Source organism: Girardinichthys multiradiatus, chromosome 17 (assembly GCF_021462225.1).
Source record: "Girardinichthys multiradiatus isolate DD_20200921_A chromosome 17, DD_fGirMul_XY1, whole genome shotgun sequence".
NCBI lineage: Eukaryota > Metazoa > Chordata > Actinopteri > Cyprinodontiformes > Goodeidae > Girardinichthys > Girardinichthys multiradiatus.
Window position 1 is genome coordinate 379,646 of NC_061809.1, and position 60,948 is coordinate 440,593.

General features: G+C 43.6%; 1 protein-coding gene across 1 annotated transcript; it reads right to left on the reverse strand.

Annotated features, from left to right (window-relative positions):
- Positions 1–39,041: 39,041 nt before the first annotated feature.
- On the reverse strand, positions 39,042–60,559 carry scaf11 (SR-related CTD-associated factor 11). Its single transcript, XM_047390023.1, has 15 exons — positions 60,387–60,559; positions 54,556–54,602; positions 53,857–54,002; positions 53,646–53,723; positions 52,992–53,071; positions 52,824–52,903; positions 52,701–52,738; positions 47,577–47,647; positions 47,374–47,499; positions 46,416–46,507; positions 43,149–45,626; positions 41,156–41,502; positions 40,885–41,037; positions 40,670–40,789; positions 39,042–40,075 (listed from the first exon to the last, which is right to left on the reverse strand). Exons 2-15 carry the CDS (start codon positions 54,572–54,574, stop codon positions 39,980–39,982), a joined length of 3,924 nt encoding a protein of 1,307 aa, XP_047245979.1. The 5' UTR covers positions 54,575–54,602; positions 60,387–60,559; the 3' UTR covers positions 39,042–39,979.
- Between the last annotated feature and the right edge of the window lie 389 nt (positions 60,560–60,948).

Here is a 60,948-nt window from a genome sequence, read left to right on the forward strand (position 1 = left end):
TGAGAGGATCCATATTAGTTATTATTAACCACTGCAAGGGCAGTAAAATAACTGAGAGATTAACCTGGATTCACCTTACACATTGTAAAAAGATCATTTTGGTTGAAAGCTCCGTCAGGGGAAGTGATTTATAGACTGATAATAGGGTGGACCCAGACATTTAGAGTCTGGAGAGATCCGAAAGTCAGTGAAGACAATTAAGACACTGGAACCATTTAGAGGAGTGAAAATGTCAGCCAAAATGACCTTTAGATGGATGAACAATGCTTTCCGATGCTGGGTGGTTATATATATATATATTTATTTTTTCTTATATTGATTTTTATTTTTCTGGTACTTCTGGGAACCAGTCAAGATGAATTAGAATGTAACAACACCTGCTATGAGTTATATGAAACAAGTAGCGTTAAATCAAGGTAGGCAAGATAACCTAACTATGTGCACTAAACAAACTTCTTATACTTATGGTATTCAAGTGTGCGTGAAATCTAAAACCAAAGCTGTGGTGCTGATCCCACTCATTAGCTTGACCAAATGAGGAAGGAAAGGACAGGATTATAGAAGTTATAAATGGTACTTAACTAATGATAGAAGAGACACCTCATGGTCCATGATGGTAGCTGATGAAGGAAATAATTGGACACCAGAGTGAGCACCACTGATTATGCTAGTTATTAAAAGAAGTTGTTTAAGTTCCATAAAGCTGATAATGTAATCCAGGTAACAAAGCGAAGAGAGTAAAAATTATGTTAGGAAAGTTAACCACAGATGACTAAGTTCCAGGTTATTACTGGAGTATCAGGAACAAATAATAACTGGTTATTGATGGTAGAGTAAGCTGCTAACATGACTAAAAGAGATTGTGTTGTGTGTTTGGGTTCAAGGCTTTTATTATAAATAATTCCAGCTGTGATACCACAACTCTGTGTGATGGAAGTAATGAATCAAACTAATCCTAATGAAATGTGTCAGCACAAGGATTCTGTTTTTTTCCTGTAATTAGAGCAGATAAGGATAAATCAGTTTTCCATAAGCGAGTCACCACTGGAAACTATACATGTATAAATATGACAGAGAGAGGTAATAAATTGGGAAATCTCATTGCAGTATGGTGTACTACAATTGTAAAAGTAAATAAGTGTTTTAAACCAGTCTCTAGAGGAGACATTAGGTGGAGGTTGTTTGATTGATCACCTTCAAAAGTAACAGGACTCTGTGCTTAATTACTTTATGGTTATATCCTATGTTAGTAGATGAAGTAACAGATGGACTATTTAGTGTTAAATCCACATGATTGGTGTGATAGGAAGTGCAGAGAAGTAGCTTGGCAGACTGAGGGAGACTCTAGATACATAGATGCTATAGATGAATATAAATTAACTGATCAAGTAGCTGCAGGGTTTGAATCAAGTATCTGTTGGTGGTGTACGTTGAACAGAAACGTAGACAGGATCAATTATATCCATTACAATGTTCAAAAACTAGGAAATTGGACACAAAGCGGGTTTGAAACTGTCCATGACCGATTGGCTTCAACTTCCCTGATGGTATTCCAGAACAGAATTGCTTTGGACATGTTGTTAGCTGAAAAAGGAGAAGTTTGTGCTATTTTTGGAGAAAAATGTTGCACATTCATACCTAACAACACTGGTGCTGACTGATGGCAGCCTAACGAAAGCCATAGAAGGTTTGATATCTCTAAATGGCAAAATGAAAGAGCATTCTGGAGTAGACGCCTCGATGTGGGACTCCTGGCTGGATGTGTTTGGGAAGTATGAAATTTTAGTATCATCAGTAATAATTTCCTTTGTAGTGTTTGCTGAAATTTTGACATTGTGTGGATGTTGTTGTATGCCCTGTCTTCGTTCTCTGTTTAACAGTCTTATCACCACAGCTATTTCTCCTATGGAAGACAGAGTTACACAACTGTATCCGTTATTTAAACATCAGGATGATGAAGATGACGAGGATGGTATTGACCACATTTCTGACCTGTATGCAGATCCATTTCTATATGATTCTGTGATTTAAATGTCAGTAAGTACCTCTTGTCTTTGTACTCATGAAGATAAACTTACAGTTACAAAATTTGACAGAAGTGGCTGTTAAGTGATATGAGAATATGAGCAGATATAAGATATACAGGGGGGAAATGTTGGAATAATTGAATATAGATTTATCTTATATTTTCTCCTATTCTTTAACTTAACTATTTGATCTCATAACTTTTCATAATGTATGTGTGAGAAAGGATGTGATGAGTTTGTCTGCAGGATACTAAATGGAGCTGAACTAGCAGAGAAGGAAGCAGTCCAGTTGAGGAGGTCATAAAGATGAAGGCTGATTACACTCAACAAAAAGTCACAGCTGACCCTACAAGTTGGAGGAGACTGTGGGAAATGTGTTGTTAATGTATAAAGCTGTTTATGACCTGTTTACGATGCAGTTGTTATTTTCCCCCATCCTTTAGAGAACAATGTTTTTGTAAACTAGGGACCCCCGAAAGACAATAAAAAGAGGAAGTGGTCGGATAGGCTTCAGAGCGGTGCGAGATCTGTAACTGAGCAAATCTTGACCGTTTCTCCTCGCAAAGCGAGTAAAAGGAACTAATACTTTGTCTCTCTTTTCTTTTTGTGTTGTTATAAATATTGTTAGGTTGGTTAAACCTGACAGATTTCTTTTAAACTCTTATTACTAGAGTCTCTTTTGGTTCCTGCACTATCTTGTAGCTAACTATAAATTTAAATTTCAGGACTTTATCGGTGGTGTCCGTGGTGTAAAATGAAGCTAATCTATATGGGAGTTGGTTTTGGAAATAGGTCCCATTGCATGCACGCTGTCCTCTAAGCAGGACAGTGGATGTTAATTTAGAGAGGACCAGATGGGACATGCGTCGTGTTGAATGTGTGGTTGAGGCTAGTCCAGGCAGAAGATTTGGTTGCTTTTAAGACTCCTGAGGCACCATTCCCACGTGCTGTTTCTTTAGGGAGGAGCCTGGGAGGCTGGATACATACCGTGCCTCTGGTTTCAATAGTGGCACAGTGTGGTGTGGTGTCAACACTGTCTGTTGACACCACAAATGTTGTCCGTCGCCCCGGACAACATTTCCTCACTACGGTGTAACCAGCATACCCAGAAGGCTTGAAGCACTTCTCTGTTGATTGGCGAGATTGCTCAACACATGGGCTCTCCTGGTTTCCCTCTGTAACACTGAGACCAGCTCCATGCAGAGCTCCAAAGTAAATGCCCTGGGCAATCTAACCCAGCTGAAAAGCCATGCATTATCATGTGCCAGCAGATCAGTAGGATCTCTGAAAAAAAAATACTCTCTCCAACTTCTTCCATTCTCGATGTCCTCTAGTTGTGCCAAAATTTAATTGTTCCTGTTGAGACCCACAGCCATGGGTTACAACAGGAAATGCGGAACGGACTTTTCTGGAACTAAACTCTTCATCTGGATCCGAGAGTGTCATACGATCGGTCATATGCACTAAAGTAAGTACAAATTAATCACTGTCTGTGTATTCGGTAGATTCATTCATGAACGGGAATTAAGGTAAAAGCCTGGCTTGACTTTCTCTCTGAGGCCTGCAGAAACAAACTGTGTTCCAGAGAATTCCCTGTAGAGACGCCGTCTCTACAAACCCGACTGGAGCAGTTTCCTGATCGGAAGGAGGACTGCATCACCGTGGTTACGGTAACATGCAGTTGGTTGGCGGACAGAACGAGCCGTCTTTCATCCACAGCTATGGAGGTTAGCCGAAGCTAACCGTTTGTTCACAGTGGATGTTTCTTCAAACCCCGTCGCCCCGGACAACATTTCCTCACCACAGTTCATGAGGTTAGGTGTTTGGGCAGAGAAGGATTTAGATTGAAATGATCTGAACATTTTTCATTTTATGAAGTTTGGTTTTGTTTGTGTTGAACTCAGCTATCTTGTTGCTAGCAGAATATCTGCAGCACACGTGCTCAGCTTTGTGTTCTGTGTTTGTATGTTTTTAAAGTTAAGACAAACTTTATTTAAAGGGTGATTTTAAACAGAAGATTGATTATAACGCGCCGTCCGTGCTTATGCATTTTAACCCTTTTATTGACAGTATTGTTAAAGGTGTGTGTTTGATTCTGGTGCTAAGCTATCAGCTTCTTTGCTAGCTTTGACTGCTAACGGCTTAGAACATGTGCTTGCTGCTAAATAATATTTACCCAGAAAGGTTATTAGTTTTCAATCTAGCAAATAATAGTCCCTAAACATCATTTTACTAAATCTGATAACTAAGTAAACATCATTAAGCCCCATTTCTCCAGAAAAATTTGATTCTTTTCCAAAATATTTCCTTAATAATATTTCTTCAAATATTATTTCAATAAATAAAGGCAGCTAATGAGACACCGTTGAGAATTAGTCATCCAGAAGGTTGGTTTTATTCAGCAGATCATTATTTAAAACATTATTTTATTAAAATAATATTTTATCTGATCTTGCATTGTGAATGGTTGTCTAAACGTTTGCTGATTATTGTCTAAGTTAGTTCGAAGACTAACTTAACTTCATTTCCAGATTCTTCAAGATAATCCTTGGTTCTCAAACATAAACATTGCATGGTAATGTTGCATCACTCTTTTTGGTCATAATTTCTAATCATCTTTAATCAACTTGTTTATATTGTACATAGTCCATTAGTCTTCATTATTCTTTAATTCTGCTTGGTAGTTTAGTTGGATTGTTTTAGCAAAGTAAAGAGTTTGTTGATTGAAATATGTTTGACTTTGAGTTGACTTATTTTTGTTCATAAATTCTTGTATTTTAAGAAATTGTGTGAATTCATTCCATATATGTGCAGAGTTTATGCTGTTCAATAATGTCAGAGCTCGTCTCACACCTTTCTATTCTGTCCTAATACCATTGCCTTACTGGGCTGGTATTCACAGGACAATCCTTAACAGACCCAAATATTATTTGATAAAATATTAAAATATTAATATTAAATAATATTTTCAGATTCATAGTCACAACATTACACAATAACGTGCAACTTTATGCAGCTATTTGTGGACATGTGTGATTGTCTATAGCTTGTGCACCTTGGGAATCATCACACCTGACTTGTTACGAATTGATCTGCTGATCCGACACCATTTTCTTTATCAGTGAAAATTAAAGTGCCCCTAGATGATTAACATGCATTTTAATGCAATTCAATTCAATTCAATTCAGTTCATTTATATAGCGCCAATTCACAACACATGTCGTCTCAAGGTTCTTCACAACAGTCAGGTTCATACATTCCAATTAATCGTAACCATTGAACAGTTCAGTCAGATTCAGTTATTTATTCAAATTGGATAAAAAGTTTTTCTATCTAAGGAAACCCAGCAGATTGCATCCAGTCAGTGACTTGCAGCATTCACTCCTCCTGGATGAGCATGTAGAGACAGTGGACAGTCACTGGCGTTGACTTTGCAGCAATCCCTCATACTGAGCATGCATGTAGCGACAGTGGAGAGGAAAAACTCCCTTTTAACTGGAAGAAACCTCCAGCAGAACCAGAACCAGGCTCAGTGTGAGCGGCCATCTGCCACGACCGACTGGGGGTTTGAGAGAACAGAGCAGAAACACAAAAACAACAAAGAAGCACTGATCCAGGAGTACTTTCTATGGGAAGGAAAAGTAAATGTTAATGGATGTAGCTCCTTTAGTCGTTTAATCTAGAAAGAAAGAACAGATAAACTCTGAGCCAGTTTTCAAGGTTAGAGTCTGAAAGAGAGCACATAGAGTTAGTCACAGTAGAAGCTCAGTCAATCGCCATGTCTAGGAGAGAGAAAGGGTTAAACACTGAAAGACAGGGCTATGTGGATCATCTGTAGAAGGTGAGCATTAAGTTGTTGCCAGCAGAAGCTCGGACAATTCCCCTCTCCAGAAAGGTGTCACAGGTAGACACAGAGTCAGGCCAGGTGTAGCTTCTAGGAAGAGAAAAGAGAGAGAACATAAAGTTAAAAGCTGAAATAACAGCAAATAATGCAAAATTGGAGAGTAGTATGAGAATGTAGTGAAGAGGGTGAAAGTGGTCATTATGTCCTCCAGCAGCCTAAGCCTATAGCAACATAACTACAGAAATAGCTCAGGATAACCTAAGCCACTCTAACTATAAGCTTTATCAAAAAGGAAAGTTTTAAGCCTAGCCTTAAAAGTAGACAGGGTGTCTGCCTCACGGACTAAAACTGGGAGCTGGTTCCACAGGAGAGGAGCCTGATAACTAAAGGATCTGCCTCCCATTCTACTTCTAGAGACTCTAGGAACCACCAGTAAACCTGCAGTCTGAGAACAAAGTGCTCTGTTAGGAACATATGGACCAATCAGATCTCTGAGGTATGATGGAGCCAGATCATTAAGGGCTTTATATGTGAGGAGGAGAATTTTAAATTCTATTCTGGATTTAACAGGGAGCCAATGAAGGGAAGCTAAAATAGGAGAAATATGATCTCTCTTTTTAATTTTCATCAGAACTCTTGCTGCAGCATTTTGAATCAGCTGAAGGCTTTTAACTGCATTTTGTGGACATCCTGATAGTAAAGAATTACAATAGTCCAGCCTTGAAGTAACAAATGCATGGACTAGTTTTTCAGCGTCACTCCTGGACAGGATATTTCTAATTCTGGCAATGTTCCGGAGGTGAAAGAAGGAAACTAGAAACCTGTTTAATATGGGATTTAAATGACATGCCCTAGTCAAAGTTAACACCAAGGTTTTTTACTTTATTATTGTAGGTCAATTTAATGCCATCCAGGCCATCCATGATAGTAAAAAAAAAAAAGATAAATGTATTAACTTGTACTCGTACTTGTCGTCTTCCGCTCATCCGGGACCGGGTCGCTGGGCAGCAGACTCAGCAGAGACACCCAGACGTCCCTCTCCCCTGACACCTCCTCCAGCTCCTTCGGGTGGAGCCCAAGGCGTTCCCAGGCCAGCCGAGAGACATAGTCCCTCCAGCGTGTCCTGGGCCGTCCCCTGGGCCTCCTCCCGGTGGGACGTGCCTGGAACACCTCCCGAGGAAGGCGTCCAGGAGGCATCCGGTATAGATGCCCGAGCCACCTCAACTGGCTCCTCTCGATGTGGAGGAGCAGCGGCTCTACTCCGAGCCCCTCCCGGATGGCCGAGCTCCTCACCCTATCTCTAAGGGAGTGCCCGGCCACCCAACGGAGGAAGCTCATTTCAGCCGCTTGTATCCGGGATCTCGTTCTTTCGGTCATGACCCAAAGTTCATGGCCACAGGTGAAGGTAGGAACGTAGACCGACCAGTAAATTGAGAGCTTTGCTTTTCGGCTCAGCTCTCTCTTCACCACAACGGACCGGCACAGCGCCCCCATTACTGTGGCAGCCGCACCGATCCGTCTGTCGATCTCCCGCTCCATTCTTCCCTCACTCGTGAACAAGACCCCGAGATACGTAAACTCCTCCACTTGAGGCAGGAACTCCCCTCCAACCTGAAGAGGACAAGCCCCCCTTTTCCGGTCGAGAACCATGGCCTCTGACTTGGAGGAGCTGATCTTCATCCCAGCCACTTCACCCTCGGCTGCGAACCGCCCCAGTGCATGCTGTAGGTCTTGGCTAGATGGGGCCAGCAGGACCACGTCATCTGCAAAAAGAAGAGACGAAATCCACTGGTCCCCAAACGAGACCCCCTCTGGCCCTTGGCTGCATCTAGAAATCCTGTCCATAAAAGTTATGAACAGGACCGGTGACAAAGGGCAGCCCTGCCGGAGTCCAACATGCACCGGGAACAGGTCCGACTTAGTGCCAGCAATACGGACCGAACACCTGCTCCGCTCGTACAGGGACCGGATGGCCCCTAATAAAGGGCCCCCAATTCCATACTCCTGGAGCACCCCCCACAGGGCATCACGAGGGACACAGTCGAATGCCTTCTCCAGGTCCACAAAACACATGAACCGGTTGGGCAAACTCCCATGAACCCTCGAGCACCCCGTAGAGGGTATAGAGCTGGTCCAGTGTTCCACACTGCTCCTCCTGAAGCTGAGGTTCGACTATTAGCCGGACTCTCCTCTCCAATACCCTGGCGTAGGCCTTACCAGGGAGGCTGAGGAGTGTGATCCCCCTGTAGTTGGAACACACCCTCCAGTCACCCTTCTTATGAAGGGGGACCACCACCCCAGTCTGCCAGTCCAGAGGCACTGTCCCCGACCGCCATGCAATGTTGAAGAGGCGTGTCAACCATGACAGCCCAACAACATCCAGAGATTTGAGGTACTCAGGGCGGATCTCATCCACCCCCGAAGCCCTGCCACCGCGGAGCTTTTTAACCACCGCGGTGACTTCAGCCCGGGTGATGAAAGAGTCCAACCCCGAGTCCCCAGCCTCTGTTTCCACCAGGGAATGCGTGATGGCAGGATTGAGGAGATCCTCGAAGTACTCCTTCCACCGCCCGATAATGTCCTCAGTCGAGGTCAGCAGTCTCCCGCCCCCACTATAAACAGTGTTGGCGAAGCACTGCTTCCCCCTCCTAAGGCACCGGACGGTTTGCCAGAATCGCTTCGAGGCCAACCGGTAATCCTTCTCCATGGCCTCACCGAACCCCTCCCAGGCCCGAGTTTTTGCCTCTGCCACAGCCCGGGCCGCAGCACGCTTGGCCTCACGGTACCCGTCAGCCGCCTCAGGAGTCCCACAAGCCAACCACAGCCGATAGGACTCCTTCTCCAGCTTGACAGCGTCCCTTACTGCCGGTGTCCACCACCGGGTTCTGGGATTGCCGCCGCGACAGGCACCGCAGACCTTACGGCCGCAGCTATGGGCAGCAGCATCGACAATAGATGCGGAGAACATGGTCCACTATGTCTCCAACATCCCTCGGAATCTGGTCAAAGCTCTCCTGGAGGTGGGAGTTGAATACATCCCTGGCCAAGGGCTCCGCCAGGCGTTCCCAGCAGACCCTCACTATGCGCTTGGGCCTGCCAAGTCTGTCCAGCTTTCTCCTCCTCCAGCGGATTCAACTCACCACCAGGTGGTGATCAGTGGACAGCTCAGCCCCTCTCTTCACCCAAGTGTCCAAAACATGCGGCCGGAGGTCTGATGATACAACAACAAAGTCGATCATTGACTTCCTGCCTAGGGTGTCCTGGTGCCAAGTGCACTGATGGACACCCTTATGTTTGAACATGGTGTTCATTATGGACAATCCGTGACTAGCACAGAAGTCCAATAACAAAACACCACTCGGATTCAGATCGGGGAGGCCATTCCTCCCGATCACGCCTCTCCAGTTGTCACTGTCATTTCCCACGTGGGCGTTGAAGTCCCCCAGCAGAATAATGGAGTCCCCGGGAGGGGCACTATCCAGCACCCCCGACAGGGACACCAAGAAGGCCGGGTTCTCCGCACTGCCGCTTGGCCCGTAGGCCGAGACGACAGTCAGAGACCTATCCCCAACCCGAAGGCGCAGGGATACGACCCTCTCATCCACTGGGGTAAACCCCAACACGAGACGGCTGAGCTGGGGGGCAACAAGCAAACCCACAACAGCCCGCCGCCTCTCCCCGTGGGCCACTCCAGAGTAGAAGAGAGAATTAAATGTATTAATTTGGAGCTATTTTAATATAGTGTATGATTGACATAATGGATCATGGAGTGAACATGGCTGTAAAACTCTGTAGACGTGCAGCTGGTGATTAAAAATGGGCTTGATGGGAACACCGGTTTGACTCAATAGGTTCATTAGAGTGTGATGGAACCCACCCATTTTAAAAATGTTCCTGGTCTCTGGGTTCCTGTGAGCAAATTATGGAAGAAGCACTGAGTTTAAGTTATAGATATAGCGCGGATAACCAATCAGAGGTAACCTGCTATGTTAGAAGAATCTGAACAGTAGATGTGCACTGATGGAGGAGAGGTGAAGCAGCAGATATATTCACATGAAACAGTTACACCACAAAGTCTACTGTCTTAATATTGTTTCCATTTGGGTCCATCTCCATGAGAATCAGCTTTATTGACCAACATTTGTCTGTAAGAGAGAAGAGGAGTGGGATATGACAAAAGAATCTGACTAACAGACTGATGTTGTGAGTTAGTCCCTCATTCCCTGGAGATGAAGCTGGTCATTGCATGTATGAACTGTGGAAGTTCATACATGCAATGCTGTTGCCTGGTTGTGCTGCTGAAAGAAGCAGACTTATGCTGCATCAATCTGTTTCATCAGCTAATTCTCTGACTGTGAGTCTGTCAGAATCATTTTTTAAACAATTATGAGACCTGGAAAAATCAGGAGTATACCATCTTCGATGCTGCTGCTCAACTAATGCAAAATCCCCAGGTTTACTCTGGAGGTAATGTGGAATGACAGGTGATAGCTGACTGGGAAATGAATACAACCGAAAGGCTCAAACAATGTAGCTCCACATAGGAACACAGTCTTAGAGTAACCATGTTAAAAATGTCCTACTGTTGGTGTCGGGTGTTAAGCGCGCGACACATGTATGGAGGCCTTAGTCTTCGATGTGGCCATCCTGGGTTCGAGTCATGGCCCTGGTGACATTTGTTGCACGTCTTCAAAATATTCATGTTGAATAACATCATGGTTAAAAACCCATTTGTTTTAATTTGCCTTTAACTGTTTTATTTAAACTGCTCACTGAAACATAATCAGTTTTAGACTGTAGTTCAACTTAAATCCCTGTCTTTAATATGACACTGCAATGTACATTTTTTATATCTTTTTGTTTCCCTTCCTATGTTTTATTCATGTATAGCACGTTGAATTGCCTTATCACTGAAATTTGTTGTACCAGTAAACTTGCCTTGAGAGATGCAGAGAAAGGCAGACAAAGAAAATAAATAAGAGATCAGTTTCACACAATTACAATAGTCCAGCCTTGAAGTAACAAATGCATGGACTAGTTTTTCAGCGTCAATCCTGGACAGGATATTTCTAATCTTGGCAATGTTCTGGAGATGAAAGAAAGAAATCCTAGAAACCTGTTTAATATGAGATTTAAATGACATGTCCTAGTCAAAGTTAACACCAAGGTTTTTTACTTTATCATTGGAGGTCAATTTAATGCCATCCGGGTTAAGTGATTGATTAAACAGTTTCTTTTTTAAAGACTCCGGTCCAAAGATGACAACTTCTGTCTTGTCTGAATTTAGAAGCAAACAATTTAAGTCATCAAAGTTTTTATATCTTCAAGACATGCTTGTAGTCTATCTAACTGGTTGGGTTCATCAGGATTTATGGATAAGTAAAGCTGAGTATCATCAGCGTAACAGTGAAAGTTTATCCCATGCTGCCTGATAATTTGACCTATTGGAAGCATATATATAGTAAAGAGAATTGGCCCAAGTACTGAACCCTGTGGTACTCCACAATTAACCCTGGAGTTTAAAGATGATTTATCATTTACATGAACAAACTGGAATCTGTCAGACAGATAAGATTTAAACCAGCCTAGCGCTGTTCCCCTGATCCCTACAACATATTCCAGCCTTTCTAAGAGAATATTATGGTCGACTGGATCAAATGCAGCACTGAGATCTAACAGAACCAGAACAGTCACAAGTCCATTATCTGAGGCCATAAGAATATCATTAGTGACTTTCAGCAGCACTTATAAAACCTATTCTGAAGCCTATGAACATCGGTAGTCTTCAAATGTGTTTCTTGGATCAGAGCAATAGAAATCTCTTTATGTTTAAGGAATTCTAGGCATTTGGTGCGTTTTATTGGAGAATTTAAGCCCTGCACATTCCAGGACATCACGTTAAAGGAGTTATTCATAATCTAATTTGTGCCTCATCAACTGAAGGGTATCACACGTAGGTCTACACAAAATGATGCTTCTCAAATGTAAAACATGTAAATCAGAAAAAAAAAAAAAAAAAACATAACAGTCCTTATATAAATGACAAGGTTCTGGCAGCAAACACAGAACAATAACAATAGAACAACAGAACCTTCCATCCGCTAGAGATGATAAATGGTCTCTTAGGATGGAGAAGAAAATAAAATACAAAAAAGGAAAATTTAAATGCGCTTACTTATTGACTAACTGTGGCCTCAACAGTGACACACGTCTCCTGTCCAAGTCCGTATAGGTATCAGAAACCATACCTTAACAACCTATGTTGGTCAAGTTGGATCAAATTGAAGCGGGCAAAGTATCCGCCGAGGATCACTCTTCACCCGATGTGGTGGGGAGCGAGGTGCGGGGGGTATCAGCTTCGCTAGATGTTAAGCGGGGGCTCTTGGTCAACCATGGCCATAAATTTCTCCGCATCTGCCACACTACTGAAAAGGTGCAGCGAGCCGTTATGTCTCACCTTCAGGGTGGCTGGATATCTCAGGAACGGCCGCAGTCCTCTGTTCGCCAGCTGTTTTCTCACCGCATCGAAGGCTTTCCTCCCCTGCGTGGTATCGTTGCTGTACTCAGGAAAAAACAGCAGTCTGGATGTCGATGTCTGCGCCTCGCTAAATATCCAGTGTGTAGGTGCAGACAAAAGGGCCCCGGCTCCGTTGAGACTTTTCTCCCTGTTTTGGTACCGATGTAGCCGGAAGATGAGTGTATGCGGCCGGCTGGACTTGTCCTGGGTGGAGAATATATGGTGAGCTCGTTGAATTTCAATTTTCTCCCCAGCCAGGGAGGGGATCCACACAGCCAGGTTATCTTGTAGAAATCGGATGACATTTTCCCCCTCTGCTGACTCTGGCAGCCCAACCAGCCGGAGGTTTGACATCTGTGATCTGTCCTTCATCTCAGCAGATTTCTGGGTGAAGTTCATTAGTTCTTTCTGGAGGTCCCCAACATTGTGTTTCACCGCTCTGATGTTAGCCGATGTAGCGTCTAGCCTCCCCTGCAGCTTTCTACCAACCTCAACTTGCTGAGCGTTATCCCCGCTAAGTTTACTCACCGCCGAGTTGGAGATTTCAACCATGGCTTTCAGAACCTGGATTTCACTGGCAAGCATTTCCTCTACTGCTTCTCTCACAGCTAACTTAACTTTTCCCGCCAGCCTTTCTTCTTGCTCACGCAGTGCTAGCAAGATGGCTGCGTTAGTAATGTCCTCCAGTTCTTGGCCTGATGCTTTCTTTTTGTTTGCTGTCTCGTCTGCAGACGATTTACTCCTCGCTCCTCTCCCACTCAACATTTTGTAGCGATACTTAGACACAAGGTAAACTAGAGTAGTTTCTGAATTGTAGGATATTTCGTGTATCATCGGACTTTTGAGACGGAGCTCAGACCTATCCGTGCATCACGTCTCACAGACAACCCAGAAGTCCTTTTGAATTACTTATTATACTACTTTGTCTATTTGATACCTGTCAGCATTTTACTGTGATTGTGTTCATGCATAAAGAGGTTTGATTTAGTAAAACGACCAAAACAAAAGAGAGAAAAAAAGGTGGAGAAAACCGAACTGAACAGAGGAGCAGAGCCTGCTGGTGGAGGAGAAGAGATGAGTGTTGAAAGGTACATTTGGTCCTGGGATCACGGAGCAAACAAACAGGTATTCCCGAGCAAATCAATGCCTCGTTCCCTCTGCTTTCAGCACCAGCCTGGAAAGTAAGCAGCTCTGGTTCCTGCTGCATTCAGAAGCTAGAGAGGAGATAGCAGAACACCAGAGAACTTCTCCACAGACGGGGGAGTGTTGTATGACCATTTAGACTTAGGCTGCTGACACCATATACAATACAGCAAATACGTCTTCAGCTAATTTACATCTTCCTTCTATGTATAGTGTTTAAATTATTGTACTTTATCTTGTCTAGAGCCTATTTATGTATATACAGTACTGTACAAAGGTTTTAGGCAGGTGTGAAATGCTGTCAACAAAGAATCCTTTAAAAGGTGGAAGTGTTAATTTATTTTCATCAATCAACAAAATGCAGTGAATGAACAAAAGAGAAATCTAAATTAAATCAATATTTGGTGTGACCACCTTTTGCCTTCAAAACAGCATCAATTCTTCTAGGTAAACTTGCACACAGTTTTTGAAGGAACTCGGCTGGTAGGTTGTTCCAGATATCTTGAAGAACTAACCACAGATCTTCTGTGGATGGAGGCTTCCTCACATCCTTCTGTCTCTTCATGTAATCCCAAACACACTCCATGATGTTGAAATCAGGGCTCTGTGGGACCAGACCATCACTTCCAGCAAGTCTTGTTCTTCTTCACACTGAAGATAGTTCCTAATGACTTTGTCTGCATGTTTGGGTTCACTCACTTAGCATTTTGTAAATTGATAAAAAATAAACTATATAATAAATTATTGTAGCCCTTACTTAAGCAATATTATTAAATACGTGGGCTCTGGGTTCTTTATTTACAGTGTTCTCTCGTACTATTAAATTTCCTCCTTGCCCAAGTGACGTTTAGGGATGCGATAAAGCAGATCGTCTTTCAGTAGGGTTAATTTGTCTCTCTCTCTTTTTATAAGTGAGAGCTCTGGACTGGTGCAAGGCCATTGGTTCAGTTTGACTGCCTGGATGGCTGAACCAGTGACTGGATCATCCTTCTGTGCCTGAGCGAGGTCAGCTTTTGAAAAAAAAGTTCCAGAGACCGCAACTTAATTTTCAGGGGGGATGCATAGATGTCTGGGACCCATTCTGGGGATGCTCCAGTTAGGTCTACAAACCTGGTTGGACACTCTGAGTTTTCTAATACTTGTAATCTTTTGCAGATGAATTTAACAGCTGCCTCAGGTATAGTCTCCCATTCGGTGTCAGTGTCAAAGTTTCTTGAAAGGATGTCTGCATCTATGTTGTGCTTGCCTGGTCTATAATGAACATCAAAGTCGTACGTAGACAAAGCAGCTAACCATCTGTGTCCCACAGCATTTGAGCTTTACCGTAGACAGGACATAAGTCAAGGGGTTATTATCAGTACAAATTGTAAAGCGTGCCCCATACGGATAGTCATGGAAGCGATCCACCACATCCATTTTAATGACAGAAAGTCAAACTGATGAATAGGATATCTTTTCTCAGATTGACTTAGCTTCCTGCTGGCAAATGCAACCGACCTTAGATCCCCTTCTTGTAGTTGGTATAGCACAGCCCCCAGTCCCTTGAAGCTAGCATCCACATGGAGGTCATAGGGCTTTGCAGGATCAGCAAAGGCTAGTACCTACGGTGGCCGGGGGTGCAAAACACTTTTACAAGTACTGAAACAAATTAACATTTCAGAAAACAAATGTACATTTCAGAAAATCAACCGGAAAGGGAATGTACCAACGCCAAGGACCCGGAAGTCAGCCTCAGGGCTGCATCCTTCGAAGGCCGTATTTGTAGGCCGATTACGTCACAGCGCGGCGACGAAGGCTGTCCCAATTCATGAATCATGACTCCCTCAAATGCGGCCGACAAATGTGTCCTTATTTTGCCCGATTTGAAGGATGCGTTGTGAGTATCCTTCGCGGCCCATCATTTCCCATCATTCATTGCGGGTCGAAGCGGATTGGTCAAGCAGGGGAAGCCATGGCGGACCATAGCAACAAAAGCTGTGAGTAAATTGTGGAAAATTACACTTTCTGTGACACAAATTAAGTTCTACAATGTTTTTAGTGCGGGAATATAACTATGTAGACGTGAAATATCTGCTTGATTTATCTAGACGTCGCTTAATTTCAAACGTGCTCCGACGTGTTCGGAGTTTTCCGTTCCCGGCGTAGTAACCGGCTCGCCTCACCAGTCCTACCGGCGGTGAGGTGAGCTAGCCCGGTAGAGATCTGACCGGACTATCGGCACTAAGCTCCCGCTGGCAGTCATCACAGTGAACGTTTAACACAAGTGATTTCTAACAGTTTATGTTATTATTTTAATTGTTACTGAAAATCGATTTAATATTTGTTGGAAACATTTAAAATACTTAATAGGGTCTGAATTGTTATGCTCAAGTTATGTTTAATAATGTGTGAAATAAAATGTATTGGTGGCCTGGCTGGCGGGCCTTCTGTGTGTGTTTGACTTGGATATATCAGTCAGTCCAACTGACATTTGATAGAATGTATGTTTTGTTTTGCATGTACATGCCTGGCTTTTCAATAAAAACTGCTGAAGCTGGGGAGAAAGGCAGAAGCGTTCGTGGTGAGCAGCAACGGGGCTGCAACGTTTCTCCTGGCTGGCCAGAATAACTTGACTGTGCAGTCTTTTAATTTTCTTTTATTATCTAGTTTTTACTGAAACAGTATAGCAGGACTTAGCTTTGCCAAAACAAACGAGCACGCAGGAGTTCTAGGTAACAAACTCCAACAACTTGGTGAACCCCGACGTGATTTTGGAAAAAGCAGAGAAATTTGGACAAAACAGAGATCCACCAACAGACATCTGACACCGGGTACCCATCACTGCATAATAAGGTAAGCGGAGACCTGTTTTAATTGAACTTCTGCATTTGACATTTTCGATAGGACTAAATTAAATGGTGTCTGATATCCAAGTAAGTGGAAAACTCTGCTAAATTTAGTACTTAATGATGTTTAAAGAAAGGATGAAGAGTAACTGATATACTGTTAAGGGATAAAGAATTGAATTTTGTCTGAGTTTGGCAACTCCACGTGTTTTTTGACAAAAAAGCGTGATTTTTGCTGGGTTAAAGTCCCGGAGTTTGGGCAGCTCCGAATCCTGAAAGCGGTTTTAAATAGGGTTCGAGTCCCTGAGAGTTTTATGTTTAAACGAGTCAGAAGCTGAGACCAGGCAAAAACACAAGGTTGTGAATGCTGTTTTATGCGAGTTCTACCTCAATAAAACCAGATTACAGATGTAATAATACATAAAGCACATACTATAAGTCCTGTGAAGCAAATGAATTACTGTGAACAGATCATATGAATCTGTGAGACCAGTAATAGTGAGAGCATGACTGTGAGTTATAAATTACATTTATACCAAGACCAGCATGAGAAACTATGAGCTGAAATAGGATGATTCAGCAAGAGTAGTCATAACTGGACGGCATTTAGTGCATTCCAGAAAAAATAGAAGTTGCACAAAACATAAACACTTAAAACTACATGAGCTGTTCATGGAAAATATAATTTGTGATACAGACGTTATCAGGTGGAGTGTATGAGAGTGTGAAAGGAGAGACGCCCTGCAGACGGCAGAACTCTTCATTGCTGTTGTGTGAATACAGCATTCGTGTATGGAAACCTAACTGGTGTCAACAATGACAGGGTGCTGATTGCTGTTTGGATTGTATGTGGGGAAACTAAGGTGTCTTGAGACAGGCCTCAGTTGACCAGTGAATGAACAGAGTGAAGTGAAGAAGGGTGCCAATACTTTTCAGGGTGTGACTACTTTTGAGGTGTGAATACTTTTACGGTGTGCTAATACTTTTAGGGTGCGAAAACTTTTCTTCTAAACATGGACGGAGAATTTGATAGGGAAACAGATGACTCAGGGTCGAGTACAGAGGCACCGGTTTGGAAAACGTTTAAGGAACAAGTGTATGTTGTAAGACAACTGGTGCAGCAGACTCAGGATGGAAAACAGGCTGAAAAGTTGATTAAAAAATTGAATCAGAAAATACAGGAGGAAGTTGAAAAAGATGGAGCAGAAGAACAGAGTAGAAAAAGTGTTGGAAGATGGTTTTGGTTGAATATGAAGAAGGCGAAAAAGGAAAAGGAGGTGGCCGAAGGAAAATGTAAAGACAGTGGATGGTTTAAAGGCAAGTTTAAAGAGACATAGGACAAGGCAGCAAAAGATGAGACTTTCTGGTCTCAGATGGTTTTAATATGGCAGGGAGGAAAATATGCAATGTTTGATAAACCTGACACCACACATACAGAACCACACACTGACAGGAATAAGGAAGTAGTTGACAAGCCCCCACCTTACGCTCCTCCCACCGGTCCTGCCCAGTCTCCTTCCCCTCCTACATCTCCTCCCACAGGGCTGTACCCTGTACTTGACGTCAAAGAAGGGCATGTAACTGTTCGTGGGTTGTCCAGCCCACAGGCTGCTCTCACCTACTGTCCCGCTCCTACAGCTCCACAAGAAAAACAAAAGGACTTAATTTCTTTCTTATCTGAATCACAAGACTCTCTATCTGGTACTGACCCAGCTTGTTCTGAAGCACTCTCTGTTGGCTCTTATACTCAAGTAAGCCCAGATGAGTTTAAGCTAAGAAGATTGCGAGAAATCTTGGATGGTGTAACAATTCCCATCCCAACTTTAACTCCATCTCAGCACCATCCCTCACCCCGTTCACCCTGCACAGATTATTCACCCCAAAGCATAACCATGGCAACACCTGCCCCATCTAAGCAAGTAGGCTCAGTGACTGTTGCTGTGTATGGTGACTGGCGGCCTGATGCCACACTTCCACCACAGACATCTACTCCTTGGGTTTCACCCACTCCTAGTGTAGAATGTGAGGCCCAGGAAAATGATGAAGCCGTCTCAAACCTACATGAACCACCAGAAGACACACCTGAGCACAGTGCCCCCCAACCAGAAACTCAAACCATGCAACCACGCATCCTCCGCAAGGTGGCATTAAGAGGGGAGCCTGGGTTCTATAAAAACCAGATGCCCCTGTTCCATCTGGAACCGGGGGCCAGCGCAAATATAAGCCTTTTTCCCTGGGGGATCTTACCACACTCTGCGACCAGCTCCCACCCATAACTGAGGGGGCTTCTATTTGGTTACAAACTTTAGATTCCCTGACGGCAGGCAGCACTTTGGCTCTAGGTGACTACCGCGCGATTGCAGCACGTTGCATGAAACCACACACCTGTAGAGAGGTTGAAACTACAGCTCACACCACCTTCACCCTAGATTCAGACCCTTTCACTCGATATTCCCAGTGGATAGGGGACGCGCTAAGGGACCTATACCCTGTAACCAGGGGGCGCACTATCCCTTAATTTGAATGGAATCCAAACACCAATCCAAGAGAATATTTGGATCAATGCAAATCCATATGGCAAACACAAACAGGAACTAATCCAGCCAATGAGGGCTCACAGAGGGATTGGTTCAGAGACGTTGTGCTGAGAGGCTTACCCACTCAGGTTAAAACCAACATGGAAGACAATCCTGATTTGCCAGGGGCTGATAGTGGAACGTGGGATCGCCATTTAATTCACCATTTATCTAAAATAAGAGAGGAAAACAAGAAAGATGAGGAAGAACTTAAAACATTACAAACACAATTGCTAAAAATGCAGTTAGCTGAAGTAAAACAAAAAGCAGGGGACAAGAAAAAAGAAAATAAAACCCCTAAAATAATGTATGAAGGTGCTGTGTCCCAACCACCACAAGCTCCTCCATTTCCTGGCCACCAGGACACGTTTGTACAGGGGCCTATGACCTCTGGTCCTCATCAGGGACATGCTGGTCGTTTCAGGGGACGGGGTGGGCCCAGGGGAAGGGGATTCCAGCGAGGGCCGCCAAGGCGGTGGGTAAATGCTGATGTGTGCTATTATTGTGAAGAGCCAGGCCACTGGATCAGCGAATGTCCCTACAAAAATGACCAAGGTGGATATGGATGGCATGGTCCAGCCCGCCCCCGCAGAGCTAGAGGTGGTCCACCCCGTGGAGGCCAACAGCAGCAGCCTTCACTCCAATTGCCAGCCTGGGATGAGCCCAGTCTCTGGCCAGACCACCACTGAGGGTCCCCAAAGAACCCCCGGACAGAGGGACTAAGGACCCCTTACTGTCTGTGACGGTGTATGGACAAAGTCTTCCTTTTCTAGTGGACACTGGGGCTACATGCTCAACCATCCAACAAGCCCCTCCTAACACTCTCTCCACATGGATTACCACTGTCATGGGGTTTTCTGGGGCTAAACAGGTCCTACCTTACACCATGCCCCTAAGAACTGAAATAGGAGGGCAAATTGTGAACCACAGCTACTTAGTGTCCACAGACACACCAGTAAATTTACTGGGCAGAGACATGTTGATCAAAATGGGCGCAACCATTCTGTGTGGTTCAGACGGACTGCAGGTGCATCTTCCTAATGGCAACCAACTATCATGTGGCAGCAACACATTTTTTTCACATGGACAATATTTAATCCAGCCCTTGCCCGATCCTATGGCTGACATTTACTGGGTCTTGCTACACCCAGAAACCACGGTGTCCAGAGGTGTTCTCTCTTCCTTCCTTCGGTGGAAATCCTGGATCTCAACTCTGGCACCCTATATTCCTCCCCCTGACCCGCCACATGTCACACTGTTTTATGACAGAAATAACTGTGAATGCTACCAGGAAAGCTTTGCTGAAGAGCTAGAGGGTACGACATGGGACATTGTCACCACTGATATTTATGTAGCTCCAGAAGGCGTTGTCGCCTCTGTACAGTTATCAAAAGAACAGGAAGAGTGGTTTAAAATGTGGTCTGATGGCGTTCCGCACGTTTCTTTAGCCCTCCATCCAGGACATGAAGCACGTGAGTTAGGGGGTGTGTTAAAACGCTCCCTCTCCTTACAGGATTGGCATCTCTCTTCCCCTCCTAACCTCTCCTATTCACCTTCAGGGAACACTTATTGCATTCTTAATCATTCCACAGATGTAGGTACCCTGGAACATGTACAGTTAGACAGACATCATGGCAGAGAAAAATCAGATCACCCACTGGCAGCTGCAGTTGTACAGAGCATGCCCTCCACACTTTGGGCTGAAGGTCCTACAGACGTAGGTCTCATACACTGTATTCCTATTACCTTTCAGCTTACTTCTGATCAACCAATCTGGAGATCTCAATACCCTCATAAACCCGCTGCTGAACTGGGCATTGAGAGCACAATAGAGGGGCTGTGGAATGCAGGTGTGTTGGAGTCGGCTGACTCCTCCTCGTGGAATACGCCTATCTTGCCAGTAGAGAAAAAAGGGACAGGAAAATGGAGGATGGCACATGATTTGAGAGCTATTAATGCAGCGCTGTCCACTCCCACTGTCCCAGTTCCAAATCCTTATGTCGCTTTCAATAACCTTAATCCGGAACATACATGGTTCACATGCATTGACCTGGCCAATGCTTTCTTTTGCCTGCCTTTAGCTGAGGAATGCAGGGGACATTTTTGCTTTTACCTATAGATCACATAGGTATCGATACACTCGTTTGCCACAGGGTTTTGCTCTGTCTCCAGGAATCTTTAACCAAGTTCTTAAAGACTCTCTACAGGACTGCCCCCTTCCACCACACACCACATTGATTCAACATGTGGATGACATCCTTTTGGCAACGCCAACTGTTTCAGACTGTTTGGAGGCCATGGCTGTGGTCCTCTCACACTTTGCTAAAGCCGGGTACAAGGTCAGCAAAGCCAAACTGCAAACTTGCAGAAAACAGGTTGACTTTTTAGGTAGAGTTATCTCCCAACCGGGCACTGGGATGTCCCCTACTCATCAGTCAGCTGTTCTTTCCCATCCCAAACCTGTTTTTGTGAAAGACATGCTTTCCTTCTTGGGTCTCACTGGATACAGTAGATATTTTGTTCCAGGATACACTGATCTCACTGCTCCACTTAGGGACCTGGTCAAAGAGCAGGGCATCAGAAATCTCACTGCCCCACTGGAATGGACTCGAGAAGCTGAGGAAGCTTTTATAGCTTTGAAAACCAGCCTATCCCAAGCTGCACACTGGGCACACCCCGACTACACATTGCCGTTCTATTTAGATGTTTCTGTAACAGCACACACAGCCAATGGTGTGCTGTTTCAGAAAAAAGGGGGAATAAGAACAGTGCTAATGTACATAAGTGTTATGTTGGATAACATGGAACAAAGACATCATGAATGCACCAGACATGCAGCAGGGATGGCTAAAATAACCCAGAAAACAGCCCATGTAGTGATGGGACACTCACTCCACATTCTCACATCACATGGAGTAGTGGCTTTTGTGAACTCAAAGACATTCACACTATCACCACTGAGACAACAGAGACTGAGCAAGGTGCTGGAAGCTCCTAACATCACATACACACATGAAGGCATAAATATGGCAGACAGAATGACATCAGGAGAACCACATGTCTGTGCAGAAAAAGTGGAGTTTAATGAAAAAATCAGACCAGACCTACAAAGCACATCTCTGACAGATGCTAGAAACCTGTATACAGATGGTTGCTGTTTCAGACATGACACAGAAGGACTGAAAGCAGCGTATGCAGTTGTGGAGGACACAGGGACAGACTTTGTAACAGTGAAAGCGGAAAGGCTGACAGACACACAATCAGCACAGAAAGCAGAAGTTTTGGCAGTGATCGTAGCCCTAGAATTAGGAGGACAAAAACTAAACATTTACACAGACTCAGTATATGCCACAGGCGCAGTGCAGGCTGAACTGAAGCAATGGTTGAGAACAGGGTTTAGGACAGCAGGACAGAAACCCATTAAGCATGAACAGGAAATGAAAAGGCTGGCTGAAGCATTACTATTACCACAGGAGGTGGCCGTTATCAAGTGCAAAGGACATGACAGCAGCAATACCAGAGTAGCACTGGGGAATCAGGCGGCAGATCAAGCAGCGAAGCAGTGTGCTGGGTATCAACCAAAAAATATATTGTTGTGTTCAGAGGTAGGGTGGACACCAGAGCCCACTCTGGAGGAAGTAGTGAAACTACAAAAGGGGGCCTCACCAGAAGAAAAGTCGATGTGGAAGGCGAGAGGAGGCAGTGAGGACCAAAATGGACTTTGGAGGAGTCCAGACGGACGTCCAATCCTGCCACCAGGGCTCACTACAGCAGCCCTGGAGGAAGCCCATGGCATGGGGCATGTAGGGACCACACAAATGATAACAAATCTAGAACATTGGTGGCATCCTTATTTAAAACCAATGGCAGTGCATTGGATAAACTCATGTGAAATTTGCACACAGTTCAATGCTAAACCTACCCTGAAGCCAGTGCCAGGGAAATTCCCAGTGGATCCTATTGCAGGGAAATAAATCATCATTGACTATACAGATATGACTGAGAGACTGAATGGGTTCAGATATCTGTTGGTATGTGTGGATGTATTCACAGGATGGCCAGAAGCATGGCCTACAAAAAAGGAGGACAGCAAAACAGTGGTGAAGTGTCTGATTAATCACTACATCTCCAGGCACAGTTTTCCTGCGAAAATCAGGTCAGATAACAGCACACACTTCAAAAATGAATAACTTAGAGAGGTTGAAAAGTTCTTGGGACTGAGACATTCCTTTGGAACAGTGTACCACCCCCAATCCCAAGGGAAGGTGGAAAGGATGAACCAGACAATCAAAAACGGAATTGGCTAAAATCTGTGCACAGACCAAAATGAATTGGGTTACTGCTTTGCCACTAGCCCTAATGTCTGTGAGAAGTTCTGTAAACCAGAAGCACGGACTGACCCCCCATGAACTACAGACTGGAAAACCTTTTCCAGGCCCACATACCAGGTTGCCATTTCTAACTGAATGTGAACAACCTATGTCTCACCGTGATTACTATAGATCTCTCCACAGCTTGGTTGCAGCATTCTCAAAACCGGTGGCCGCCCAACCATCCGAGACTCGAGCCGCCACCTCAGACGCGGAGTGGATCCTTCTGAAAGTCATCAAACGGAAGTGGTCAGAGCCCAGGTGGACGGGTCCATTCCAGGTCACAGAGAGAACCTCACATGCGGTGAGGGTCAAGGGCAAAAGAGACACGTGGTATCATTGGAGCCAGTGTGCAGCAGCAGAGGCACCACAGAGATCGCTGCCAGAGGTCCAGCAGAACCTGAGGGACAACACCAGCACACCAGAAGATCTTTCTCACCCAATTCAAGGGGCAGAATAATCCCCTAGGGTGAGAAAGCGTTCATTTACACCTAAAGGTTAGTCTACACCTTAGGTGCACCGTCAGATCAGTGGTCCTACCAATAGGGGCAGAATAATCCCCTGGTGAGACCACTTAGCTCCAGGTCAGTCTACACCTGTGAGTGAAGACCAGGACATCACACAGAAGAGGCGGATGTGATTGAGCTTTCCTCTCTTTCACTGGTGGTCGTAGCTGCTCTCCCACCGAAGAACTTAACTGAACACTGAACTTTTTTTTTTTTTTAAACTAGAGGTCTTTTGTGTTTCACCATATTGTTGATCCTTATCTTCCTTTACAGGTACCTTTGAAAAGAATAGGAAGTCAAACGTTAGGACCCAGGCCCCTTAAGGGTTGGGTCATGGGAGGTATAGGTGCTGTATCATTTTTCACTGTTACATTGATTCTAGGATTGTTGTGTGAACTTCCTTTCCAGACATGCTCCAGTCATCCCAGGATCAATAAAAGACAATCCAAACCCCAGGGTCCAGATAAATGCCTCCAGGTGTTTGGGGGAATAGAATTAAATTACACTCTTGGTGCGACCACGACTTTCCAATTTGATCTCTGCGACGTTATCCATTGTAGCTCTTACCAAATCTCAGGCAGCACATGGTTGACGAGGCTCCACTATTACCTATGCGCTAATGTTGAACTCTACACACACTGTGAGTCCACAAGTGCAGACACACCCACCCCTTTGTGCGGTAGGGGGTGGAGAAATACTATATATTACAGCAGACCATGGAATACCAATATTTTTAACCCTGACCCGACACCTAAACTTGAAGCGCTAAACATATCCCTGATACGCGGTAGTTTACCGAATACCACCTCAAACGGGCAACAGCCATTTCTTTTAACCCTTAAAGCCTTGACACACAACCCCCTAGGAACACACAACGCCCATTTCATGTTTGGTCTTCGACGAGGATGGAACACACAGAATCTGGAAGGCATCATCAAGATAAATTTCGTAAATCACTCCAATCAGGCAGAGTCAGACAAGGGGAGGATAAAGATAGACTACAGGTCCTTCTCAAAATATTAGCATATTGTAATAAAGTTCATTATTTTCCATAAGGTAATGATGAAAATTTAACATTCATATATTTTAGATTCATTGCACACTAACTGAAATATTTCAGGTTTTTTATTGTCTTAATACGGATGATTTTGGCATACAGCTCATGAAAACCCAAAATTCCTATCTCACAAAATTAGCGTATTTCATCCGACCAATAAAAGAAAAGTGTTTTTAATACAAAAAACATCAACCTTCAAATAATCATGTACAGTTATGCACTCAATACTTGGTCGGGAATCCTTTTGCAGAAATGACTGCTTCAGTGCGGCGTGGCATGGAGGCAATCAGCCTGTGGCACTGCTGAGGTCTTATGGAGGCCCAGGATGCTTCGATAGCGGCCTTTAGCTCATCCAGAGTGTTGGGTCTTGAGTCTCTCAACGTTCTCTTCACAATATCCCACAGATTCTCTATGGGGTTCAGGTCAGGAGAGTTGGCAGGCCAATTGAGCACAGTGATACCATGGTCAGTAAACCATTTACCAGTGGTTTTGGCACTGTGAGCAGGTGCCAGGTCGTGCTGAAAAATGAAATCTTCATCTCCATAAAGCTTTTCAGCAGATGGAAGCATGAAGTGCTCCAAAATCTCCTGATAGCTAGCTGCATTGACCCTGCCCTTGATAAAACACAGTGGACCAACACCAGCAGCTGACACGGCACCCCAGACCATCACTGACTGTGGGTACTTGACACTGGACTTCTGGCATTTTGGCATTTCCTTCTCCCCAGTCTTCCTCCAGACTCTGGCACCTTGATTTCCGAATGACATGCAGAATTTGCTTTCATCCGAAAAAAGTACTTTGGACCACTGAGCAACAGTCCAGTGCTGCTTCTCTGTAGCCCAGGTCAGGCGCTTCTGCCGCTGCTTCTGGTTCAAAAGTGGCTTGACCTGGGGAATGCGGCACCTGTAGCCCATTTCCTGCACACGCCTGTGCACGGTGGCTCTGGATGTTTCTACTCCAGACTCAGTCCACTGCTTCCGCAGGTCCCCCAAGGTCTGGAATCGGCCCTTCTCCACAATCTTCCTCAGGGTCCGGTCACCTCTTCTCGTTGTGCAGCGTTTTCTGCCACACTTTTTCCTTCCCACAGACTTCCCACTGAGGTGCCTTGATACAGCACTCTGGGAACAGCCTATTCGTTCAGAAATTTCTTTCTGTGTCTTACCCTCTTGCTTGAGGGTGTCAATAGGGGCCTTCTGGACAGCAGTCAGGTCGGCAGTCTTACCCATGATTGGGGTTTTGAGTGATGAACCAGGCTGGGAGTTTTAAAGGCCTCAGGAATCTTTTGCAGGTGTTTAGAGTTAACTCGTTGATTCAGATGATTAGGTTCATAGCTCGTTTAGAGACCCTTTTAATGATATGCTAATTTTGTGAGATAGGAATTTTGGGTTTTCATGAGCTGTATGCCAAAATCATCCGTATTAAGACAATAAAAGTCTTGAAATATTTCAGTTAGTGTGCAATGAATCTAAAATATATGAATGTTAAATTTTCATCATTACATTATGGAAAATAATGAACTTTATCACAATATGCTAATATTTTGAGAAGGACCTGTAGGTGTCCCTAGGGGAGTACCAAATTAATATAAATTGGCTGACCAAATTTCTGCAAGATTTGAGAATATACCAACTATTCCTGCCCTTTTTCCTGTGACCCCTAACAAGAATGTCGACCGCATCAATTATATTCATTACAATATCCTACGCCTCGCGAACTTAACTCGAGATGCAGTTGAGGGACTCGCTGATCAAACAGGACCTACTTCCCTTATGTCAGTACAAAGTAGAATGACGCTGGATATGCTTCTAGCAGAAAAGGGGGGCGTATGTGCAATGTTTGGTGATATGTGTTGCACGTTTATTCCAAACAATACAGCACCAGACGGATCGGTGTCGAAAGCCTTAGCAGGCCTCAAAACGCTATCCGCAACCATGCATGAACATTCAGGTATTGATAACCCATTTGAGGATTGGATGACTGGTATGTTTGGACATTGGTCAGGTTTAATCATGTCTTTGTTTATTTCCATAGCAGTATTTGTGGCTATTATGGTGACGTGTGGATGCTGTTGTGTACCATGTATTAGATCTTTGATTGTGCGCTTTATTACTGCAACTATTGAAGGCAAGGCAACCACACCCCCTCATATGATGCCTTTGTTGGCTATCCCTGATGACGACGAGGAGCCTGAAGGGGTGTTGAGAATTTGATTCAAGTCCGCTGTGCTTAGGCTTCTGGTATAGACGTTTACTTTCTGTATTCTTTTAGTGAAGTCTTAACAGACTTCAAAAGGGGGAATTGTGGAAATATAAATGCCTTATCATTAGTAGCTAATGCTAAGATATATTTGGGATTTGCTGCTTATAGATTGATTATTATTAGGAGTTTTTAGTTATGCTTTTGAGAGTTAGAAAAATCCTTAAACAGTAGCTTCTAGTGTGGTCACACAATGAGTGTTTATTATTCAAGGTTGAAGCTTGCTGGTGTTTTCTGTCTGTATCGTGAGAAGCTGGCAGTGGATTAGGGAGTCATGGTACTCCTCTCACTGAAGATTCCTGAAGATGTGTGAGAAACTGACCTTCAGCAAAAGAATGTGTGAGAAAACTGACAAGGGCTGCACAACAAATGTAAAATGTATATTTCCTGTAGTATGTGTGTGTTCAATAAAAGAACGGTGCAGGGGAGAGAAAAACAGATGTGTTCCTGACTACGTAGATCCATCATCTCTCTCCCCTGCCGGGTGAACAACTTTATTACTTAGTCCGTGTTTTTCTTTCTTAGAGATTCAAGTCTAGTTTCTCGTACAGAATTAAGATGCTTTGACCAAATAAACGAACGCGCAGGAGTTTAGACCCCAAAGGTCAAGGCCAGTGACTGGATGAACAGGAACAGAGGACAGATGGGCTTGGTACCAGGACTCAAATATTAAGTGACCTGAGATCCACTGTCAAAAAAGCCCTCACAGGGTTGTCCATTCACTTTAAGTGGCACAATACTGGGTGGCCCGCTGAGTCCTTCAGGAATTCTAGCTGCGGCGGAGGAAGTCAGAAGACCCTGCTTAACATTACAGTTGATGTCAGTGGCATTACTGGTTGAGTTACCTGGATTTTCTTTCAGCGATCTGACAGTTTGAATGAACTTTCTGATTACTTTGTTCTGATTTTCAGGATTTCGACATTTTGCCACAAAATGTCCTTTCACTCCACAACAGTAACAGAACTGCTCCTCTACCGGGGACCTGTTCCGACTGGGGGTCCTTGACTTTGATATCGTCTCTACTGCTGCCACCGAAGCCAGTTTTACTGAGGTTTCAGGAGCAGTATCTTTTTGGGCTACCTTGTGTTGCAGTCTTTTGACTTGCTTCCTCAAGGCAGCAGGTTCTTGTGTGTCACTGTGTTCACTTGACTGAATTAGGGACACAGATGACACGCTTTACTCTTTTGCATCAGGAGATTTAATCATGCCAGTGGCAAACTTAGTCTAAAGCTCCTTAACTTCAGCTTTGAGATTTTGTATTTCTATGTAGTCTGTGGAAGGTTTTGTCTGTACGTGGTAGACTGATGTAGTAAGTTTTCTCCTTGATGCCTCATACTCTTCCTTCAGGCGGCTCTCACTTAAGACTTGGAGAAAAGTTGGGGGTGAGGACTTTTTCTTTCTCAGGCGCAGCTGAATCAGCATGATGTCAGAAGCGACAGCCCATCTCAGAAGTGGTTCTAAGCGAGCTTTGTCTTTGCAATGAGTCACTAGTCCTCCTCTCTGAACAACTTTAGTGAGGGCCCTCTTCAAACGCCTTAGGAAATCAGACAGTTTTTCACTTGGTTCTTGCTGCATTAATCGGAAGGCAAAATAGAGATCATCACTGGACTCAGCACTGCCAAATGCACTTTCCAGTGCCTACAAGAATTCAATGGGACCTGCCTTGGGGTATGACTCAGAGAAATTTGGCAATCTCCAGTGCTGGCTACTGCAGGTGGCAGTTCTCGCAAGGCTAGTAACAGAATTCAGAGAAAGAAGCAGAGGAATGTTTTTTATTATTATTATATTATAATACGGGAGATTTACGGGAGAATACTAATACGGGAAGACGGCGGGAAAGAGGTTAAAATACGGTAATTTCCCGGCCAAAACGGGAGACTTGACAGCTATGGTCATATCATGTGACGTCTCTTGACAACAAGTCTGAACTCAATTCCTAAAAACACTCAGAACCAAGCTAACGGATCCACCTGCTGCGATCTCCTCTGGTGCCGAACTTTCCTCCCTTGTGCTACGTTCACTGCCCATAGGAAAATACAATTTCACTTGTAATTCACAACAAATAAAAGATAACTTATTTTTAACAACGTAAACACATTTTTTATAACTTTATATGAACTTTAGAATTTTAACAAAATAAATACATTGAATAAATGAACTTATCTCTTTGTTATTTATTATCTTAGACTTCTACTATGCTTTACTATTACTACAATTTTTTTTAACCAGGTTACATTATCATTTATGTTTCTGAAAGCATTCTTTGTTTACAGCATTTACACACCTGCCTAAAACTTTTGCACAGTACTGTATATTTGTTTCGAGTTTTTCCAATTTCTGCCAAATTTTTATTTTTTAAAGCAATACAGTCTGTAAATTAATAATAATTAATATTAATAATTCTGTACTATATTTTGTAATTTTGTTCAATTTTTCTTCTTGGTACCTCATAAATGTTTCTGTTATTTATTTATCCTTCCTAATATTACCTTACTAGAGCTGCACCTTTAATCTGTCCTCCAGCTCAAACTGTTTAATTTTCCCCTTGGGGGATGATAAAGTTTATCTTATCTCTATATTAATAATTGTATGATTGTTGTAGAGGTTCATGTGCTCATTTACTCGACTATTTAGGGGGTGGATTCCTGCTCAATCGAGCCAGTAGCGTTTTATGAATTTACTGTTTATTGTACTGAGAATATCCCTCCTTCCTCTCTGTCTTTCCACCATTTTCTCTGCTCTTAAGCTCCCTAAAGGTCCTCTTCACTTTTCTCAACATTTGTTCACTTTAGGAGCTCTCTTAAAGTGCACGTGACATCGAATTTTCTTTAAAAATCCTATTACATTTATGGAAAGCAAAACATTGATAAAATATTTTAAAAGGTAAATTCATGCCACTGCAATGAACAGTTGTTGAGACACATGGTCATGCATTTTACTAAAAAGGCATTTCCAGACTACTCCTCTGCGCTCTGACGTCAGAGGGGAACCCTGGCACGTAAACTGACTGCTGCCACAACGGCAGACACACAGACAGCAGCAAAGAATCTGATATTTCTTTAGATATATTTTAGTCCTTGTCACAAAGAGACACTGCAATCAGGAGAAGAAAGTCAGGTGTCATCAGATGGCAGAGCACAAGTGCTGCAGCTTGCAGACGACCATCTAATTCGACCAGAGTCTATTTTTGCCGGATGCCGGAACACGGCCGGAGTCAATATGCATGAGTCATACCGCACCAACAGGAAACAGAACGAGCACAACATCAGGATTTTTAAAATAATTCACTAAAATACACACGTGTTTATATTAGCAGTTGTTAACATTAGATCAATTAGATCAGTTACTGGATTAACTAAGGTATAAACTGAGCTATTAAACATTAAATGCACCAAATGAAGCAACAAATAAAGCTTCTCTGCACACAGTGAACTCATCCATTGTAGAAGAAAACACATGAAAATATCTAGATGCATGAAACGAAAAATGAAGCAGTTCAAGTGGTTTAACTTCCACAGAATGAGATGTTTTGGACTTACTGCCACATTTATCACTGGCTTTTATTGCATGATCTGTGTATGGTTCTTGGAGCTCCTCCGGGCTTCGCAGCGGACCGGACCAGACATGACCATATAACAATGGAAATCCAGGGTTACGGTATATATACGGCACTGAGTAAAACAACCAGAGGCGAAGCTGAGCAGCATGAAGCAGCAGCAGACACAAGGGATGATTCAAGATCCGAAGACACTACCTGGTGGGTCATTTTTTAAACTTTACATTAGAATCTTTAGAGAAATTTTATTTGAATATATCATATGCGCGTGTAATTTATCTTATTATAATTTCGGATTATTATTATTGACAATAATAATAATTTCAGATTTTTTATTATTAACAAAAACTGCTAATATCTACATGTACTTTTGTTCAGGAAAATAGTGCAGACCAATGGCTCCTGTCCTAGTATTGCTGCCACCACCACCATATTAACACTGGTTTTGGTTTCTACCTGAGCCGTTCATCATTGACGCTCACACAGTGAATGACCGGAGACTTCCCCTTTGACGTTATTTCCGGGGCAACTTTGGACTTGCAAAATTTAACATTGAAATATGCTTATTTTTTTGTCACAATTGTCTTTTATCATATCTTTAAAACGCGTCACAGACACTTTAAGGCCTAAGGTGCTTCGTGAATAACTTATTACAAAGGTAAAATTCTAAGAATAATCAGAGAATTTCTCGAATTCTCTGATTATTCTTAGAATGACGTCATTGGAGCTACTTTTAATCTTAGAAATCTTTGTGAATACTGGCCCTGGATCTTTATTGCAAGTCTACATGTAGAACTGTTTTAGCAGAGTGTGAGTAGCACAACAGAAAAATAAAACAGTGAATTGTTAGCCGCCAGTCACATACTCAGCACCCTTCAATACACAATTCTGTTTTTCTAACTGAGATGATGAGAAGACGTGCATCTAAAGTCTAAGCCCAAAACCCTTGATCCTGGATACTATTGGCTGAAATTAGCTTCCCCTCGCAGGGTGGCCGGGAGAAGTAGAGCCGCTGCTCCTCCACATCCAGAGGTGTCAGCTGAGGTGGCTTGAGCATCTGTTCTAGATGTCCCATGATACCTCCTCAGGAGGTGTTCCAGGCTTGTCCCACAGGAAGGAGGCCCAGGAGACGGACTAGAACCTGCTGGAAGGACTATGTCTCTCGGTTGGCCTGGGAACCCCAGGGGCTTCCCTTGAGGGAGCTGAAGGAGGTAACAGGACAGGGAAGTCTGGGCGTCTCCACTGAGACTGCTTTTCCCATGTCCTGGTCCCAGATAAGCTGAAGACGACGAGTACGAGTACCCGTAACCACCAGTCAGGCTGGAAACCTGGGTGTAGTGATGGACTCAGACCTGAACCTTCAGAGGAACATAAAGACAGTAACAAGGTCGGCCTTCTATCACCTAAAGAACATCTCCAGGATTAAAGGACTATTGTCTCAGCAGGACCTTGAAAAACTAATTCATGCGTTCATCTTTAGTAGAACTGATTACTGCAACGATGTCTTCACAGGTCTGCCTAAAAAGTGGATCAGACAGCTGCAGTTGATCCAGAACGCTGCTGCCCGCGTCCTCACTAGAACTAAGAAAGTGGAGCACATCGGCCCGGTTCTAAAGTCCCTACACTGGCTCCCTGTACCTCAGAGAATAGAGTTTAAAATACTTCTGTTAGTCTATAAATCACTGAATGGTTTAGCACCAAAATACATTACAGACCTGTTGTCAGTGGATCAACCACCCAGACCTTTCAGGTCTTCTGGCTCAAATCTACTCTGCAGAACCAGAACCAGAACCAAACATGGAGAAGCAGCTTTTAGTTCTTATGCTCCACTAACTTGGAATAAACTCACAGAAAACTGTAAAAGCGCAGAAACCCTAAGTTGCTTTAAATCAAGATTAAAAACGTATTTGTTTAGAGTGGCCTTTGACTGGGCCATCTAGGCATAATTAGTTGCGTTTTCAGTCTAATTTTCCTTTCAGTTTCTCGTCTATCATTCTATTCTCTTTATTTTACTTTTTTTAATTACCTCTGTTGTTTGATTTTTATCATTTGATTTGTTTTTCTGTCTGTATCTGTGTTTATTTGCTTTGTAATTATATTATAATTATATGTACACCCTATATAAATAAACTTACCTTAAGCACGTGTTGGGTTTTTATTGTTAACATTTGCTTCTAATCCTAAATTTCTCATTTAATGATCGTTTTAGGTTGTATTCACACTTGCCACTTTTGGTCCGCTTTAAACGGACCAGAGTTCGTTTCCCTCCTCGGTCCGGACCTTTTGTCCAGGTGTGATTACACTCAAGCGAACCCTGATCCGGACCAAACAACCGGACCGAGACCCACTTTTTGAGGTGGTCTCGGTCCGCTTCCAAACGGACTCTGGTGCGGTTCAGCACGTAGAGAACGTCGCGTTCAGCACGTAGAGAACATCGCGTTCAGCACGTAGAGAACGTCTGCGTTCAGCACGTAGAGAACGTCGCGTTCAGCACGTAGAGAACGTCGCGTTCAGCACGTAGAGAACGTCGCGTTCAGCACGTAGAGAACGTCGCGTTCAGCACGTAGAGAACATCGCGTTCAGCACGTAGAGAACGTCTGCGTTTAGCACGTAGAGAACGTCGCGTTCAGCACGTAGAGAACGTCTGCGTTCAGCACGTAGAGAACGTCGCGTTCAGCACGTAGAGAACGTCGCGTTCAGCACGTAGAGAACGTCGCGTTCAGCACGTAGAGAACGTCTGCGTTCAGCACGTAAAGAACGTCGCGTTCAGCACGTAGAGAACGTCTGCGTTCAGCACGTAGAGAACGTCGCGTTCAGCACGTAGAGAACGTCGCGTTCAGCACGTAGAGAACGTCGCGTTCAGCACGTAGAGAACGTCTGCGTTCAGCACGTAGAGAACGTCGCGTTCAGCACGTAGAGAACGTCGCGTTCAGCACGTAGAGAACGTCTGCGTTCAGCACGTAGAGAACATCGCGTTCAGCACGTAGAGAACGTCTGCGTTCAGCACGTAGAGAACGTCGCGTTCAGCACGTAGAGAACGTCTGCGTTCAGCACGTAGAGAACGTCGCGTTCAGCACGTAGAGAACGTCTGCGTTCAGCACGTAGAGAACGTCGCGTTCAGCACGTAGAGAACGTCGCGTTCAGCACGTAGAGAACGTCGCGTTCAGCACGTAGAGAACGTCTGCGTTCAGCACGTAAAGAACGTCGCATTCAGCACGTAGAGAACGTCGCGTTCAGCACGTAGAGAACGTCGCGTTCAGCACGTAGAGAACGTCTGCGTTCAGCACGTAGAGAACGTCGCGTTCAGCACGTAGAGAACGTCGCGTTCAGCACGTAGAGAACGTCGCGTTCAGCACGTAGAGAACGTCGCGTTCAACACGTAGAGAACGTCGCGTTCAGCACGTAGAGAACGTCGCGTTCAGCACGTAGAGAACGTCGCGTTCAGCACGTAGAGAACGTCTGCGTTCAGCACGTAGAGAACGTCGCGTTCAGCACGTAGAGAACGTCTGCGTTCAGCACGTAGAGAACGTCGCGTTCAGCACGTAGAGAACGTCGCGTTCAGCACGTAGAGAACGTCTGCGTTCAGCACGTAGAGAACGTCGCGTTCAGCACGTAGAGAACGTCTGCGTTCAGCACGTAAAGAACGTCGCATTCAGCACGTAGAGAACGTCGCGTTCAGCACGTAGAGAACGTCGCGTTCAGCACGTAGAGAACGTCTGCGTTCAGCACGTAGAGAACGTCGCGTTCAGCACGTAGAGAACGTCGCGTTCAGCACGTAGAGAACGTCGCGTTCAGCACGTAGAGAACGTCGCGTTCAACACGTAGAGAACGTCGCGTTCAGCACGTAGAGAACGTCGCGTTCAGCACGTAGAGAACGTCGCGTTCAGCACGTAGAGAACGTCTGCGTTCAGCACGTAGAGAACGTCGCGTTCAGCACGTAGAGAACGTCTGCGTTCAGCACGTAGAGAACGTCGCGTTCAGCACGTAGAGAACGTCGCGTTCAGCACGTAGAGAACGTCGCGTTCAGCACGTAGAGAACGTCGCGTTCAACACGTAAAGAACGTCGCGTTCAGCACGTAGAGAACGTCGCGTTCAGCACGTAGAGAACGTCGCGTTCAGCGCGTAGAGAACGTCGCGTTCAGCACGTAGAGAACGTCGCGTTCAGCACGTAGAGAACGTCGCGTTCAGCACGTAGAGAACGTCTGCGTTCAGCACGTAGAGAACGTCGCGTTCAGCACGTAGAGAACGTCTGCGTTCAGCACGTAAAGAACGTCGCGTTCAGCACGTAGAGAACGTCGCGTTCAACACGTAGAGAACGTCGCGTTCAGCACGTAGAGAACGTCTCGTTCAGCACATAGAGAACGTCTGCGTTCAGCACGTAGAGAACGTCGCGTTCAGCACGTAGAGAACGTCTGCGTTCAGCACGTAGAGAACGTCGCGTTCAGCACGTAGAGAACGTCGCGTTCAGCACGTAGAGAACGTCTGCGTTCAGCACGTAGAGAACGTCGCGTTCAGCACGTAGAGAACGTCTGCGTTCAGCACGTAAAGAACGTCGCATTCAGCACGTAGAGAACGTCGCGTTCAGCACGTAGAGAACGTCGCGTTCAGCACGTAGAGAACGTCTGCGTTCAGCACGTAGAGAACGTCGCGTTCAGCACGTAGAGAACGTCGCGTTCAGCACGTAGAGAACGTCGCGTTCAGCACGTAGAGAACGTCGCGTTCAACACGTAGAGAACGTCGCGTTCAGCACGTAGAGAACGTCGCGTTCAGCACGTAGAGAACGTCTGCGTTCAGCACGTAGAGAACGTCGCGTTCAGCACGTAGAGAACGTCTGCGTTCAGCACGTAGAGAACGTCGCGTTCAGCACGTAGAGAACGTCGCGTTCAGCACGTAGAGAACGTCGCGTTCAGCACGTAGAGAACGTCGCGTTCAACACGTAAAGAACGTCGCGTTCAGCACGTAGAGAACGTCGCGTTCAGCACGTAGAGAACGTCGCGTTCAGCGCGTAGAGAACGTCGCGTTCAGCACGTAGAGAACGTCGCGTTCAGCACGTAGAGAACGTCGCGTTCAGCACGTAGAGAACGTCTGCGTTCAGCACGTAGAGAACGTCGCGTTCAGCACGTAGAGAACGTCTGCGTTCAGCACGTAAAGAACGTCGCGTTCAGCACGTAGAGAACGTCGCGTTCAACACGTAGAGAACGTCGCGTTCAGCACGTAGAGAACGTCTCGTTCAGCACATAGAGAACGTTCAGCACGTAGAGAACATCGCGTTCAGCACGTAGAGAACGTCTGCGTTCAGCACGTAGAGAACGTCGCGTTCAGCACGTAGAGAACGTCGCGTTCAGCACGTAGAGAACGTCGCGTTCAGCACGTAGAGAATGTCACGTTCAGCACGTAGAGAACGTCTGCGTTCAGCACGTAAAGAACGTCGCGTTCAGCACGTAGAGAACGTCGCGTTCAGCACGTAGAGAACGTCACGTTCAGCACGTAGAGAACGTCTGCGTTCAGCACGTAAAGAACGTCGCGTTCAGCACGTAGAGAACGTCGCGTTCAGCACGTAAAGAACGTCGCGTTCAGCACGTAGAGAACGTCGCGTTCAGCACGTAGAGAACGTCGCGTTCAGCACGTAGAGAACGTCGCGTTCAGCACGTAGAGAACGTCGCGTTCAGCACGTAGAGAACGTCTGCGTTCAGCACGTAGAGAACGTCGCGTTCAGCACGTAGAGAACGTCTGCGTTCAGCACGTAAAGAACGTCGCGTTCAGCACGTAGAGAACGTCGCGTTCAGCACGTAAAGAACGTCGCGTTCAGCACGTAGAGAACGTCGCGTTCAGCACGTAGAGAACGTCGCGTTCAACACGTAGAGAACGTCGCGTTCAGCACGTAGAGAACGTCGCGTTCAGCACGTAGAGAACGTCTGCGTTCAGCACGTAAAGAACGTCGCGTTCAGCACGTAGAGAACGTCTGCGTTCAGCACGTAAAGAACGTCGCGTTCAGCACGTAGAGAACATCGCGTTCAACACGTAGAGAACGTCGCGTTCAGCACGTAGAGAACGTCGCGTTCAGCACATAGAGAACGTTCAGCACGTAGAGAACATCGCGTTCAGCACGTAGAGAACGTCTGCGTTCAGCACGTAGAGAACGTCGCGTTCAGCACGTAGAGAACGTCGCGTTCAGCACGTAGAGAACGTCGCGTTCAGCACGTAGAGAATGTCGCGTTCAGCACGTAGAGAACGTCTGCGTTCAGCACGTAAAGAACGTCGCGTTCAGCACGTAGAGAACGTCGCGTTCAGCACGTAGAGAACGTCGCGTTCAGCACGTAGAGAACGTCGCGTTCAGCGCGTAGAGAACGTCGCGTTCAGCGCGTAGAGAACGTCGCGTTCAGCACGTAGAGAACGTCGCGTTCAGCACGTAGAGAACGTCGCGTTCAGCACGTAGAGAACGTCTGCGTTCAGCACGTAGAGAACGTCGCGTTCAGCACGTAGAGAACGTCGCGTTCAGCACGTAGAGAACGTCGCGTTCAGCACGTAGAGAACGTCGCGTTCAGCACGTAGAGAACGTCTGCGTTCAGCACGTAGAGAACGTCGCGTTCAGCACGTAGAGAACGTCGCGTTCAGCACGTAGAGAACGTCGCGTTCAGCACGTAGAGAACGTCGCGTTCAACACGTAGAGAACGTCGCGTTCAACACGTAGAGAACGTCGCGTTCAGCACGTAGAGAACGTCTGCGTTCAGCACGTAGAGAACGTCGCGTTCAGCACGTAGAGAACGTCGCGTTCAGCAGGTAGAGAACGTCGCGTTCAGCACGTAGAGAACGTCGCGTTCAGCACGTAGAGAACGTCGCGTTCAGCACGTAGAGAACGTCGCGTTCAGCACGTAGAGAACGTCTGCGTTCAGCACGTAGAGAACGTCGCGTTCAGCACGTAGAGAACGTCGCGTTCAGCACGTAGAGAACGTCGCGTTCAGCACGTAGAGAACGTCTGCGTTCAGCACGTAGAGAACGTCGCGTTCAGCACGTAGAGAACGTCGCGTTCAGCACGTAGAGAACGTCGCGTTCAGCACGTAGAGAACGTCGCGTTCAGCACGTAGAGAACGTCGCGTTCAGCACGTAGAGAACGTCGCGTTCAACACGTAGAGAACGTCGCGTTCAGCACGTAGAGAACGTCTGCGTTCAGCACGTAGAGAACGTCGCGTTCAGCACGTAGAGAACGTCGCGTTCAGCAGGTAGAGAACGTCGCGTTCAGCACGTAGAGAACGTCGCGTTCAGCACGTAGAGAACGTCGCGTTCAGCACGTAGAGAACGTCTGCGTTCAGCACGTAGAGAACGTCGCGTTCAGCACGTAGAGAACGTCGCGTTCAGCACGCGTTCTCCGACGGGGTTCCAACATTATAAATGAAACGTTTCAAAGTCTGTGTTTAATGAGCTGCTCTTCAGCCTCACAATAATATTACAGATTTAATAACAGCATAAATATGCAGAACAGAAGAGCTGAACGCAGCACGTCTACAGATGATTTCTTCCATTTCCGGGTCTGTGTTCTGTCCCGCCCCCGTCATTTCTGTCCAATGGGAGCAATGATCGTCACCCGCGTGGCTTTATTTACAATAGTTCACTTTTAAAAAGTAAAATGTGAAAACAAACCGCACCAAATGAAAAAAATAAAGTTTGCTTTTAGTCCGGACCAAAGGACTTTCCTGGTGTGAATAATGATCTCCAGAGGTTCCAGAGCATTCCCCAGAACAGAACCAGTCTTATTAACTGAAGGTTTTAACACTGGTTCTGATCCAATCAGAGCCGATTACAACCACAGTTCTCAGATTGCAGGGCCTCATAGACTATAAAAGATGAAATCACTCCATGCTGCTACCCAACAGATAATCATTCTTCTCAACACCCAACCTGTAGAAGACCTGCAGCATCTTACTGGAAGCAGCAAAAGAGCCGAAGCTTCCTGAAGCAGTCTGCTCTGTTCCTCCTAGACGGTTTCACTGTTGAGTCTCCAATCCTACTATAATATCCTTCATTTCACTTTCGAGATGATTTTCCATCAGTTCTCTGTGCTCTTCAGTTTGTGATCACTAGAGGAACAAGTGGCACAGGTTCAATAAGATACAAACTAGCAGTAGTGCTAACTTGAATCTCCTCCTCTTTATGCTGCTTTTATCCCCGTTCTTTCTACCAAGCTTTCCTTCCATCCAAACCAACCTCCATTAATAGAACAACCAGCGTCTTTAGCAATGACCGTTTGTTGTTTAACCTCCTTGTGGAGGCTGCTGGACAACTGTCAGGTGTAGGCCATTAATCTTATGTTAAATTAAAAAGGACTATATTGGTATTAAAGCCGACGCAACATACAAGGCAGCAAAATAAAATGAAGTCAACTTTATTTAGATCTTTAGTCTTCAAGGACAAAAGATCTTGCTTTAAATGATGACCATCAATCGAAGATCTAATTAGACATGTTACATGAAATCCCCTCTTTATTCATCACTGCCCAACAATCAAATTTCCATTCAGACAATTAAACACATTTTTCTACAAAAAAACCAAAATCACCCAAACAGAAATCATATGAGCATTAAGGTTTATCACAAATCCAGGAGCACTAACCCCACCATGTGGCTCAGAGATGTTTATACACCCAACACCACCTGATTGGTTTGTACCCTCTGACAAACACAGCACAGCAGGAGGCATCTAGATTATTTAACTATTTTCCAGATACTTTGCACAGCTCATGTACACACATTCATATTACACATTCACCTCAAGACCTCACACTCACTGCTGACTGGGCATCTGACTGTGGATCCAATCAGAGCCCTGATTACAATCACAGTCCTCAGATTGCAGGCCCTCATTGGGCCACAGAGGCTATTAAAGACAAAAGCACTGCTTTCATTTGAAATATTACATATTTCTAAAAGGGAACGTTGATACTGAATCAAGCTATGAAATTAGGACGCTCTCCACTACATGAACTCTTCACATGGTGCATCTTTAGTAAGCTCTCAAAGATATGTTGCACTTACAGTGGAGTGGTTCCAAGTCCCATGATCTAAGCAAAATAAAGGGCTCTTGCATTACAATTTGTGATCAGGTCATTCTTTTCTAACAAAATATGAAAATCTATAGAAAACAAATCTTCATTGAATAAAAGGTAGATATATCCAAAAAAAGAAAATGCTGGCTCTCCGTCATCTTTCAGCTTGGAGGCCACATTCCAGCAGGAGGAAATTGCACTTGATCGGATCAGCAGAATGAGGGGGATCTGCCGCCCCAGGAGCAGCAGAACACTGGGAGGTTCATTTCTTGCGGGCGTGTTTGTACTTGTCCACGTAGGCCTTCACCAGGTTGGCCACTTTGCTGGAGTTCACCTCTCCGCTCTTGCTGTGACAGACCTGAGGGAGAAAAAAAGACCAAATCCAGTCACATTTCATGCATTTATTACTTTATAGGTAATAAAGACCACCGCATGAAAAAAATATCGGATTTTAGCTTTTTTTTTGCACGTTTCTCCACTTCTGTATCTCTTAACCCATGGATATCCTAATAGCCTTGCAAAGAGAATAAAAGCATCGCCACAGCATGATGCTGCCACTAGGTACCACAGCTGGGGTGGTAGGTTCAGAGGTTATGAGCAGTGTTAGTTTTCCATCACTCATTGTGTTAACTTTGGTTCATCTAACCAGAGAGCTGTTTGTTTCCTTTCTCCTCGACATCACTTGTTACAAACAGGATTTCTTATGGCTTGCCTGTGTGAGTGTTCTTGTACTTCTTGCTGAGTGAGAACCATTTTTATCACAAAGTGAGGACATTTTCCTGGTCCTCACTTTACCAAATTCTGTTCTTGGGACATGGGTTAGGTTTAGGACTAGGGTATGAATTGGGTTAGGGTTAGGCACTAACAATCAAGGAAAATAAATGGAAGTCAATGGAAGTAACTGAAAAGTCCTCATAAAAATAGTAAAACATGTAAGTGTATGTGTACATAACTTCTCTACTGCTTTGCGGACGATCTCTTTGTACTCCTCCTTTGTGATTTCCTTCCTTTGATAGAATGGTTTGATGGCTGTCTTTACTTCATTTACAGCTTTCTCTTGGATCTGTTGTTTCTGCAGCACAAATGGGGAAAAATGATTGGTTAAAGGGACCCCTGCTTGAACAAAATGAAAATCATCCATACTGGTATAGAGTTGCAGTTTGTTACCTTTTCTTTTTTGGAGCTGTCAGCCTGAGCCTTGCTGTGCTGGCTGGATTGAGTTGTAGAGGACGGCAGAACCTGGGACACTGTTGCCAAACCCACTTTAGTTGCTGTGGGAAGGAGGGCTGATTTGCCGTAACCTACAACTGTGTTCACCATCTAGAGCGATGCAAAGATGATGACTGCTTGAGTGCTTTTTTTTTTTTATTCCAATAACTTTCTATCAAACTTTATCAGACAAACAATGAAGTCATCTAGTTTCTATCTGCAGTGTTACCTGAGCTGTGTGGCCATCAGGCTGTGTCGCAGCTGTTGCTGCAACTGCTACAGTCTGGCTCCCAGCCTGCATGGGTGGAGGAGGTGGAGGAGGAGGCGGGAGGCCCTGGACGCCGACAGTAGGCACCTGCAGCAGCGGGACAGCAGGGTGGAGATGTATGGGGACCTGAGGAGGCATGACGTATGGGGCTGTGGGCTGCAAGCTGACCGGTAGGGGTCCCTGCAAGTGCTGGATGGGATACTGATGATGAAGAACGGTGAGCTGAGGAGGAGGAGGAACCACGTTCAACATGGCAACTGGTGCGTTGCCAGGAACCACCTGAGGAGGGGGATCACTCTTTGGTGTATCTAAAACACAAAATAGAAGAAAACAAATCATTACAATTGTAGAGCAAATGAAAGTTAAGTAGTCTGGATGAATGTCATTCAGAGCCCAAAATAAAACCTGACTCCTGATATCTTTTATTGGACTAGTCTGAGACTATGTCACCCCCCCACTCCCTTTATCAGAGTTTTTCAATGCCGGTTTTAACAACCATAGTAAACTTCCTTGTGCGATGCTAGCAAAACGCTCTTAACTATTTAGAGATTGTTATATTGCAGTCTATTCTAAGAGTTTTTAACCCTTTACAATGGAGCTCAGTGAGAGTCTGCAGCTCATCCTGTCAGTCTGTCATATGACCTACTCTGCCCCCTTCAGTTGCACCCAGTTCTCAGTGTAGTGGAAGCCCTGGTCATTAACTGCTCTCTTACGTTTCATCTGCTCCTGAGGTTTGGAACTGCAACGAAATGTCACGAGATGAATCATCAACGTTACAACAAAACAGAGAGTAAACATGCTGGTGTTAGCCTAGCAGGTCAGTAAATGTTGCTGCATGGAAATGTGTCGGCAGAAGCTGGAGCTGAGGGCGTCACACTTTTTCTTATGTTCAATATGAATTTATTCTATAAATGATTACACACACAATGGAAGAAGCAAAGGAAGAAAGGACATAAGGAGATAAGGAGGGACACACATAAAAAAGGAAGGGCAAGAAAGGAAGGAAAAAGAAGGAAAGAATGAATGAGGAAAGGTTAGGGAAGAAAACTATACTTTTCCAAACTGCGGTTGAAGCCTGGTAGCTGAATGTGTCTTAGTAATCGGCATTTGGATAAAATTAATCCTAAAAGACAAATTCTTCATACGATCTTTACATATAAATCGCTACACTGAACTATTCGTTTGTCCCCAAGTTGCTGCACTTACGTAGCACTATGGTACGTCCAAACGTGTGTAGCCCCTCTCGGGGTCCTCTTTAGGGCTAAAGTGGGTAGACTGGCATTTTATTAATGCCAACTGTAGTACTCGCTAATACAGCACTGTAGACAGTTCAATATGTCTGTCAATAGTAAATCTCTGTTCTAGTGACTGCATTCTCTCCTTGACATGGTAGAACATTGTCTCAGATCATAATCTAAGTAACTAAGGACTGCTCATGGCAGGATGTTCGAAAAAAAAAAGAACCCATCTTGAACCCTGCTCTTCTAACTAAAATCTAGATTGGCAGGTCAAAACTTTACAAAGTCCATAAAATTTGAAATTCTGATTGGTGCATATCTACATCTCAATTTAAGGCAGAGGTTCTCAGACCTGGTCCTCAGGGCCCACTGTCCTGTATGCTATAGGTGTTTCCCTGCTGCCCCACACCTGACTTGAATGAATGGGGGATTAACAGGGTTCTGCTCCAGTTGGTGTTATGCGAAGGACGGAATGAATTTCAAGCAGGTGTGCAGGAGCAGAGACACATCTAAAACATGAAGGACAGTGGACCCTGCCAACCAGCGTTGAGAAACACCTACTAGTGGCACAAACACTATGCTTGGTGGAAAATCTTGCTAAAACACAAGCTTATATTTTGACTTCTGATTTCTTCTAGCTGTAGATGTGTTTCTCTTATTTTCAAAGACATGATATAGAAGCCTGTCTTTCCAAGTTTAGAGCAAAAAGAAGGAACCTGCTGGTGGCTGCTGCTCCTCCTCCTCTTGTCTGTTCCAGCTGCTGGTTCCTCCTCTTTCCCTCTTGGAGTAATAATCCTGCACATCAGCAGGCAGTGTCCTCCTCACAGCCCAGCTGGATGCTGAGGACCAGCCTGATCGGTCCATCGTGGAGTCTCCTGGCTCTGGCTCTTTCTTCCGGCTGCCTCCTCGATTTTCATTGTAGCGGCTATAGGAGTCATTCCCTGAATTGTTGCCTGTACCTGAGAAATTGTTTCTGGGCTGCCAGCGAGTGTCAGAGCTTTCTTCCTGTTGGTTGTAGAAGCTGCGGTTACCACCGCTCCGCCCTGTGCTTCGACCACGGTCAAACCCTCCACGAACCCCCCATCCACGTGATTCCCCCTCGTTTCCACCACCCCTGCGCTGGTCTTCCCATTTTGAACTACCACTGAAGCCCGAGTCCCGGTTCCTGTCTTCGGCTTCACCCCGAGTCTTTTCTGTGACCCAGTCAGGATTCTCCGACCAGGTCTGTCTGTCGTGAGAGCTTTCTTGCGACAGACCATTTTCAAAGCGGCTAGAACCTCCTTGATATCTTCGTCCCTCATAACCAGAGCCTCCACCAAGCCCAGATTTCCAGCCTCCTCTACGCTCCTTTCTCTGGGGAGACCCCTCTTTGGACATTGGCCTTTCAGGGCTAGGCCCTCGCCTGTGAGACCTCGTTCTTGATCGAGATCTTGATCTAGATCTGGACCGAGACCTAGACCTTGATCGAGAGCGACTTCTTGATCGCCTTCTCCTCCTTTCACGGCTGCGGTCCCTTCTGGAATAGTCTCGCTCTGCATCCCGGTCCCGGTCTTTGCTGCGACGGTGAGATGACCGACTTGAGGGCAAGTCTTCGCGTTCTCTTGACCGTGAGCGTCTTGACGATTCTCTCTTTGTATCTCTTTGAGGCGACCATTTGGAGGATGGGGAGTGGAAGCGAGAGCGCCGCTGCTTGCCATTCCTTCTCTCTTGGCTCCTTTCCCTCTCCCTTTGTTCCCTGGCATTCTTGTTGACTTGGGTTTCGGGAACAGTAGCAGGCGTTACGACGTCAGTAAGATAATCCTTGTCACTTGTCAGTTCCAAAAAGGAATTGCTCCCATGCTCACTCGTGGGTGAGCTGCAATCCATTGGGACAACATTTGTGTCATCCTTGGTTGTGCAATCATAACTGGGCGCAGAATCATTGTTGGACTTGATGTTGTCCTTTGGTGTGTCATTCTCTTTTGTTATGGCTTCCTCTTTTATTGGGGATTTCTCATTGGTTGTGCCCTCCTCTTTGGCCACAAAGTCCTCCTTTGTTAAAGCCTCCACTTGAGCCGTAGAGTTCTCCATTGTTACGGTTTCTTCGATGACCATAGAGTTCTCCTTGGTTATGGCCTCCTGTTGGGCTGCAGAGTGCTCCTTCATAATGGCCTCCTCTTGGATGGTAGGGTCCATTAACACTTCCTCTTTGGCCACAACATCCTGTTTGGGTGTAGGCTCTGCCTTAGCTACTTCTACAAAACTTTTAACTCCTGAACACTCCTGTGATTTGGGTATTTCAACACTGATGTCTTCAGATGCATCTTCATCAACTGAGTCTTTGCACATATCTTTTAAATCCTTAGAAGATTCTTCTGCTTTGGCTTCCTCTGATGATTCACCAATTTCCATATTATCATCCTGTTCCTGCTCATCACTCTGTAGAGACACCTGGTCTTCCAGCAGGGTGATCCGAGAGTCAGGGGGAGATTGTAAATTCTGTTCATCAAGCTCTTTTTCTGCACTGGAAACAGGGCTGACCGGCTCTTCTTTTTTGCTGAGGGTTTCCTCGCAGGTCGAAACGGGGCTGTTTTGAGTCGAGCCTGGAAAACTGGAGAGGTCATTTGTTTCTTCGCCAGCTGTCTCTTCCTCTTGCGGTTTATGGGATTCTTCTTGAGTCACCTCGATCTGCTCGACACTGTTTACAGAGCTCAGGCCTCCTTGCTCATCAGTAGAGTTGCATCCATTCAGCTCTTCTTTGAGGCTATTTTCAGTATTAGTCTGCTGCAGATCTGAGTTGTTCATATCATCATCTTGTTTAGATAAACCCTCTTGATCTTCCTTCTCAACCTTATCATCTCCATCCCCCTCCTCCTCGCTGGCTGGTGGGCTGCTGCTGTTTTTTCTTGTGGCTTTCCGTTTGCCACTGGCCTTTCTGTTTGTTACCCGTTTCCCTTTCCTCTTCGTCGGCGCTGGAGAAGGTTTGCTTGGCTTGGAAGATTGTCCGGCAGATGAGTCTGAGTCTGACAAACTGGTCTGTGTCTGTGATTTGGGCTCTGATGCAGGAGTCTCTTCCTGACTTTTAGTGTTGCGTCTAGATCTTCTGGAGGGTATAGACCCTGACTCTTTGGTGGGTGCTTTAGACGTTGATGATCTGCTACCCCGCTTCTCTCCTCCTTTAGGACACGTGACGGCGCAGGCAACACCCTGAAATACTACAGGACAGAACACAACAGTTGATCTTTATTGGATAGTAGAGAAAAGACACAGAATAGATAAAGAGTAACAATTCCAGTTCTTGAGGGCTTTCATTTTCAGTATTTAAAAATAAAGTCAGAGGACACACAAAAGCTGTAAGGGCCTACTTACAAAAGAAAGCGTATTTGATAGAGACCTGTTGTTTATACACTTGTCTACAACAGAGGGCTAGACAATAGGTGCTGGTCATTTTGATCCATTTTATAACTTAACTTTGTTTAGGTATGAGAAGGAACCAGGTGCCACATAAATTCATGCCTGGCCAAGAGTTTCAATGAAGTAGCTATCTAGAGCTGTAGATACCAGGAAGGACAGGGCTTTCCATCTCTAAGGAGCTTCTATTGGATGACAGGGTTTCACATGTCAGCTCAATCTTTTTTTTGAATTAGTAGAATCCTGTTTTACAGCATCAGCTGCTAATATATGAACACTCTGCAGCAAAGCCAGAGAATAAATATATTCCTGTATTACAGTTCTTAAAGAGAAATTGAAATCATCAAAAACTGGTATCAGCAGGCCAATGAATCATAAAAACTGAGGATTGGAAGTCGGCCTCAATCCCCTGATTGGTTTTATTTGGGGAAGTTCAAGTCAGTCACATCTGTGACATACGGCCCGCTGTCCCCAAGGACTGGGATTGCATATCTCTGGAATAGATGATAAATATGCAGTGATAACAACTAGGACTTTAGAAATAGAGCTGCTAGCTCCTTGCAGTTATCTCTGAAGAATCAGATGTTACTCACCAAAATTACTCGAGTTAAATGGTGAGCTGGAGATCAAGGGAGATGAGATGAGTCTAAATGGAGATGAGTTGTTCCAACCAGGAAAACGCTGCCTGCAAAATGCAACAAAACTGAAGACTAGGGATGGGCATTTATCATATTGTTTATCATTGTTGTGGAAGATTTCTTCCATGATAAGAAATAGCAGTGATCTTAAGACCAATAAATTGCAATTAATATGTGAAAACCCCAAAAAATGACTGTATTGTCGAAGTTGTTCTTTTTACATTTTTTTCCACTGATGGTTAGATGAAAAGTCATAGTTTTCATGTTTCTATCACTAACAGCAATCAATCAAACAAGCATTCCTTTCTTTATGACTTTATTTATCCATCTGTCTTCATCTTTCTATATCTATTGGTGCTGAGCCTCTATTCAAATTCTTAATCAGGATTATTTGCACAGATATGTGCAAAGGTCAGCAAGAAATTGAAAAGTTGTGTTTTGTGGACTTGCTTTAAAAGTACTTTTATATAAACTAAAGTTCAATAACATTTAGTTTGCAAACAATTAAACAGATTCCAGTATTCTGAAGTATACAAAAATGTATTATGGTTTAATAGTTAATCAGATGCTCAAACAACTGAATAAGGAACCACGTCAATTGAATAAAGGACAAAATCTGAACATTGAGACACTTTACAGTATCTGATATTCAGTGAGTTAATTAGTGCTCTACACCCGGATGCATTTTTTTTTTTAAACGACAGACTGGGGGCTGGATTTTATTTTGAAATCCAAATGAAGTGTTGATTATGAACATTGGATGAGTTTTACTGTCAAACGTTCATAAAAATCTCAGCTGGTTATATTCACTTAGCTTCAAAACCCCACAGCTTTCACTGGAAAGTTCAAAGTGAAGGTGAGGAGCCAGAGGGTGTTTAAGGAAAGACTGAGAGGTAGTCTGAATTTACATTACCTTGAGGTGCCATCAGCGGGAATGGGAGCAGCAGAGGAGAACCAAGGACAACGCTGCGCCTGCAGCTTGCACTGTTTGAATCCAGTGTCATATGGTAGGTGCTCTGCTAACCAACCAGGATCTGCACTGCAGGACAATAAAAATAGCTGCTAATACAGCTCCCTGACAGTTTGTAACAGTAGCGTTGCATACATGAGACTTACATGTCCTGTATTGGTGTTGTTACGGAGACACAGGGCGACGGAGACCATGTGGAGCACTCTGTTCCCCTCACCTGGGTTAGACATAAGGAATACAGATGACATCAAACAAAGATATTAAAGACATTATTGCTACATGACATATAGTTTGCTAGAGGGTGTAGTAAAGTAACCTGTGAGTAGTGTAACAATTTGAAGATGCCAGTAGTTAAATACCTAACTACTGGCAAGAAACCCCCACAAGGACCCACTGTTGGAAAAAAGGAAATGAGCTGGAGAGGTTACACCCTTCCAAAGAACACGCTGACTGGTCTGACTGAAGTAGAACAACATTTAATGTTGTGATCAAAGCAAGATTGTTCTTTTTGGGTCTAGAGGCCGCAGACCACCCCAAAAAACAGGATTCCTGCAACAGTACATTGGGAGGCACGGTAGTTGAGGCATCATGGTATGGGGATGCTTCTTATACTATGGTACGGGCCTATTTTTCATAAACCAGTCTTCATGGATCAGTCAGAATAAAAGAAAATCGTTTAAGAAAAAAAGCAAGGTAACGACCCTAAACACAACAGTAAGGAGCAGCAACTTGTCTCCAGACCAAAAAGGTTGACTTTCTGAAGTGGATGTTTCTGTAACCAAACCAAGAAATTCAATTCAATTTAATTCAGTTTTATTTATATAGCGCCAATTCACAACACCAATTCTGGGTGTTTGAGAGACCAGAGCAGCGACATAAAAAGAACACAGAAGCACTGATCCAGGAGTACTTTCTATGGTAAGGAAAAGTAAAATGTTAAGGGATGTAGCTCCTTTAGTCGTTTCATCTAGAAAGAAAGAACAGATAAACTCTGAGCCAGTCTTGTCTGAATTAAAAAGTCATCCAAGTTTTTATATCTTCAAGACATGCTTGTAGTCTATCTAACTGGTTGGGTTCATCAGGATTTATGGATAAGTAAAGCTGAGTATCATCAGCATAACAGTGAAAATTTATTCTATATAATTTGACCTATTGGAAGCATATATATAGTAAAGAGAATTGGCCCAAGTACTGAACCCTGTGGTACTCCACAATTAACCCTGGAGTTTAAAGATGATTTATCATTTACATGAACAAACTGGAATCTGTCAGACAGATAAGATTTAAACCAGCCTAGCGCTGTTCCCCTGATCCCTACAGCATATTCCAGCCTTTCTAAGAGAATATTATGATCGACTGGATCAAATGAAGCACTGAGATCTAACAGAACCAGAACAGTCACAAGTCCATTATCTGAGGCCATAAGAATATCATTAGTGACTTTCAGCAGAGCTGTTTCAGTGCTATGATGAGCTCTGAATCCTGACTGAAACTCTTCAAACAGGTCATTGCTGTATAAATGTTCACACATTTGATTAGCAACTATTTTCTCAAGAATTTTAGATAAGAATGGAAGATTGGATATAGGTCTGTAATTTATTGTCATCTCGATCAAGCGAAGGTTTCTTAAGTAAAGGTTTAATTACAGCTAACTTAAAAGCCTGTGGTTCTGATCCATTTACTAAAGATAGATTAATCAAATCTAAAATGGGGCTGGTAATCAGAGGGAACACTTCCTTAAATAATTTGGTTGGGATTGGGTCTAACATACAAGTTGAAGGTTTAGATGAAGCTAATATTTCTGATAACTCAGGAAGCTCCACAGGATCAAAACAGTCCAAACACAGATCAGGTTCTACAGTTATTTCCAATGTTGTCTCACTTGATGAGGATGAAGTAATCATCTTCGGGAGTATGTCAAAGATTTTCTTTTTAATAGAATCAATTTTATTTAAGAAGAATCCCATAAAATCATGACTACTAAGAGCTAAGGTAATGGATGGCTCAACAGAGCTATGACTCTGTGTAAGTTTAGCAACTGTACTAAAGAGAAACCTAAGATTATTCTTGTTCTCTTCTATTAATGATGAGAAATAAGCTGTTCTAGCTTGGTGAAGTGTCTTTTTATACAACAGTAGGCTATTTGTCCAGATTAAGTAGGAATCCTCTAGATGTGTAGAGCGCCATTTTCTCTCCAATTTTCTAACATTGTGCTTTAAAGTACGCAGCTCTAAATTAAACCAAGGAGCTAGCCTCCTATTAATGATTACCTTCTTTTTTAAGGGGGCTGCATTGTCTAATGCATCACGCAATGATGAAGTAAAATGGTAAATGGACTGAACTTATATAGCGCTTTGCCAGTCATACATACCACTCAAAGCGCTTTACACTAGAGCCACATTCACTCAATCGCACTCACTAACGCTGACACATTCATACACCGCTACGCAGATCGGTAGGCAACTTGATTAACTTGGTTAAGTGCCTTACCCAGGGGTACATCAACATATGGCAGGAGGAAGCTGGAATCGAACCCACAACCTTCTGATTGCAAGACGACTACTCTTCCTACTGAGCCACAGTAACACTATGAACAAGAGAATCAATTTGTGAAGGGGCAGAGAGAGAATTATTGCCCTCCACTGTGTTGTTCTGTGATAATGAGGAAATTAAAAGTGGAACAGATTCTTTATAGGTTGTTACAGCATTGTCTGATAATGATCTACTATAATGAAACTTTCTTTCAGGTGTGGAGTACTCAGTTAAATTAAACTCAAAGGTTATTAAAAAATGGTCAGACAGGACAAGGTTATGAGAGAATATTGTTGTCTTTACACTCAATGCCATATGTCACCACAAGGTCCAGAGAATGAAGACAAAGGTGGTTAGGTTTGTTAATGTTTTGAGCAAAGCCAATTGAGTCTAAGATAGCATTAAACGCTATATTTAAGCTATATTTAATCACTTTCAGTGTCAACATGAATGTTAAAATCCCCCACTATAATAACTTTATCTGTATTTAACACTAAGTCAGATAAAAGGTCTGAAATCTGATCTAAAAATTGAGAGTAAGGGCCTGGTGGACGGTACAAAACAACAAACAGAAGAGGTTTTAGTGCTTTGCAATTTGGATGAGGTAAACTAAGGATTAAATATTCAAAAGAGTTGTAGCTATTGATTGGTCTGGTACTAATCAATAAATCGGACTGAAAGATGGTTGCTACTCCTCCTCACCCAGTAATTCGAGGAATGTGAAAATTTAAATAATTAGTAGGAGTTTACTCATTTATAGTAACATAATCCTCTTGCTGCAGCCAGGTTTCTGTGAGGCAAAATAAATCAATCTGATTATCACAAATCAGGTCACTAACTAGCAAAGTCTTTGAAGAGAGAGATCTTATGTTCAGTAAGCCACTTTTAATTGTTTTATTTTTCTTTTTAGTCTGAGTTGTGTTTATTTTTCTGAGATTTTCCTGATTTCCTCCTTTTAGATTATTTTTTAGTCTAAGCAATTTTGGTCGTGGGCGAGACACCATCTCGCCCACGACACCATCTGGGGCTTTTATATTATCTGACAATTAAACGTGTGACTAAATTGGCTTTGCCTCTGTCCAAGCTAAACTTTAGTCTGGCTCTTGCAACCCACAAAAACCCACCACAGTTTGTCCCTCAAAGCCATGGTGTGATCAGTAAAGCTGGAGACCAAATTTGGACATACTATTAGCTTCTTTTTAGGGAAATGAGGTACTGATCAATGCATTTTTATAGGGAGTAACCAAGTCACTGACTAAACTCAACTTCCAGTCCCTGCTGCTTTGCTGTCTGTAACATTTTCTCATAACATTGTTAGCTGCTAAGCAGTGCAGCCCCATTTTACTGAGTCAATTTTAAAAATCATAACTTATTTTTGTGTTGAAAGCTTGCAAATATATATCTGAGGCCACGTATATATTGTTGAAATAACAAATCCCATTTTTAACTAACAATTGTAAGTGTATTTAGCCTGTTGCAGCTTCTTGTCTGTCTGTATGGGGGGTACACTGAACTCTGCAGAGAGCAGCTAAAAACACATTATTAAACTTTATGATATTCAAAGCAAAGCACTTCTTCTCCAGCCTTTTGCCATGTGTAAATAAGTGGAGCCATACAGAAAAACTAGGAACCAAATTATCAAGTCATATCAAAACAGAGGAAATATGCCAATGTTGGTTTAGCACTTCACCAAACTGCTCTGCATAAAAACATCATCGGCAGGAGAAAGAAATTACTTTACTGCGCAGTGTAGCTCTATGCATCAATTTTGGTACATTTAGAAACAAATGATGAAGCTATGATGTTTTAGATGATCCATTACAGGATCATTATAGTAGCTTTCTTAACTGAGTGTTGGAGCGGCGTTATAAGGAGGACCTGCATAATCTCTGGTAGGGGCAAAAACAAGAGGAACAAACGGGAGAGACAAATCTAATTTTATTGTAGTGTTGCATGATATTAGGAAAACGTGTGATTATGAGATAATGTTGGTGAATGTTGTGATAAAGTTATGATTTGGGATTTTAAAAAAAACTAAACCAAACTATGTTAATTCCCCTCTGCATTGGGTTCAACCATGGACCCCAGATAGAGAGTTGTCTATCCAGACACAGGCACATATTAAAAATCCTTATTTCCATCTCAATATTTGAAAAGTAGCTATATCTCCTGTTTTGGCAAAAAGCTACAAAGTTTTAGTTCCATAAATGACCTTGCTAGAACATCTTAAAGTTTTCTAAACCCTAAACAACAAGCATAACTAAATATAGAACTGGCATAAACAGCCTGAATGCGTAGAAATGTAGAATTAGCTAAGATTTATTGTAGTCCAAGCAGTTTAATGTGATATACATATTGCATACGGTGATACTGTGATAAAGCTAACTTTGTGATATACAGTATTATGCAGCTCTAATAGCAATACACAATAAAACGTTCGTTGCACAGTGTTGTATGCCTTGTTATGTAGATTTCCCAAAGATACGCAACTACACAGGATTTTGATGTCTCATTCAAATCTCTAGTTTCACTGTTGTCCAAAAAAATACAATAATTTTAATCTAAAATAGTTTTCTTCATGACATCAGCTGAGTAAGCTTCCAACCGTCCCAGCGTATTAACTCTACTGTACTATAACCCACTAATAATAAAGTTTCAGATTAGTTGGATTTGAAAGAAACGTTTTCCACCACAAAGGCAGAAATGTGTTTCCAGTAGAAACGGATGGAAAACCTCACCTTTTTTCTGCTCAGGGAAGATGGCTCCTCGTCATTACCTGCAGTAGGACATTAAGAAGAAGTCAGCTGTTTAAGAGACGAGGCATTCAGGTTAAGGCACGTTTCTGAAAGGTTTAAACATACACTTTCGCACGAGCCCTCTAGTTTTGACGTCTGATTTCCTCTCTGTTTTCTGCTGCCGTAGTCTCCTAGCGGGCTTGTTTCTCAAGGAAAGAAAAAAAAACAGAATCTGGGTTTAAAGGAAACGGATCACTCTTCAATCAGACGCAATAATGTGTTGTAGGAACTTACTTGAGACAGACTTTTTGTTCAGGCTTTCGACAGCAGCAACTGTCAGCTTCTGTTTGAGTCGTTTGCCTCCTTACAGGAATCTAGAAACAAAAACATATTCCAATTATAGTTATATAATAGACAGGTTATCGGCTGAGGGCTTAGGAGTTCACACCCATTATTAAAGGGGACCAGAAGTAATTGGACAATTGACTCAAAGGTTATTTCATGGGCAGGTGTGTGCAGTTCCTTCAGTGAAGCAGATAAACGGCCTTCCAGCTCCTGAGAAGGTTTATAGATGATGAGCCACGGGACAGAAGCAACTGGATGAATTCAGGGATGTACTGTTTGCTCAAATCCAGGTAAATTGCAGTCAAAGTGATTGGGCAGCGTTTCCTTATGTAGATGGACCCAAAACATACAACCAAAGCATCCCAGGAGTTTATTAAAGCAAGCAGGTGGAATATCGGGCACAGTCCTGAACTTTCCTCTCGCTCTGCCCCCACTTCCTGTCTGACTACTTTTAGATAAAAACCTGAAAAACATAAAGGCCACTACAAATAACAAGTGGAATATTCTTGCATGGCCAAGTTGTTAACCCAAGCATGCTTTTCTTTTCTTTTCATTTCGTCTTCAACTTCAGATGTTCACACAGACTACAAACAGCAGACCAACCTGCACGAGGCCAAAGTTGACATCCCATCTGTAAACATTAGTGAATGGTCTTCTGTCCACAGGGCATGAAGGAGACATCTACAAAAAATTATAATATCCATGACTGACTCATAACCATTATAAAGGCGGAGTTTGTCTGTACAGAGAGATAACAAAATGCCAAACAAAGGACACAGTAAAACTACAGGAACATCATGCCAATGAGGATCACCTCTGCCCATGTGAGGAGACATCTGAGGCAGAAAACATGGCAGCAGCTGTCTGGCATGGCGAGCTCTCCTCCAGCCAGGCAGCCCAGGCACACTGGACACTTCTCCGGCTCCTCAGCATCGGACCCATCAGACGAGCCCTGGCCACCTGCACACACAAGCAAACAGAACATTGGCTTATTTCAAATCTCTAATCAAGTGGAAAAACACCATGACAAATAATAATTTGGTGCTTTGTTTAAACAAGGAAACCATTATTCTAACAGTTATGAAAGCAGTGTGACTAGTTATAGTCTGGTGTTAGTAAATATCATGTGTTGATTATGTCTGTGTGTAAATGCTGGTTGAGAATGTAACCGTTCTTTGATTGTTACACGAAGCATCACTCAGCACAGAAAACACGTTGACACTGAATTATTCATTGGATTGAATAGTTGATTACAAAAACACTGGATCACTGTAGCCCTAATACTAATAATAATAATACTAATAATACTAATAATACTAATACTAATACTAATAATACTAATAATAATAATACTAATAAAAATAATACTAATAATAATAATACTAATAATAATAATAATACTACTACTAATAATAATAATACTAATAATAATAATAATAATACTAATAATAATAATAATAATAATAATAATGCACTTTGAGGAATCATAGATTGCTAAAAAACAACTTCTCACCACTTCCAGCTCCAGTCATGTCCAGCCCCTGGTGGTCCTGATCACAACTACAACAAAGACGTAAACAGATTAGAAAGTTTCAAACTAAATGCGTCAGACTGCTGTTAATTTTCCAGGTTTTCTCCAGCTGAATGCGGCATACGTAGTAGAGCACTGCTGGTTAGCTGGCTGAATTGAAAGGAGGACTTTGCTGGTTTGAAATAGTTCCATTTGAAAAAAAATTAAAACACTCACATGACCATTAAGTTAACACCATTTTAAAAATGACAGAAAGCTCCAATAGGCTTGTCTGTAAAGCAGCAGTCTGCAGGCTAGCTACCTGAGCAGATAGCCTGACTATTCAACCAGCTAATATCAGTTTGTTATGCTTGTGTTACTTTATAAAAAGCAGAACAACAAAAAGCTAGTATAGCTTAAATTCATTCCTGCTCCAACACAGGTGATTCGTTTAGTCAGTCAATCATTTTCTATACCGCTTCTTCCATAGTGGATCACAGAGAAGCTGGTGTCCCTATGATGGACAGGTCGCCAGTCCATCATAGGGAAACACACGAACAACCAAGCACACACGCATTCACACTCCTAAGGGCAATGTAGAGTGACAAATTAACCTAACAGGCATGTCTTTGGACTGTGGGAGGAAGCTGGAGTACCCGGTGAGAACCCACTCATGCACAGGGAGAACATGCAAACTCCATGCAGAATGACTCCCGGCCAGGAGTCGAACCCAGGACCTTCTTGCTGCAAGGCAACAGTTCTACCAACTGTGCCACCGTGCAGCCTGTGCGATTCATGTAATTCACCTCAAATATTCAAAGTTAAGTTCACACAACCAAAGCTGAACCAGATGAACTAACTGTCCATTTATCTGCAATTGAATCCAGATGTACCAGCCAAATCCAGGCATGCTAACAGCCAGACCTGTATAGTCAAGAAATTACTTCAACAGAACCTGTCTGACATCATGAAGTAGGCCAACAGATGTCAAACACATCATGCCTGGATCTAGTTTAGGAACACATGAGAAATGAAGTCATTGATGTTACAAAGCAGGGTTGTTCAAACAGGTAATTTGATATAATCGTTAAAAAAAATGCAGTCTTTAAAAAGATGCACATTTGTGCCAAAAATCAACACAAACACATTTTTCTCTCCCAACTTCACCCAACTTCTGAGTGTCTGTAGACGCAGACACTCAGCCCCTCACCTTCTTGCAGAGGCTCAACGGCACCATCATGGGTCAGAATCAAAACAGCGAGCTACTGCTGAAAGTTTAAAACCCAGGTAACTTGACAAGTACTCTATACTGCCAACAGCATTCACTCACCTGCTTTGACTCACATATGAACTTAAGTGATGCCCCATTCTTAATCCATAGGGTTCAATAGGACGTTGGTCCGCCCTTTGCAGCTATAGCAGCTTCAACTCTTCTGGGAAGGCTGTCCACAAGGTTTAGGAGCATGTTTATGGGAATTTTTAACCATTTTTCCAGAAAACCATTTGTGAGGTCACGGACCAGAGGTCACAGAGTAGCAGACCAGCAGGGTTCAGATCCGGAGCCACGTGTCGTCCAATCTGGACCCAACCTGATTTTAAACATTTATATAGTACTGCATGTTGTCCAACAGTGTCTAATTTCACTTGTGCTGCATTTCTTGTTAATATGGTATAGCCCTGCGGAGCGTCTGGCCCCGGGCTGCACGTGATGCAAGTCAGGCAATGAGCTGTTGCTACCCTGGCCGCAAAGTATTTTCTCATTTACTATGTAGATATTAACATTTTATTCCTGCCAGCTGCCGTGTCTGACTTTTGAACAGGTGGGCAGTGATGTGGGTCGGCGACATTCTGGTCCACACTCCAAGCCCGCTGGTGGCGGTAATGCACCACATCGTTGTACACCAACCGCCAGAAAACAACAAAGAAGAAGCTATGTGGGTCCTTCAAAGCGGGTTGCTAAGTTGCTACCTTGGGAGCTCACACTGGCTGATATGGAAAAGGACAACAACTTAAGGAAAAAGTTAAGCAAATTGCCACAAGCACAACAAGGAGAGCAGAACTGTTTTACCAAGATGTACTGACCCAGCTAGATTGAGCCATTCAAAGTGTTTAATATTGGTACTAGTGTGAAAATATTGTTGTCTCTTGATTTAAAATGTTCAGGCCCCAAAGTGTTTGGATGAGGGAGGGAGTGGACCTCCTACTATTTCAATTGGGGACCCCTGTCAGAGACTGATGTTGGAAGACAAGGCTTGGCTCTCGGTCTCCATTCTAACTCATCCCAAAGGTGTTCTATCGCGTTGAGGTCTGGACTCTGTGCAGTCCAGTCAAGCTCATCCACATAAAGCTCTCTCATGCAAGTCTTTATGGACCTTGCTTTGTGCACAGACATGTTGGAAGAGGAAGAGGCCACCTCCAAACTGGTCGCACAATGATGAGAGCATTGACTTGTGCAAAATGTCATGGTGTGCTGAAGCATTCAGATTTCCTATCACTGGAACGAAGGGACCGAAACCAGCTGCTGAAAAACAACCCCACAGCAAAATTCCCCCTACGACAAACTATAGACGTGGTACAATACAGTTAGACAAGTACCGTTCGCCTGGGAACCACCAAACCCAGACTCTTCCATCAGATTGCTAGGTGGAGAAGCTTGATTCGTCCCTCCAGACAGGGTTCTCACCAAGTATTTTTATGAGCGTAGCGTGGGGGGCAAGTGGTAAGAGAAAAATATTTTGTCTAACGGAGGGGTCATCAGGTACACCCACCATTCAAGGCTGACATGATTTTAGAAAGCCTTACCGTTAGCGGTAGCATAGGGTGAAAGGAAGCAGGAGCCGACTCAGCGCATGCGCTACAGCCGACATAAAAACGACACGGAGGGAGCCCAGATGTCAGCCCAGATCTCAGTCAAAGGGCCAATACGCTCATAAAAAATGAGCATATCCGCCTAAATTTCAGAGGGAATGTGCTGGCGAGAACCCTGCCAGAGAATGAGCCTCCACTGCTCTAAAGTCCAGTGCCAGCGCGCTTTACACCACTGCATCCGACCCCTTGCACTGGACTTGGTGATATATGGCGTGGATGCAACTGCTCGGCCATGGAAACCCGTTCCATGGTCTCTACACCCTGTTCTTGATCTAATCTAAAGACTGCATGAAGTTTGGAGATCTGTAGCGCTCAACTCTGTGCACCATGCGCGTCAGCATCCACTGACAGTTGACACGACTGGACTGGACCCTGTCACAGTACCACACCAGAATTCACTGAGCTCCTGAGAGCAACCCATTTGTTCACACATGTTTGGAGTAACAGTCTGCGTGCTTGGCAGCTTGATTTTCTACACATGTGACCATGGAAGTGATCAGAACACCTGATTTCAATTATTTGGATGAATGACTGAATACTTTTGGCAATATAGTGTACGTCTGGAAAAGAACCCTCTTTGGCCAAAAAGGCACAAGCGTTGTTCCAAAGTATTTTGCCTACGAGGCAAAACGAACAGGAAAAACCTAAAGGTCAATGAGCCCTGATGCCAAATGTGCTAAATTCTTGTTGATGTTTTTTTTCCTAAATGGGAGCTAAATTGCCTTCAACATATAGGTTTTACAGTTAAGACAATATAAAAACATTATCAAACTGCAATTAGTTATATTTGTCAGATTTGTATGATTACAAAAGGACACTATACATTAAAAAACATTTTAGTTTTTTTTTTGCTGTGTTGAAAGCAGGGTTACAAAGCCATTTGTAAGGTTCTGAGACTCCAGCGAACCACCAGGAAACAGCAGTGAAACTTCCCAGGAGTGGCCGCTCTACCAAAATTACTTCAGGAGTGTAACAACAAGTCATCCAGCAGGTCACAGAATGACATCTAAAGAACTGTAGGACTCACTTACCACAGTTAAGGTTAGTGTTCATGACTCAACAATAACTAAGACATTGGGCAAAAATGTCCTCCGTGGAACAGGTCAAAATAAAAATCATACTAACAGTCGTACATGGTGGTGGTAGTGTGATGATGTGGAGCTGTTTTTCTGCTTCAATACCTGAATAACTTGCCATAACTGATGGATGAATTAATTCTGCTCTCTTTCATAAAATTCTGAAGGAGTATGTCTGGCCACCAGCTCGTGACCATTTACTCAAGTGCACCTGAGTTATGAATTCAGGTGTGATCCTAATCAAAGTCCGGGTTTATGGATGCTGTGACATTTAAAGCTGGCTGTTCAAGCTCAAAACCCGTTTAAGAGTGGGACAAAGTTCCTCCACAACAATAGTTATCACAAATGTTGGATGGCCACCAAGAATGGCACGGCAGTTATTAGGTTTTGGGGGGTGATTACTTTTTACACATAGGATCAGGCTGGTTTAGACTGCTTTTGCTCTCTCTGTAAATAACATCACCATTCAAAAACCACATTTGATATTTTCTCAGGTTTCTTTGTCCAATATTAAAATTCATTTAATGATGTGATTAATGTTTCACATGATCAAACATCTCAAAGTGTCTCAACATGAGACAAAACAGCAAAAAATGAGACATTTTGTAAGTGGACAAAAATTGTGCGTTTTACAGTTGTCAAGGTAGATTATATTTTGATGTCTAGTTAGATGTTTACTTGAGAGTGAAACACAAAATGTCCAATGTACCTAGACTGCATTTCTCAATATGATTATTTACAGTCATCAAATGCGCCTGATGGACGGCATGCAGGACCAGGTGAGCAATAGCTGTGGAATATAAAGCATTTTTTGCATAAGGATCCTAAAATCGCTAACATTGCTGTTTGTAGTTGCTGAGGATTTTCAATTTATCCATCATGTCGACATGGGCGGATTGCGGTGGATCCCTTGGCCTGGTATATTATTTGATTTGGGGGTTTTATGTATCAAAGGTTAAATCAAACCAACATTTGAGCTTTAAATAATAATGTTGAATCAAAGTGAAAGTGAAATAATTTTAGAGCTTGATTCTAAAACTCACCTCATGTTGAAACGCAGGCCTAAAACCAATGCAGGCAACAACCTCTTAGATTTGAGTTCAAGTCTCCTCTATGTTCCCTTTCTAGTGGTCAGCCTTTAATGCGAAGAAACCTAACTTGACCAAACTTGAGTTATAATAAACAAGCACATCAGCAGCCGATCTTAGTAGGCAACACTGTTAAAGAGTTAAACCCTTTATTGTCTTATTAGTTTTGGTGTCTTCAAATAATTGAACACGAAAATCTATCAAAAAGAAACATTTAAATTACACTGAGACAAGCGACCCAGTCTGATGCTCTGGCCTACAGACATTTCCGAGCATTCAGCAGAGATCATGTCAACACACAAGAACCACTACTCAGCTTTGTTTTTCAAATGTCAACCGAACTTTGTTAATCAAGGATCATTCATAATAACCAGCTTTAAATGTTGAACTAAATCTAAACGTATTAAACAGGATCCTATATATGAGATATAGCGTTGTAGTTAATTTTTTTAAAAGCTGTTTGGGTGAGCACGGCCTCCATACTGGAGACACTAAATTAGCACCAACTTGTGCCAACACGACGGTAACAACATGGTTGTTATTGGATAGCAGGACATCTGCAGCTAGCTACAACCAGAGTCCTCTGAAAGCTATATCTTTGTTATTGCTCCTGCAACCAGAAGATCTCAACACTGTTTATTATTAGCTCCAACGGCTGCAATGAAGGTCAGAGGCTATCTAGCTAGCTAGCTAGCTAGCTAGATAGATAGCTAGCTATGAGGCAGCAAGCTAGCGGCTTTGAACAACAGCACCTGCTTACGTCGCCTGTAGCTTCCAAAGCAGCTAAATTATCGTTACTCACCTTTGAACGGAGTTGAGGCTAAATATACTCGGTGAGGTGTTTTAGCGTCCAAGCCCTTGCTGTACTGTCCGGCTGAATGAAGATATCTGCGAATTATTTTTAGCTAAAAATGAGGCATAGATTTCAGAAAGTCTCAGCCACATGTCCTGCAGTCTAGCTGACAAGGTTGCGCTTCTGGCACCCCCTACTGGAAGCACTAAGCGTTGCAGCACAATGTGTATTTATTTATTTGGTTTCGTTTAGAAATCTAAGCTGCAGGTATAGTGACAACCACAAGTGATCAAAGTTAGTACACAAATGTATGTTTGGATCTGCATTTTATTGTATCATTTCAATAAAATTGGAAATACATACCTTAAATAAATAAGTACTGAAACATTTGACAAATATGGACATATTTGTCAAATGTTTCAGTCATTTATTAAAAACATAAATACTGGTGAAAATGTTGCAAAAAAGTATAGACTTGCATTTATGTATTATTTGTAAATGTAATTATTGTAGAATTTCTTAATTTAAATATTAATTAATTTATTTCATCATTAAAATAATAAAACTCCCA

Coding starts and splice junctions, on each gene's coding strand:
- scaf11 (XM_047390023.1), bottom strand. Junction 53,724..53,856: donor GTCTCCTCACATGGGCAGAG/GTGATCCTCATT, acceptor AATTTTTTGTAG/ATGTCTCCTTCATGCCCTGT. Junction 52,739..52,823: donor TAGAGGGCTCGTGCGAAAGT/GTATGTTTAAAC, acceptor GTCCTACTGCAG/GTAATGACGAGGAGCCATCT.